Source organism: Bactrocera latifrons, unplaced genomic scaffold, assembly GCF_001853355.1.
Source record: "Bactrocera latifrons isolate USDA-ARS-PBARC rearing strain unplaced genomic scaffold, ASM185335v1 scaffold_35, whole genome shotgun sequence".
Taxonomy (NCBI): Eukaryota; Metazoa; Arthropoda; class Insecta; order Diptera; family Tephritidae; genus Bactrocera; species Bactrocera latifrons.
In genome coordinates, this window is record NW_017536990.1 from 1414145 (window position 1) to 1486233 (window position 72089).

The 72089-nt window shown below is 34.7% G+C and overlaps 4 protein-coding genes across 8 annotated transcripts in view; all 4 read left to right on the forward strand.

The window, feature by feature from the left end:
* The first annotated feature begins 7375 nt into the window (after positions 1-7375).
* Positions 7376-34444, forward strand: LOC108971578. Of its 4 annotated transcripts, XM_018937745.1 has the most exons (6): positions 7376-7504; positions 7749-7929; positions 30193-30744; positions 33189-33349; positions 33537-33659; positions 33746-34444. In XM_018937745.1, the coding sequence occupies exons 3-6, from the start codon at positions 30699-30701 to the stop codon at positions 33809-33811; spliced, it is 396 nt and encodes a 131-aa protein (XP_018793290.1). In that variant the 5' UTR covers positions 7376-7504; positions 7749-7929; positions 30193-30698; the 3' UTR covers positions 33812-34444. The 4 variants fall into 4 exon arrangements, with proteins under 4 accessions (XP_018793290.1, XP_018793288.1, XP_018793291.1 ...); XM_018937743.1 differs by having other exon boundaries at positions 7376-7929; XM_018937746.1 differs by having other exon boundaries at positions 7376-7929; positions 33207-33349.
* Positions 34445-38262: 3818 nt separating this feature from the next.
* Positions 38263-38786, forward strand: LOC108971614. The gene is made up of 2 exons (XM_018937791.1): positions 38263-38313; positions 38388-38786. Exons 1-2 carry the CDS (start codon positions 38263-38265, stop codon positions 38739-38741), a joined length of 405 nt encoding a protein of 134 aa, XP_018793336.1. The 3' UTR covers positions 38742-38786.
* A 3962-nt stretch (positions 38787-42748) lies between these two features.
* On the forward strand, positions 42749-53668 carry LOC108971602. The gene is made up of 3 exons (XM_018937778.1): positions 42749-43118; positions 48807-49404; positions 52973-53668. Exons 1-3 carry the CDS (start codon positions 43116-43118, stop codon positions 53500-53502), a joined length of 1131 nt encoding a protein of 376 aa, XP_018793323.1. The 5' UTR covers positions 42749-43115; the 3' UTR covers positions 53503-53668.
* A 10301-nt stretch (positions 53669-63969) lies between these two features.
* The window catches only part of LOC108971671 (high mobility group nucleosome-binding domain-containing protein 5), a 20852-nt gene continuing 12732 nt past the window's right edge, over positions 63970-72089 (forward strand). For both annotated transcript variants that reach the window (XM_018937908.1, XM_018937909.1), the window contains exon 1: positions 63970-64952. In XM_018937908.1, coding sequence (XP_018793453.1) covers positions 64790-64952 — 163 coding nt within the window. In that variant the 5' untranslated portion in view covers positions 63970-64789. The remainder of the gene's footprint in view (positions 64953-72089) is intronic.

A 72089-nucleotide genomic window follows, 5' to 3' on the forward strand; every position in this document is an offset into this window, starting at 1 on the left:
GCCTGTGCTACTCAGCTACGTTCTTGTGGCACTTTTACAAACATACATACATATAATATGCAAGTTAAACCTAAACAATTTGACTTTTACCTCCTTTACAGTTTAGTAGTTTAGTGTTACATTTTGGTTAGGAAATTGTGCAATAGCTGTCATGGAAACAACTCAGCGCGCTGGCAGCGTCACAAACCACAAACCAACGACAACCAGGTGCATCCATATTTCGTTGCATACTAAATTGGTTTAGCGGGTTTCATAAACTTCTTACCGCATTCTGGTTTCATTAAACGAGCACGTCCACTACGGAGTGTCGCCGACGTTGATACGCGCCCAAAAATCTCATATTAATTACATTGATTAAGATAATATGATACCGCTGCATGGTTAGCGCTGCCATAAGCAAACAAAAAATAAATAAAAGAATAAAAAGTGAAAAAATATCGTTTTAAATAACCGAATTCAGCGCACTCAACCTGCTGGCACATATACACATATATAGCTGTTTATTAATATTTATACCTCCGTCGTATATACGAGTCCAGCTACTTCTGTTATTGGCATTCGAATTATGGTCACGGTACAATTCTCAAGAATTTTTACTTTCACTTAAATAGCGACTCATATTTATTCTAAAAACTTAGAAAAAATTCAATGAAATCGGATTTCAAATATTTCAAATTCAATTTCAAGCCGTTCACACACGCATTTATGTGCACAACTGACATAAAAGTAGCGCCTTTGCTGCCTCAAATGGTTTACATGTCGCGTAAATGGTGCGCGCGGCATGTGTGTAAGTCATATTTTTTGTTGTAACTACAAATATATAACTGCAATGCCGGTAAAGCCATTCAGTAAGTAAGTTGCTGCTTTGCTCCGTTCGTGTTCTTTGTGGACAACACGCAATGCCCTTAGGCGGTTAATGAAAACGTTTATCACTTTATAAAAAAATTTGTCACCGATACATATACACTCCTAAACATATGTGTGTGTGTGTGTGTGAGTATGACTGAATTTGTTCAAAAATGTTGCTAAACTTTTTGCTTTATTGGCTTATGTTGATATTACTCTGATATTTGTCATTTAACATTTCAATTATAATTTACACTGTGCGAAATCGGTGTGAATGGAAAGTGTTGGATTAGAAGCGAAAGTCAACTTGTCAACTGGACAGATCTAAAGTTGAGGTTGGAGGGATGAAAACTGGTACTTTGTTTAATCTTTGTTGATTTAATTTTTTTCTATATAATCTAAGCGATTTTGGCAGAGATCGTAATTGAGTGACAACGGTTTCTTACTTTGCGAGTACAAAGCCAGCAATTACTTCAGTTGATTCTTTCACCAGTGTTAAAAGAATGAAAAATAAGTGTTTTATATTTACTTGTTCTTATTATTATCGCCTCGAAGATAAGCTTCTGAGCCAATACGAGTATTCCAACGCTAAATCCAATTTCTATATACTTGATATAAGCTTCGGCTTAGTTTGCCTTCAGAGCCTTCAGAGAAGGTTTATAAGTTTCGGCTCATTCTTGGAGCGGCATTGATGGATTTGGTGAATGAAGGATGGTCGATCTATATGAGAAGTTAATCTCCTCTGCTATTTCTCTGATGTCAACACGCTTATTTTTAGCTTTATTGGTTTCACGTTTCGATGTTATTGAAAATAACAGAGCTGAGTGGACGACTTGCACGAGGCAAGTTGTCGATAAATTCACGATTTTCACTGATTGCTTGGTGTCACTTAAATACTTGTTTTCGTAACAAAGTACTTTCAAGCAAACTCGTTCTTGGACATTTTTCCCTAGGATAAAATCGCCAGACAAACTTTTTGCGTCCTAATAAACAAGTGACAAACACACTCTAATTGACTTATGGAAATCTAACTTCATGCGAACACAAAAGAGATGATACCAAGTAAGAAAAAGTGTCAATGGAGTCGATGGTCGAGCACAGTTTCGAAGGGCTAGTCCGTCTAAGTTTAAGTTTCACGAGTCCATATTTTTCTTAATACTCATTCCAATGATTTTCCTAAGTATATTTCCAACCATCACTCTGCAATGGTTAATGGGAGTGCCGATCATATTGGTTGAATATTGTTAAATTATACTTTTTCGTGTTGCTAATAGGCAAAAATCAGGAACCGAATTTACGAAATAATAAATATGCAGAGAAGTTTGATTAAATCAGTGTGCTAACACAAGTTTTAATTAACTAGTATTTGCCACGCGAAGCCAGAATTACCAAAAGTGTATTATTAATGGAATATAATATATATGTATTAATTATTATTTGAAACCTAAAATATTGAAAAACTCATTTGCTCGCTGCCGAATCAGTTTTATTTTTTTATTCTTTATTTAAATTCGTGTATCGCGTGTATCTGTAGCGTATGTTGTATGCTTTTATGAGTGTAATGCCATACTTGTTGTAACGGGGCTATCGTGCACAAGGTTAACTCCTTTCCTTTTCATTCAGACTGTCCAAAGCCACACAGGCAGCAACGTTGGCTAATGCTTGTAACGCTGGCTCAGCCAAAGTAGCCGAAAGCCAATCTATCAGTCGGCTAATCGACCAGCCAACAGAGAGTAAATTACCTATAAGATTACGAATTACATACATATGCGTGTGTGTGTGTACATATGCAACTAGTCGTATGGAAGTCGGCAAGTATTTTTATCGCTGTCAGTCAGCGTTTGGTGAGATTAGCGGGCGCACACCGAAGCAGTCGGAAGAGTGTTTCGCGGTTTTCATTATTGCGCGAGGGAGTGCATGGAGGAAGTTTGTACTAAAAATTCATGACGAATTCATAAAATGTTAGAAGAGGTTGTTGCTATTACACAAACTCTCAAGAATTCAGAAAAATGTATTTTATGGCTACATTTCTGAAGTGAGAAAAACATTTTTTTTAAATATACATATTTGTTTTTTCTGACTTTTTTAACTAAAAATAAACACTTATATTACTACTTTTGTCTTTTCTTATTTTTTTTTTTTTGAAATAAGGTAAAATATTTTTTTTTAATAAATTTGGAAAAAGAAAAAAATTTTAAAAACATGTACATTTTTATATTTTATAGTTAGTACGATAGATTATTGAAATTGGTTAAGCAGAATTAACCTTAAAAAGTCATTTGAAGTTATATCTCCAGAAATAATTGATATTTTGACAAAAAGTAATATTTTTGCAAATTTTTTGGACTTTTTCTGTACTTTCGTAATGTTAATAAATAAATAATAGAACAATATGAATTGCCTTGTTTTACGAAATTTAATAAATTAACTGAAATTCATGTCTCTACACTAGTACACTTACTCAAATACAACAAAAGTTCAGTCCAATCAACATTATTAAGCAATTTACTTTATACCCGTATTCCAGCTAACATTTTGACCTCCCTTCGTAAATGTACTTTTTATTATGACAATTAAGTTAGCGCTGTCTGAATGTTCTATAAAACTACTTCACCTCCTTTTTGAATTAATTAAGACTTTGCTTGCTTAGCAAAGTGATAAAAGAATTTTCAACAAAATTGCATTAAAAAAGAAGATGAATGAAGTGGTTTAGAGAGAACTTGTTCCAAACAAATCATAAAATAATTAATATGCATTGAAGAGGTTGAAAATGTTATGTTAAAATCCGTTCATCAATTTCCAAAAGATCTGGCTGGCATATATAATAAACATAAGATAAAAATTGAAAAAAAAATAATTAAATATTAAAACTTGATAAAGAAAGAAATGTTGGAAAAAGATTATCTGAATGACAAATTTCAGGAGAATATGAAAGTGCTTAATTAATGCATAAACATGTTTCGATAATTAACTTAAAAAATGCAAGAATAAATTTAACTGTACATTTATGTATCAGCTTTAGACACTTTTTATACAATAAAAAAAACGGTTAATGCATTTTATAGCGTAGAGACATAACCGGAACGAAGTCAAATCAAGCCGCAATTTCGTAATTTATTAAGTTTTAATTTTTATTATTCACCTATTAACAGCTTCATGTGGAATGGCTTCACAACAAAAAAGTAATAAAAAATATAAAAAATTGAAATTGAAACTTGTTCTCATATTTTATTTCAAAAATATATTCGTACCAATATTTACTTGTTTTATTGGAGATTGGCGCAAATCAAGCTAAAATGTTTGGCAACAAGTTTTTTAAAAAAATTTCACTATAGACGCCTGCAACTCTGCTCAGAAAGTAAACAGGCCTTTTCACTTGAAGTGTGTGTGGATTATTCAGTCTAAATTGCAGCTTAATGCGAGGCCTGCTAAAGTTGAGCTCACGAAAGGGTGGAGCTGCAGCAACAGTACCCCAAAACTGCAGATTACTTAATTATCAGCGATTGAACCTAATTAATTAGCAGCGGTAAGCGTCTATTGCAGCAGACAGCACGAGGAAACGGTTAAAAGAAAAGACAACGGCGGCAACCATTTACCCTGGCACACCATGATTCAATCGCGCACCACCATTACAGCTGGTGTGATAAGTCACGCCACCAATTTCTCCCCTCGCAGCGCCTTACCGTTGAATATAATTTAGGTTGGGATGTATTTTAGAAAACAATTCGATGCGCCCATTGCGGGCGATGAGCATTTGATAAATGCACAAATTCGGACAGGCGGGCGTATACGCAATAGCTTTTGTTTTTGTAATTGTAATTGTTATTTTATTGCCAACTGCTTTGTGCGTGCACACAGCAACAAACCAACAAACAAAAAACAGAAGGATAAACAGAGCCACAAACAACTGCAAAGCAAAGCTTTAGCAACCTTTCAACACAGCGCTGGCGCATAGAAAATACAAAAGCAACAACATCAAGTGCGCAAATGTACAGCTGAAATTAAATGCGATGCGAAACGCCCAAGACAATACACATGAATTTGCATTCTCTTCACGCTTACCACTTATATAAAGTTTAAGAAATGCGCGCTCCCCAGCGCTGGGCTGCTGAGTTGCAAGAAAATGGTTAATAATATTAAAAACACATTAACTCTCCATCGCTGGATTTTGCACGGCTTACAACTGAAAACTTACAATGCAGTAAATCGAGTGCATGTGCACTTAAGCGCTTTGTTGTTGTTGTCGTCTAGTTGAGTAGTGGCGCGATTACTCTCATGCTCAAGAGGGAAAACGAGATGTGCATTCGCCTATGCTCACGGCTGCACTGTGGGGTTACAAGAAGGAAATTTAATAAATTTAGAACTTTGAAAAAATATATATATTATACCACTTTTTAAAATATTACATGTTTTTTATAAATATTTACGGGGTAACATTCCTACCTATCAAATTAAATTTCGATATCGAAATATCATCGAAAATATTGGTTCATAAAAGTTGTTAAAAGGCTACTGTTTCTGCTTCAGGAAGGTAATTTCAATATAATTTGACGGATTAAAAATCTGATAAGGCTTTTTTGCATAATTAGAAAATTGGAAAATATTTCAAATCGGTATATTCTCCGCACTCATTTGCCCATTGATTTCGCTTCAGTTACGTTTAATTTTGTTGTGTTCTGTTTCATGGACCTTTAGCGTAGAAAATCTTGCTTATCATATTATTATTTGCGCCAACTGAAATTTAGTTCCAAACGAACTTGTTACTTCCGTGATTTTGTTAGGAAATATTTATTGTGTGCATTATGTTAGCAGCAGAAAAGGTCCGCTTTAATTTCAGTTACGTAGCACCGATTGTCAAAGGAATTGAATTGACAGCTTCCAGCGAGGGTCAGGAGAGTAAACAAAATTCAAGACTTCGCCTATAGAATTTTTCATTAAAATTTTTCAAACTAGAGAGGATCATAAGGTTCGGCCAACAGCTCGAGAAGCTACTTCAGGCATTCATAGTCTGGAGTATTTCAACTTAAGAGTCATAACTAGTGTGAAATGAAAAGAAAAATCTAGACTTTTTAATTTTATTTAAAAAAAAAATTACGAACTATAATCTTAAATTGATATCTAATACAGTTTTTGAGTTCTAGCCTTCCAAGGTTTAGCTGCTCAGTTAAATCAGAACAATTACTTTTGTTTTCCTCAAAACTCCATTCCCTAAATTTGCTTGGCTTACTAAGCGAAGACAAGTGAGCTGATGTAGTTTTTGACATAGTTTGTACAAAGCCTTCCATGCAATGACCTACTAGTTGAGGTTTGATAAAAACTTGGATTTTGGTATGCCAAAAACGAGTCAAATTTGAAGCAAAAGTCAATTAATAGAGATAAAAACACTACCAATTTGCTGGTGTCTGGTTTTGAATTTTTTTTTGTATGGACAATCTCTTCTAGAGAGATTTTGGTTTAGGTTTCATCCAAGGATTCACTGCGGCAGGAGCCTTTTTATACTCGGCGATCACGTTTAAATAAAATCACGTTAGTCCAAAAACATTTAATGGTTTAATGGGGAAATATTTAAACTACTGTGTTTCATCGAGATACTGTTTATATGACATAATCTTTACCATAAATATACTTTGAAAAAAAAAATTGATATAATAGTTGTTTTTGAGTTCCTAAAAATCGGTGTTATTTTAAGTTATCACACTAGCTGTGCCCCTTAAGATTTGTAAGATCAAATAATAAAATAATAACGAATTAATATTTTTAATCAACCGAGAACAAGCTTAACGAATAGTGGTGAAAATGCATAATTTATATTTATTCTTTAATAAAGTCATTTCATTATTCATATCGACAACAGCAAGTTGTCTCATAAAACCAGCTCCCCGCTTCATACAGAGGGCTCCATGTAGTCTCTGCCTGTAAGAATTTCGCCTCTGCCTCCTAGTAAGCAAGTATAATTTTTACTCAAGAATGGCGATCTCTTTCGAACAGACATTTCTAAGCTTAATTGCTAAAATACAAGTTATAGCGTTTGCTGTTGTTGTTGTTTGTTTGTTTTTGTTGTGCGACATCCAGTTATGTCGGCATGTAGTTCAGTGAATTGCTAATTAGCGACAATGCGAAACAGTGAGCGCATTCAAACGCGTTTGAAACTAAATATACTGTAAATTTTTTAAGTCAACTTATGCATTATTTTCGTTTTCGGCTCGATCGTGCGCTCAAGCGCCAATACCCTCAGTTCGGGGCCCGATTCGAACGCGTTCGCTGCAACAGCAACAGCAACAACGTCAACCACACTGCAATTGAAGAGTAAATTCCAGCCATGTTGTTGTTGTTGCGCCGCTCTTTGCCGCCAGTTGCCTTGAGTTGTTGTTGCTTCGTGTCTGTTGCCTTGTCGTCTGCGCCACCTGGTGTTGTTGTGTGTGCAGGGCGCTCTGCAAGCGCGCTGGTATGACGATGGCTGGTTTGTTGGCCTCATTGTCAACATTTTGCCACCTTTGGCGCGGTGTTGATGTTACTCAGTGAACGTGTTTAACGTGGAGCGGTTGTGTGCGCGCTCGTGTCGACTTTTGGCGAAATATTTCCTGCTCGTTTCGTTAGTGGACTTTTGTTAGCTCTTAACGGTCTACCAATAATTGGGTGTCTGTGTAATTTCAAAAAGGTATTTCAATCGATTGGAGTGGATTTTTGCAGTGAAGTTAAAAAAAAGTATTTAAGTGTTCAAATTGTGTTGCAAAAATATTTTAAAAAATATTAAAAATAAATAAACACAACAAAGAATTTTAATTACTACTAAACAATCACCAGGCAAACACCAGTAACAACTTTATAGTTGCAGATAACAAATGAAAATATAAATTAATAATATATTTCCTCCACTGGCTAATGCTTATGCTTAATTAAAGTGTGCATCGTTGAAACCTTCACTGCAAACTACAGCAATAACATACCAGACACAAATGACGTCTTTATTGGTGTTGGGAAATTTGCCGTAATAAAAAAGCTGTAGGCAGACTAGCAGAAGACGCGACTGCACCGACAGCTTCCGGCTTAAATTACTTGAATAAGGTGCGTTTCCTTCATAAGGTAATAATTTAATATTGTTTGGTAAAATGTTAAATAAATATAGTACATAAAAAAACAGTTAGTTAGAAAAAAATTCAAAAATACGTTAAAGAAAATTCGGAGTTCTAATTTTTGTGTCGTTTTGATAAAATTGCTTACCGATTTTACTCTTACTTGATTTTGTTCTGATGTATGTTGGTTTCATTGCTTTTTCATGTTAAACAGTTTTAACATTTATACAGAATAAATTTTTCAATAAATATAGTTTTCAGAACCTTGTCTAAGGAATAAAACTGAGATTTTTTGGGGCCCCCTCCTGAAAACTAACTTCTCACTAGTTCAGTATCACTTTGTGGATATTCTCGTAGAGTTACACACATGTATAGTCTGTAATATTTTTTTGTAAACTCCTTGTTTGCGAGTAGTGTTTAACTCTTAGAAGGAAGTGATAAGTTGGGTTTTAACTAGACTAAAGCGGAGAGATGTAAGTCAGCGCATAAATTATTGTATGAGTAAGTGTGCTTAGACCAAAGTTTAGTGAAGAAGTGGCTTAGAGCCACCTGGAAAGCCAATAATCACTCTCTATGAGTTACTTTGCTAGGTAAGGTCTAAACATATAACATACTTTGGTACGGAACTAAATTTCAAAAATCAGTGTATTAGGTATATGTAGGTGTGCAAAGGGAAGCACTGATTCGATTGTATCAATTTTCGATACACGGGCGCATAATTAGGAAGAAAAGAAAATATCTCAACTTTATTAATATTTTCGTAAAAATCAGTGATATGCCAGCTTAGGTAGACAAATTTGGTATCTGGGGGCTTGAAAAGTTATGGTCAATTTCGAAGAATTTTGAGATGATATAACTTGAGGACATTAGCATTAACAAAAAGTTATATTTATTATTGCCTGATTTGCACACTGTAAGATAATCATAAGGCGTTTGAAATTGCTTATGGTATGTAGGCGTGGTTATCATCAGATTTCAACCATTTTGGAACAGTATAAGGATGGGCTATCAAACATTGTTACAGTCAAGTTTGGTTGATATTAAATTAAACTTGTTAGGGGGTGGTGTTCTGCTTTCATTGATCGTAAATTATTTTAAGAAATAGATCTATGTATAACTATATATACATAACTAAGTGTATTCCATTACTGTATGAGCTACATAAACTGTAGTAGTTTCAACACATTAATTTGTATTTTCCAACACAAAGGGCTTTTTACTGCTTTTAATGTTTTCACAATCGAGCCTCAATGTGTCGCATACCAGCACCTCATTAAAGAATCACAACGTTGCGCATGCGCAGTGAATCAACTGCGGACGAAAATCTAAATAAACCAAATACAGTGGAGCCACGCTTCAAAGACTGTGCATGGTAATTGTACTTTGAAGATGAAAAAACAGAAAAAGAAGAAAATTAATAACTGTAATCCAGCCAAACACAAAAGAAAACATTCACAAGTGCATTATTAATGGCACAAAGGACAAACGAACTTTTTATTGACTTTGTCGGTCAGTTTGTATGGCAGCTATATGCTATAGTAGTCCCATCTGCAAAAACAAAATCGACTCCACTCGTCATGCTGATCATTGATATACATAGGGTACTTTATTGGAAATATAATGAATGGGAAGAAACATAGAAGCTTATTAAAGAATTACCAAAGGAACAGTGGGATACTAAGGATACACGAAATCATACTTTTCGACTCATTTGTAATTTATTACAAGTAAAGAATTTGAATTAGTTCATTACTAATTTGCAAGTATGGAAAGTTAGGATTGCAACGCCTTATGCACAACACCACTTTATTCAGAAGTTTGCAGAGCGCTTGTTAAAATTAACGGAGTTTTACTGTGTCTAAAAACCCCTACTACCAACACGTACCAGCTGAGATGGCCTGTACACCAGCACATACATGTTTTCGTACCTTTGTGTCTGCACAATTGAGGGCACTATGGCACTCAGCTAAGCCTTTACTATCTTTATTGCCATTTTACTGCTTCAAAGCTGCCTCTGGCCGAGTTGTTTGGCGGTTCGCTTGAAATTGGAGCGTCGCATATGATTTGTTTTACGTTATCTACTACACGCACACAAACACACCCGCAGGCATGCGAACACAATTGAAATGAGTGGTAAAGAAACAAAATTATGTAATACTGTAAATCGGCGCTTAAATGCGGTTTTACCGCCACACAAATTGCAGCGTTTATTGTAATATTATTTGCTGCCGTTTTGCTTTGTTTTGCAGCGATTGTTGAGCCTTTGCTGTTATCGATTTTTCTTTAATATGCACAAAGTGCGTTAACGGAAACGAAACAGAAAGTTAATCGCCGGCGCTGGCTAATAGTTTCTTGCGAAGTGATTTTTGAAAAACACAGACGCATTTCGTCAGTTTAAATGTTAATGATTAGTTTGGTGCGCATATGGTTTGAGGGTAGGGCTATTGCAGTAATCTGAAGTAGAGTGCATTTTTTAAGTTTATGGTTACTATATGCCAATATTTATTTCTTAATCTAAGGTTAACTTACTATTTAGAAAGGCATTTTTTTTCTTATAAAACTAAGAAACAATTAACCTCTTTGTTTCTTAGTTTTGAAAAATTGATAATGAAAGCTGGAGTATGTTATCATGAACCAAAATTAGGGCAAAATAATATAGAGAACTCACTTGCATCATTGGACTTARTCGAGAGTATTTCAAGATGTCTACAATTATTTATAATGGCACATTCCGTATTGATATAAAAATTAGAAGAAATGTTAACTACGGATGCACCGAAGCTAACTTGATGATATGTATATGGTAGAGTGGTCCGATCTGAAAATATTGTCCAGAGGTTGTTCTGCTCTCGTAAAAAAAWTTTTATGCAAATATTCTGTGAAATAAAGAAGTTGACCACACAATTGCTTAATTTCGGTCGGTYAGTTTGTATAAGAGCTATACGCTGTGGGGTAGCGATATCAGTGAATTTGAAAGATTAAAGGTTTCTTGAGGAAGGAAAGGCATGAAACTTTCCAGACCGATATCTGGAAAATTGGGGAATTAGTTTGCATATGTACACACAGACAGACGAACATAATTCTATTTATTGTTAATTTATTTGTACGATTTATTGCCACAATACTATAAAACCTTTAACAACCAAGCTTCGCGGAAAAAGTATGCTTACATGAGCATAACTGCTGGTCATTCAGTTGSCGCATAGCTGCGCATGCGCTTTAACCACATTTTAATAGAAGAATGCGAAAAATGCAACTACTCCGACACACTCAACTACTGCATAATTGCGCACATCTAGCAGGTTCTATATGTGCAATGGCAAGAGTAATCGAAACACACATAACTATTGTAGATAATAAAAAAATTTAAATGCAAGGTGAAATATTCGAATTTTTGTAAACCAACAGTCATTTAAAACAAAGCAGCGCGGGGCCCTGCATGGCTGAGAGCTTGAATGACAGCTTTTGCTTCGGTAAAAACAAATCCAGATTGACTACTTTTGTTAAGGCACGTTTGACGATAACTACGGGTCTACATATGTACATACATGTATGTATATTATATTCTAGTACTATTTTCGTGAAACTTAAATTGAAGCTTGCAGCTGAAGAAGTATTTTCAAAGAATTACTTAAAGTTGGCTGAAGAGTGTTGTCGCATTAGCAGTTCGGTAGAGTCAAAGGAGAGCCAAAATTGAGCAGGATCGAATAGAATTAACATTTAATCTCGGATAAGAGACTTCGAGTTTGTTCGATATATGCAAAAACCTAAACTTAATTGGTAACTTTATTGACTTCATTTTCCAATTTACTTCTACCAAAATTCCTATACATATGTATACTACGGAATGCACATTTTTTTATTTGTTTATTAATAGAAAAGTTTCTTCAAAAGCAAAAAAAAAATTTTTTTTATTTTTAAATAAAGTATTTTTTTTTTAATTTCAGTGAATATAATCATTTAAATTGGTACAAAAGTCATTTGCGAATTAGTTGTCGTGGAAATGCAAAAAATAATAGAAAAATTATGAACTTTATATATTTTTTAAGGTGTAGCAGGAATTTGTCATTGAATTATTAATAAAAGCTTGTTTCTAATTTTAAAATTAACAATTTGCTGTTTAAAAAACCATATAACTCCATATTGCTATACATATGTACATATGTATCAACAAGTGTAGTTTAACACTTTTTCCTTAACCAGAAAGCTTTGCTCTGAATATTTAACTATTTTAATTAAGTATTAGAATTCAGGCCGCCTCAGGCGAATGTGCCACGCATCGAAAGAATCAAATTAAGGCAAATTCACTTGATTTAGTTTACACATAAACATCTATATTTGTTCATATGTAGTGTTTTTCGTGCGAAATGACACAAAAATAGGCGAAATTTAGCGAAAAGCAGGCCAAATCAAACGCTAGAGCGACACGCCCGGATATGCCACTTGATGTGCTGAACACAATGAGCGCGACAGACTGCAGCAGCACGACAGTGAACTGAGATTGGCGTTGTGAATCCTTCCACATGAACAGTTGTGAGAGGGCAGCAACATAACAATGGCCGGCATGTACACAAGACAACTTAGCTGTCCATTTTGCATGTACACAATTTCGCTGTGGCCATACTAATACCTTGCACTTCAATGAAATTTTCATATTTTGTTCAAAGTGAAATTTTTAAGCAAAAAATAAGTAAATAGGTAAATTTATTTGTTTTAAATTATCATTTGTTATTACAAATGATGTAACAGAGCTATTTTATGCTTTTATTTGTAAAATAACGTCAGGTTTGTTAGAGCTTTGAGTAATTTTACATTTTACATATTAGTGGCATCACCACTCTACCTCATCTCTCTACTGTAAACTATATCGTCGTCCTACTGTCGATGGCAAATACAAAAATATTTTGAAGTCAGCGAGAGCAACAACTGTCGGCCTGCAGTCGTATAGTCCGGCAGCTGCCAAAATAACTGTGTCCATGAGAACGTGTGTATTTTAGTATTTGACAGATGTCGTTTGTAGTCTGTCGCGCTCATTGTGTTCAGCACATGACGTTCGCTTTGCGGCGAATTAATGCGCTCCAACACGTTCTATTCGCTAAGTAAATAATTTAAAAAATAAAGGAGGTAAAAAATAAAAAAAAAAAAAAAATAAAAAAATGAAAAGAAATAAAATTAATTTTGAATAGATTCCAGTTCTGCGACAATTTCACCGCTTTTGAGTGACATATTTGCATGTCTTACGTAAGTTGCTCGTTTGGCACAGCAGACGGCGTGTGTGATTTAACAGTTACGATAGGGGCATATGTGCCTGAGTGTGTAAAGCGCTTATATGTAATGCTAATCTGCTATGACTGACTTAATTATTTCAAAACTAATAGAAATTAGCAAATCATTGAAATATGCGGCTGATATTGTGGCACCCTACACACACACACACACACACATACAAGTGCGTCAATCCAACTGTAATATTGAACGATATTCGCTTTTTTTTCTAAAAAGAACACGTTCCACTTGCATACATTATGCGCCAGCGCTCGCAGTAGATTCACTTGGAAATTTACTTGAAAAACTCGTTTGGCTCCTAAAAACTTTATTTAGTGCATACTTGAAGTTTAAGCTCGTACATATTCCAATATCAGACATATTTGCAGTTAAAAGTATGCATATGATATCCAGATATATACATGCACATATATACGAATGCATGTGCATTCATGCAAATCCGCCAGTCACTTTGGTGAGAGGAATGCAGAAACCATGGAGAAATATTGATAAATAGACCACAAAAATTGTTATCCATTGATTTTGGACGGAATATCTTCTTTTGCGATTGTAAGTCTGTACTTTGTAATACCACACACTCATAATGATCGATTAGAAACCTCATATTTTGAGTCTAATACATAACTATTTTCGAGTCTTGCTACTAATTTTTCCGATTGTCTGACATTCAAGATGTTTCAGTTTTAATATTGTGACAGCTGAGAGTTCAGAAAGTGTCTGAGGTGATTTTATCTTGTCTTCTTCTAGACTAGTTCCTCAATTCAAGGCTAGCAAAACTTTAGATACATCGAGCAAGTTTAACCCTATTGACCCTCTTTTCACCTACTCCAAAATTATCTCGCGACCGCAAAAGTGATTCTGGTTCACATAAGCTCACGGAATCGCGCGAAACCCCGCCATCCAAAGCTATTCTTCTATATCCTCTTCGACCTAAAAGATCTTTAATTAACTGTAGCAAAAGTTTCTTAAGTCTTCGGTACAATATGCTAAGTGTATATGAAATTATTGGTAATAAGATTTTGCTATCTGCTTTTTGACATACTAAGTAATGCACTTTTATCCTTCCCGAATAATTGAAACTTTGTTTAATCGCAAAAGTAGACACTCTTGCTATAAACTAAAAATTCGAAATTCATCAGAAGTTTGCGAAGAACCGTTGAAATAATTCTTTCCTTCGAATAATTGTTCAGGTGGTTGAGAGCACTTGTAAAAGCCTCCTCCTAAGAATATAATTGAAATACAGTTAAAGGAGTTGAATTATGAAAGAAAGAAAGGGCCGTGAAGATAAACCTGGCGCACTGGATGATTGTAGAGAAAATTTGGTAAAAAATCTGGAAAGCATTCCTTCAGAGCACCGGGCCGAACCAAAGAACTTCGACCCGGGTGAAATTGTTCCCGACTTCCCCTTCTCTCCTTCACTGACGATAGCTATTATTTATGTGTTCGAGAGAACGATTAGGCAAACGATTTGAGATTTTCGCTGCAAATGAAATTATGAGCAAAAATATCAAACTTAGATGGAGGTTCATGTAGCACCATATGGTGGTAGTGGAAGTCTTCCTGTTTTTAGAAATTCCACGTGAAGAAGACTTTAGTTTAATTGGTGATGAATGCGTGGCATTAGTTAGGCGAAATCTGAAAGCATGAGTAGAGCTATCAGAAAAAATAGGAAAATTTTACGGCCGTCGAAGCTTTTCTTGCCAAGCCTAGAATCAAAATTAAATTGCTACATTTGGTTGAACTTGTTTGCTAACGACGAGTTTTCTTATGACAAGATTATTCTTATGGTCTGAAGGAACGCACGTTGGCTATGATCATAGTGAAGTAGCCGTTAAAAAAGAAATTGGGAAAACAAAGTCAAGCCAACAAGACGGAAGATTAATAAGTCATTAAGTCTTTACTAACTTTAGAGGAATTTCTTTGTCTTTTTGCTGTTTCCGGACCACTTTTAAGTTGGCTAATAGCTTATCGTTTCAAATGTTTACGTAATATTATACATTTATGCGATTTTTATGCTTCTAAGGCAATTTCGACATTACAAAAGCAGAGCAAATCGATTACAGAGAGCAAGCGCAGCATCCCACCAAATATACACGAGAGCGAATTCCACCTGCCGTGGTAGCAACAACTAAAGCGCAAACAGAAGGCATAGAAAAGCAAAGAAATGTTAACTATTAATTGCTTGTCACCGATATATCCTATACATATTTATGATCTGTTGGACTAGCCCGGCGTGTTGTTGCAACATTTTAGTCGCTTGACAAGTCAATTTCGTACGGAAAATGCACTGACAGCTTGGGAAACAATAAAAGAAGCGATAAAAAGAAAATAAATAAAAAGTCGGTTATGAGGCGCAAAAGCCTAATGCAAAGAAATTGAATGGCAAATAGCTGTCGGCTTGAGGCACTTTTGCACACACATACATATGTACGTAGCTAACGGTGGCTGTTGAGAAATGGAAAATATGGACAATGGATGATAGACAGGAAGGTGTTTTACATTGTTGCTGTAGTTGCTATTGCGCGACGCATTGCCGGCGCTGATAATTGGCGGAACTGTGGATTGGCCTGTGGCTGTGCTCGGCGTGCCAATTCATTCGGTGGCCATTGAAGAAGTCAATAAGTATGGAAAAGAGGCAAAGTAATAGTGAATAATAAACATTAATAGACATATGTACACATGAGTGCACATACATATTTATATGTACATATGTGCATAAAAATAAATTGACGCTATCGAAATTTTGGATGTGTTCGTGGAAATCATTCCATAAAAATATTGCATTTGATATTAATGTTTAATATTGTATAAAATCGAGGCGTAATTTTCTATAAGAATTATGCCATCTTTAAAACATTTAAAAAAAAAAAAAAAAAAAATAAAAAAAAAAAAAAAAAAAAAAAAAAAAAAAAAAAAAAAAAAAAAAAAAAAAAAAAAAATAGAATTTCATTTAAGGGTATACGATATACTAGATTTATGTATCCGTAGAGAAAAATGGGGTTTATGGCAAAATGGATCTGGCATCTTCTGCAAAATACCGACAAATCAAGAAAAGGTGGCGTTCTTCGTTCGAGGCCCTGCGGCCTTCGGCCTCCGGCCACGAACACGCTGAGGATCATAACCCTTAGTCAGCAAAATTCATCTTCTGTTCTTCGATAGAAATAAGGGCATACAAAAGAAAATATTTTATAATATATCACCTGCCAAGGCTTAATAATTTTTCCAAGCACTTGTTATAACCCTCGACTGAAGCTTACGTACCCTAATAATCATAACCACCACAACTAATTTGTGTGAACACACACACACACATTTGTTGCCATTAGAAATTATAAAACCAGCTTGAAAAGGAAAAAAATAAGCAACCATCACTTCCTCTACGTCGCAACTGATTACCTGGGCAGCTACGTTTTTCTTTGCCACTTATGCTTTCGCACCAGTATCCGAGTACACAATGTGTGCGTGTGTGCAGGCGACATTGGTGGCAATAAATTGCAAGACAACCGACTGGAACCAGTTGACAACGGGCGAGCGGACGCTAACCAGCAGCCAAGCGTCTCCACCAAGCAGTTGCCGTCAATGAATCGGCCTAGGCGGCAACAACAAATCAACAAATCGCCTGCTATTTCGGATTTGTTTTCTAAAGCGCTCGTGGTCATTTTGCAACATTTGTGGTGAACTTGAAAAAGCCGACGCATTCGAAACAACAAGAAAACAAGGAAAAAGAAAATGTAAAAAAGCAAACTAACATCACAAACACGCACGCACATTTGAGCACAATAAAAATTCAATTGCATAAAATGCGATGCATCGGAAAAAAAGCAAAAAAAATCCCGTAATAGCAACATAAAACTAAAAAAAAAAAAAACAAGAAAAGCAAAACCAAAAAAAAAACAATGAATGTTGTTTGCGATGCGCTGCATCAAACCGGTTGTGCACACGCTTAGTCTCTATTAATAAGTTTTTTGTTTACTTCTGCGTCACCAAAACATGTTTCCCGTTACTTATCAAATAATAAAATAAATTCCTGCTTGATTCAATGGTGCAACGGTATTTATTTCACTAATTAATAAATTTAATTTCATTGTGCAACCTTCCTATTCATAAATATTTGCTGTTGATATAACTTAAACTTGAACTGAAAAGTTAGGTTCGGTCAGGCTGAGATCACCGAAAAACACGAAGAATAATAATCAAGTTAAGTTAGGTCGGATTTCTGGTTAACAAATTTAGTTCATTTTGTTGAATTGGTAAAGAGCAATAAAGTATGGGCTATTTCGAGTTCCAGTGAAGGAATACCCTTTCTGGATCGCAAGGAAGTGTTTGGAGAAACAAAATATATAAATTTTTCGAAGGGCATTGTTAAATAGTTAGATTTATGGATGGAAGTTTACTTAAAATAAAGTTTGATCAATTATGAGCCGGGGTGACGAAACATACATTTCCACGTCTCATTTTAAATTTGCGCCTTCAAAGCAGCCAGCTTTCGAGTCAACAAAATAATGTCACCATTAAAGTAAATTCTCCTTAACGAATCTTGGTTTTTCGGTTTCACTTTATGTTTGGAGTGTCACGTCATATTTTTGAAACCGTCTATTCCATGCCGTGTCACCGGTAATAATGCGTTTGATTAATGAGAAGTTTTGAGCTACTTGTCAATCAACTCGTTTTGGTTTTTGCAAAATGTTCCGACCTTTTAGTCTATCACTGATACACTTCTTACCTAAATTATTAACGAAACATTGTTGAGTCGATTTATAAAAGCTGCGAGATCTCTTGTTATTTTTGTGATGCCAACACGACGATTTTCAGGGACTGTTTCTTCAACTCTGTTATAGTCCTTAACTGAAGGTTAACAGTCCTTTTTGAAATTTATTGTATGCGTACCATTCAAATACAGGGGCTCGTGGTGAAGAAAACCCCCCAAAAAATGTGTGCAATAGAACAGCAAAGTAATCGAAGCTGCGTTGCTGCCAATCTCCTGACACTTGTTTCATTGCATAAAAAGTTATTACACATAGAAGGATATTGAAATTAATTAAAAATCTGTTTGTTTTTCAATGTAATACCATAATTAAAACAATATCCACGAAACAAATGAAAATAAATTGTTTAGAGACCGCAATACAATTAAATCAAACCTCACACACCAATCATTAGTGAGTAGTGATATGAAAACCAGCTTTCAGCTACTTACATATATGACGAAATATGTTACAAGGGCAGAAAATATATAATCAAGTGAGAAATTATAACTTAAGCGCATCAGCATCGGCTTGGAAGTAGAGCTCGACTGGACCGTAAATGTCCGGCGGCGGCTAGTACAAATACACTCAAGCAAATCCAATTGAAGGCGCGCTAAGTTGCGTTAAGTTGTGTCGAGTTACGAAGAATTTGACTTCGAACACTTGCCGATGGCTGCGGCTGATTGCCGTCTCGGGGTGTTGGCCAGTCGACAAGTAGCCAACAAGCGGTCAAACAAGCTACACAGACCATGACCGCTCGCTTAAGAGTATAATGAGGTACAATGGCTTATTGCAAGCCGCAAGCGGTCGCATTGTTCGATGAGACTTCAATACGAGTATTTACAAGTAATTCGTGTAATTCAATTCAATTTTAGGAAGCAGTAATTCGTAGATATTTGTACGATATGTCTTCGAAATTTGTATGCGTTCAAAAGAGACAAGTTTTAAATGTTTAAGTCAAGGGCTTGACCACAAAACGAGTATTGAAGTAATCAGTAAAGACCTTTTTTCGTATGTTTATGTATTGGTGATATTGGAGTTTCTATCCGCTTCTTTATATCGTTTTTTGATGAGCTTTAGGGATTTACTGTCACCAACGCTCGCTAAGAGAACTTTTTCCGGAGATCCTGAAAGAGCAGAAACTTAATCGGAATTGGTAGGGAAATCTCCTTTGTTTCTCATTAACAGCATTGTGTGCCTTTGTGTTTTAGGCTCAACTGGCGAACTTGGATATATTTTAAAAACATTCATTTTTGAGAGGGGCTATTCATAATACAAAATAGGTAAGTGACGAAATCTCTGATTCCTTTGGAATTCATTTTGATTTACTATAGAATATTCGAAAAGATAGTAAGAGGTGATACATGAGTTCTTGGAAGAATAGAAGCCAAACTTGGACTAACTTTGGAGCGCTGGATTAATAAGACTTTTCACTTAAAATTTGTAAGTTAACCAGTTCTAAAATGATTATATATGAACATACATATATGATAATGGTGCCCGTTATCAGAAAAGTTGAGGGCAAGACGAAGGTGAAATGATCTGTCAATTGGATTTTCAAACTTTTTTATCTCAGACTTATTTCTCAATTCGATGTCCATCTAAAATTTTGTACACATCATTTTATTCTCACGAATCTACCCGTTTGTCGAAACCGGATCGAATAATTTTATTTGATAACATATCTTTATGAAATTTGGAATAGAATCAATCTATGAATATAATGTTGAATGTTAGTTGGATCACTATGTCATATAGTTGTCATACAAACTGGCGAGTCAAAAGAAAGTTAAGGATTTTTTATACAGATTAATGTTATTACATTAGAAGGAACCAAAGTTCAAGACGTCTGCTCATTGTTTTTTTCGAAAAAATTTATTGGAAAAAATAAATGGATTTGCCCCTAATAAATCATCAATATCAATCAAGCTTCTAGAGAAGCTTCAATTATGAATAATTTGTATATATCTACTTTTCAAAGGCTTCAGGTGTTGTTCTCAAAGTAATATAGATTTGAGACCTCACATTTCAACTACACATAATCACACATTTTTGGCTTGCGGAATTTAATTTAATTTTTGAAGAAATGCCATTCCGGCTATGAGGTGCGTGCGCACCTCCTAAGCTACGCCCTATAACGGTTGTTATTTTGACTTCTTTGTATATAAAAACCGCTGACTGTGGGACGTTCACTTATTTATGGCTAGATAAATGTGTTGCGAAGGAAGAGCGCAGCACTAAAGGTTACACCCAGCCTCATAAATATGCCTATTTCGTTGGGTATGGGTGCACGTTTTTGACATTATTGCTAAAATATGCGTAAACAAGTTTACGAAATTTGCAAGATTTTTATAAAAACAATTAAGTCGCTCTTCTGCCAACCAAATGCTTTTATTTATATAAATACTTGTGTATTTGAAATTTAATACATATTTACATAGTATATGTATAAATATGTATATCATGAACGTTTCTATATAAATTTTCAAATATAAAACTGAATGCTTAATTGAAATAATTTAAGCAAATAAATAATGTGTGAAACGGATGATGTTTATTTATCCTTTCCGTTTCACACATATTTCTTGTTTTGTTTGAAATATTTATTTTTTATATTGCACCGCAATAACAGTTCAACTTGAGTAAAATAAGCGGAATGAAAATAGGTTGGAGGTGTGGCATCACCTGTCAGTGACCTTGTCGTGGTCAGTTAATGGACGCTGTTGATGATATTCGCAAGAAAAGAATTTAAAATAACCAAAATGTATTCAACAAGCCTTTCAATCGATAGCAAATCGAAGTTGCCTTTTCAAATTCAAACATTTAAACATATATTTTATACATACGTATCTGCATGCATAAAGTTAACATATCTTTGATTGTCTGCATGTGAATTGAACGCTCACAAAGCGTACCATTGTCTGCTGGTTTTCGCATGACCTTGTAACTCATTTTAGCATCTTAATTACTTGTATTTCTGACGCATCGAAACGCCTTCAGTGTGGCCAGTGGTAATACAGTTTCCGTTTGGTTACGCATGCCTATACATATTTTCGAGTGACCACGAAGCTAAGCGCTGAAGTTGAACTTGCTTTTAGCATTTATGTAAATGCACTTTTATAATTTGGTATGGAGAACATAAATATTAGCATATTGATCGAGTGTTCAACAGACTTAACTAAGCTGTGAAGCCACAAACTGTCAACGCATCTGACAGCTGTCAAAAGCAATCAGACTTTTATTATCTGTGCGATTTAAATAAACTTTTTTAATGATTTTGAGTAAGATGAAGTAAAAGTTAATCTACAAAAGATTTGCAAGGCCCAGTTGTCGTGAAATTTCTATAAAGTAAAGAGGTGTTTAACTTAAGGTAATTTATCATTTAATAATCTAACAGTTACGCATATTATTAAATATAAAATTCGTAGTAATAAATATCAGATGGTTGGTAATCATTTTTGGTGAAAAAATAACGATTGTGAACAAAACTATTAGGTCAAGATAAGGATTAAATCCTAATATTAGGTTGCCAAAAAAGTCTTGCGGTATTTTTATTGAATTTTCAATTGTTCATAAAATTTTGTTTGATGATTCATGCCCAGCTCTTGACCGATGCTACGGCTGCTACTGTGCCGGTCTCTTTCGACCAATTCAGCGATTTTATCGCAATTTTCGACGACAGGCCTTCCGGACAATGAAAACGCTGAAACCATCGTTGTGCGGTGGAAATGGAAACTATATCGGGTCCATAAACTGCATCAATTTTATTGGCGGCTTGAGATGCATTTTTGCCTTTATCGTAGTAGTACTGTAAAATATGCTGTATTTTCTCTTTATTTGCTCCGTGTTAGTGCGTGAAATGAGCTTTCCAAAAAGGTAAAGCATGACCCGATGCGACGAATAAAACTAGAACTACGTGTACTCAGCGCCAACTAGCGAAAACACCGCAAGACTTTTTGACAACCAATATATTGATATGATATGTAACTTAAATGTCCCTGTTTATATCTAGTTAAATATGCCGTCGGGTATCTACCAGTAACCTTTACGTACTACACATGATACAGAACTTTATTGTATATATAATATCACTAGTTAATTCTTGTTCCTTCTACAAATCGTTTTTCAATAAGAAAAAGACAGATGTCACACATTCCCACATCAAAACTTCGAATAGTATTTCGTCGTATAATCTTGAAGGGATACGCAATGTCATCTGTTGGTTCTCTCACTATACTATATTTCGAAGGCGAAGGGATTGAAAATGTGTTATACTCGTTCTTATCCATACAGCTTACGCAGCCGGCGTCTGGTAAGATTCTAAACCCCATAGCATGGGCGCCGATAGAGTAATGACCTTTTGAAACCTCCACAACTTGGAAGAGGCTAGCCTTACTGAGAGAAGTGAGCTCGGAAATAATTTTCAAAATTAAAGCCCGGGGTTTTCTTCCTTATCAAAGATAGTGAAATGAAGTTCAAGAGGTTTATGGGGCTATTTTACGCTATAAAAATAATTTAGGAAATAAAGGTCGAATTTATAATTACATTTTTGGTATAAAGGTAAATTTAAAATTTTCATCTATAATTTTTGTAAGTTTGTGGTGACCAGTGTTTGTGGTGCATCTTGCCAGCATTAACGGGATCAATAATTCTGGGCTTTTCTCTTTTAAAAGATAAAAATATACCTAAGCCTTCTTTTGAAGTCCAGAAGTATTGAGAACAACTTATATTTCTATGTCTTTTAAAATGCACTAAGCCTTATTTTTAAAAATTTTGATTTAAATATATATATGTCATGAGCAATATGTCTAGCGTATTAAAATTTAATGTTCTTCGGATCAGGTTGTCCATATTCAACCTATACTTATTTATCAAAGTATTTTAAAATTATTATTTTTTCCATACAATGTTCAAGTCACACAATAAATTAAAATGCAGTAAATGTGAAAAACGCTTCTTTTCAATGGCAACTTCATTTCAAAGCAGACATTTATTTAAAAACGTATATGTATAGAGATCCACAACAATGCAGGCACCAAGAATGCACACCAATTAAATTGATGAGAAGCGAAATTTTAAATAAATAAGAAGTCATAAATTTTCCGTGAAATGCCAAGAGGTCAACAATATTGACATATTAGCTAAATACCTTAAGCCCACAAATACTGCTACCAACAAATAAATTATTACCATGGCAAACCAATCACTGAGAGCTATGCAGACGCAGACGATTGCAGACAAATAATTTTCGAACACGTCGAACAGGTTGCGAACCAGTGTCGGCGAATTGCAGATGTCATCACTGATGCTTGTGGGAATCCACTAAAGCTACGCTTGCGCCTTTGCTTCCCCGCACACACTTGCACATATTTGCCCGTATTTAATTATTTTCGTTGTCATTGGTGAATAAATGCGACTCATCGCCGACATAATTGACACAGCATAAATCGCTGCCGGCCGACACATAGAAGAGGCAGCCAGAAACAAATCACTGCACATTTTTCAAATCTGTGACAAATCGCTGAGAATTTGCGAAAACAAAGTAGAAAATTTAACAGCGTTAACTAAACATCTTAATTTTCTTTGTTCGATTAATTATCGGCGATTTTTCAGCAATCACGCTTCCCACACGTTCACTTAATTTTGTTGGTTTACATGTTTGTTATTTTAATTTGTTGGTTTTAGTTGCGGAAATAATATGCTTAAAATTGGCGAAATCTCCAGCAAATTCATTATGGTCTTCATTTGCTTGTTTGTTTAATTATTATGCAATTTTTTGCATTGCTAAATATTTGACTTGTCATTTTTGAACTTTTTTTGCGGCAGGTTTTAATAATTGAAGAAGGTGCTAATTACTCAAGTTGTCACCTTTGAATATAACTAGAAATGTTTGTGAAACCGATTTTTTATAGCCTAATTTTTTTTTTACATATTTGAAAGTAATATTTGATGATCTTCTGGGCTGCTTTATGGCAAATTCGAATAGTCGGGTTACTCGTACGACCTGGGTTCTATATACAAGTCACTCTTGATGTTATACTTTTATTCACTATAAAAAATTTATATTTTTTCAAAACTTAACAAGTATTAAAATTATTTTCGACATTTCCAAACAAAAAATGATTTGCCTATTTGTAAAAATTTTTTCCAAGGTTTACACTCAAAGAAGGATATGAAAACGGGTATTTCTCTTCAGTACTGTTATTTTTGACTTATTACTGATTCTGACTAAAATGTTTATGATAAAATTGGTCAGTGATCCACTCTTGTTTTTTTGTATATTTAAGAAATTAAATCCGCTTGAAAGTAAGCTAAAGTGCGTCATTTTGTAAATTATCATTGAAGAGGCATGATTTTAATAAATAAACATTAAAAATTGCCATTAAAGAATGTTAGGTACTTTAATAATCGCTGATTAATTTTTAAAATTCTCGCATTACATTGTAAGGCCAATTTCTAAAAGGATCTCCGAAAAAGGCCTTCAGAGTTTTCTGATTTAAATTACTCGAAATTCAAATGCAAAGAAGACTAAAATTTTTTTAGATGAGTTAGGGTCAAAAGACTACTCAAAATTTTAAATTTCGATTTGTGACAAAATGAAAATTTCACAAAAAAGCCCATTTTGTAATAAAAAATCACTCTTCCAAGTTTCTTAAAAAAGGAAAGTTTCGTCAAAACCTTATTTCTTTGATCATTATTTGAGAAGTCTATCGAATAATCTGTGAGAACTTTAAGACAAATGAATAAATTAACCCGGAGAAATTTTCTTCATGGACGCAAAACAGTCCGGTTAAAAGTTTGGGAGCCGATTACTTAATTATTTTAAATTAAATTAACTTAAATTCCAAAGAATATTTTCAGACAAATATGTAGTATATGTATTTGTTTAGGAATTTTTGAAATTATTAATAATGAGGTGGATATATCCTCATTCACACAAGATTGCCTAAGAAAGTCATTTTGGCCGCTTTCGAATTTCAATTCAAAAAGTACTGATTTAAATATTGACATAGCTTCTAATAATTTTGTGACTTTTTCTACAACATATAAGTGGGTTAATTAACCATTTTTTGTCCCCTTCCTCACTTCCAATATGTGTTATAACTACATTGCCGAAAGGCAGTCATTTTGACTACTTATAACTAAGTTCCCGCCTTTCCTTCCGGTATACAATTTAATGACTTATTTAATCTAGTTTTATTATACTCAGGAAATTATATAAATATAAATAATCATTGATAATATTGGAAGTTTCCAATTTCCAATAAATCAATAATAATTATAAATAAAAAATAAAATTCATACTGCGGATCATGATGATGTAACGTGGTCGGATTTGTATGTAATCGATCGAGTTGATAAATCTCTTCGTACAGATCCATATAGAAAGCTAAAACGAAAATGCTTCCTCTCTTTTAGTTCTCTTCTTCCGCATACAATTCTGTATAACCACGTCATCTCATCCGGTGTCATTATAATTCAATGACAAAAATTCATTTATTTCGAAAATATTTTGCAGCAAGATAACTAAGAAAATGCTTTTGCACTTAAAAATTAATGAAGCTGAAAATGTCTACCATACACTTAAGCAAAAACAATTAAATTATTGACGCTGTTTCGGGCCTACACTTGTTAACTTGTTTATGAGCTGAGTCACCGCTCAGTCCCACTGCATATACTCAAATGGTGCATTTTAATATAAAGAATTTTTATAGCAAAGCACTTTTTCTCACTCTTTTCCCTCTAAACAGAATTAAAGTTCAATATTTTTAAGCAAACAATCGTGGCATGAAATAAGCGCGGAAATAATTTATGATTTTACTTCATGACTTTTATTAGAAGTGCTAAGCTCATTTCTTCCTTTATATATTTATTAATTTTTTGAACTGATTAATCAGATATAAACCATTTTAAAAACTGCAAAAGACTCTTTCATTTACAGAACGACAAAAAACAAAAAAAAAAAAAAAAAAAAAAAAAAAAAAAAAAAAAAAAAAAAAAAAAAAAAAAAAAAAAAAAAAAAAAAAACATGGCAACACCTGCTCGCTTTGTGACCAAACAAATTTTCATTCCGTTTTATAATTTCCATGCAAATGATATAATTGGTGTATTTAAAAAACAACACTGATGTGTCACATAAGCAGTAATATTTAATCTAAGCACTACCCACTAGCACTTCTGAAGCTGACTTGCAATTATGTGCCTACGGCATTTAGTGCGGAAATTTGTACAACGGCTTAAGCGCCCACCAGCTAATGGATTTGTACATTTTATGTGGATTGTAAACAATATGCAAGATACATAGGTGGCATGTAGATTTTTGTGTTGTGATTGAGAATAATCGGAAAACAGTTGCAATAAAAATAAAAACAATAAACAAGCATTTAAAAACAGATCATATTCTTTCGAGATTTTTATAAATTTGTCATCATGTCAGATTGTCGCAATGCTACCGTGGTAATGTTATCGATATGAAAATTGTGTAAAAGTAGACTAGAAAAACTTAAATTCGGTTGCACCGAAGCTGTAGTATGCTTCACCACTTCCACTGGTTGCAGATGGATGTTCCATTCGCGGCAGCCGTGCGGTCGGGATTTTATATCTTCTGGTGGATAAAATGATCTCGGTTTTGTTTGGGTTGATGGCGAGTTCGTTTTCGACTGCCCAATCGGTTACGACGCCGAGGTACCCCTGCGTCAATTCGTAAATAGTACACAGGAACTTTCATTTGACCATAAGTGCTGTACCGTCTGCAGAGGCAATCACCCTGCAGCCACGATCTTCAAGTTTTCTAAGCAGGTCGCTTACGACCAGGCTCCAAAGAAGAGGAGAGAGAACTCCACCTTGTGGTGTTCCCTTACTCACGTTTCGTCGCACACGCTCATTGTCCCATCCCAGAAGACTGTAATAAAATAAGGTTTGTCCTGTCAAGACCGCCCAGAGCTGTAACGACCGCCTCCGGTAGGATGTTGTTGAAGGCTCCCTCAATATCAAGGAAGGACGTGTTGCGTCTTTAAGATAATCCGGCGATAGGAGATTCTTTGCGAATACCCCAGAATCTAGAGGCCTCATGGCAGAAGCCTTTCCATGAATTCCTCTTTGCTTTCCTTCACTCGGGCAATTGCAAGTCCCGTTGTATACAGCACCCAGTCATCAGTAGACCCACTCTGACGCACGAAATGTAAATTTAAGATTGAAGACAAGTTATAGCAGTTTTTAATCAAGACTACATTGATTTTTTTTTATTCCTTATCTAATATATAAAATTTCCATGTCAAAATGTTAGTTTAACCAGATTTTTACCAAATTTTATATGCGTATTCAGTGATCTGAGAATCGGCTACTATCAATTTTCCATACTCCTAAACGTTTTTCTATAAATTTTTTTTTGATTTGTTCTTTAATATTTTGTTTTGTAAATTATTCGAATCGTTCAATTTCGGTCGCTAGCTTTTTATTTTGGCTATTCAAAAGAAAAAGTGTTGAAAATTGTTCAATAACAAGTAAGGAAGAGCAAAGTTCGGGTGTCACCGAACATTTTATACTCTCGCACGACAAGTTTCATCAAGATATCTCAATTTTTACTCAAGTTACAGCTTGCACGGATGGATAGACAGACATCCGGATTTCAACTCTACTCGTCACCCTGATCACTTTGGTATATGTAACCATATATCTGACGATATATACCGTTATTATTATTGGGAGAGTATAAAAATGATGCCCTCTGTTAGGTTAGGCACTGAGTTCTTCGTGTTCGATATCAAGGACCTTGAAAAAATAGTCCGACCATGACAACTTCTCCACAAAGGGTACCTCAGCTCAAATACCGTATTTGTGTAAAGTTTTATTCCGCTGTCATCATTGGTTCCTAATGTATATATTATACAGAGAAGGCATCAGATGGAATTCAAAGTAGCCTTATATTGGGAGAAGGCTTGGTTGTGAACCGATTTCACCCATATTTCGTACATGTCAACAGGGTGTTAAGAAAATATTATATACCGAATTTCAAGGAAATCGGTCGAGTAGTTCCTGAGATATGGTTTTTGGTCCATAAGTGGGCGACGCCACGCCCATTTTCAATTTTTAAAAAAAGCCTGGGTGCAGATTGCTTCTGATATTTCTTGCGTAAGATTTAGTGTTTCTGACGTCTTTTGTTAGTCGGTTAACGCTTTTTTAGTGATTTTCAACATAACCTTTGTATGGGAGGTGGGCGTGGCTATTATCCGATTTCTTCCATTTTTGAGCTATATATGGGAATGCCTGAATGAAACAACTCTGTAGAGTTTGGTTGATATAGCTAGGGACCACGCCTACTTTTCCAAAAAAAAATTACGTCCAAATATGCCCCTCCGTAGTGCGATCCTTTGTGCCAAATTTCACTTTAATATCTTTATTTATGGCTTAGTTATGACACTTTATAGGTTTTCGGTTTTCGCCATTTTGTTGACGTGGCAGTGTACCGATTTTGCCCATCTTCGAACTTAACCTTCTTATGGAGCCAGGAAATACGTGTACCAAGTTTCATCATGATATCTCAATTTTTATTCAAGTTACAGCTTGCACGTTCGGACGGACAGACAGACATCCGGATTTCAACTCTACTCGTCACCCTGATCACTTTGGTATATATAACCCTATGTCTGGCTCTTTTAGTTTTGGGACTTACAAACAACCGTTATGTGAACCAAGCTATAATACTCTCCTTAGCAACTTTGTTGCGAGAGTATAAAAATTTTATGTGTGTTTCGCACAAAGTGATCAAGTACTTGAAGGACTTTTTCTTTGAGCAAGGTATTGTATATATAGTGCTGTGGATTGTGGTTACACCAGATCAAATTTACGAAGTCATTTCTGTGGAAATTGCAGATCTCGAGATAGATCCAGAATTATACGAAGTGGTGCAAACCAGTATGGTTCATGGACCTTGCGTACATCACAATCCACGTGCTTTTCTTTCGGAAACGCAAACCGGAATGATGGATATCCACTCTATCGGCGTAGCTTACCCGACGACAATGGCAGAAAAATAGTATTCAACTTAGAGGAGTGAATATCGAGGTCGACAACACATGGATCGTAACATATTCGCCACTGTTGTCTAATTCACATTAAAAACTTATGTCAATGGTGAAATCGATCAAATACATATGTTTGCAATTACGTCATCAAAGAAAGCAACATGGCGGTTATTGGTCTTGAATCAGATGAGATCAGACACATCAACCGCAATGATGCGATTGCTTCTACCTTCCGTTGCTATTGATTAATGTACGCGGTTCATCTTCATTCTTCAGTCATTGCGTACTGTGAATGGTACGTTATGTGCAACTTTTTGAGATGGATGCCAGCAATTACAATTGCTACAACATGGTAATCGCTGGAATTAAACGATGAACGATGCGATAGGTACTTCGCATGTCACTGAAGTTCGCACACTTTTCGCGATGATCATTTCAACATATCAGCCTTCAAGTCTGCGTCACTTATGGGACACAAACAATATTACATTGCCAAAGACATTTTACATCGTATTCGCTAAGAATTGGAAATGGGCAAATTCCGATCGTCTTGACAATGAAGACGAAGCCGTGCATTATCCAGTGGAATTTCTAAATTCTGTGAAGAGGATTGGTATGCCGCCGCATCATTTGCGTCTCATAGTTGGATCTGTCATTATTATGTTTCGCAATCTTCATGCTCCGAAATAGTGTAATGGAACCCGACTAATTGTGACGTAGTTATCCAATACAAGGGAGCAGAATGCTTGATTCCTCGAGTTCCAACGATTTGCCATTTCAGATCAAACCTACTTAGTTTCCAGGGAAAATTGCATTTGAAATGACAATCAACAAGGCACAGAATCCAAAAAATGTTGTTTAAAAATCTGGGAAAATCGTAAATAAATGATTTAAACACAAAACATTGTACAATCAACTATTTTTCATTTCAAAACACATAGTTTTACGCAAGACAACGCTTGTGGGGTTAGTTAGTTTATTTATGAAATTTATAAAAACATTGAAACACGACTGAAAAATATTTGGGAAACCTGCAAAGCAAATACTGAATTCGACGTTAAAGCCACTTAACTTCTATGAAAATTATATAGTTTAGCAAATAGAAAACTGCAAAACCAAGAAATAAATACATTTGTAATATTAACATAATACAATTTCCAGCCCTTGTTACTAATACGCGTGCCATATTAATAAAATTTTTCACTTTCTTTGTTGCAGTGAAGTTCTTAATTACCAACTTGTCGCCTTTTAAAAGCCAACTAACCAACTGACCGCAGACCCCACCACGAGCCAAAGCAATGTCAACGACTTCGGTTAATATTTAGGCCAAAGAACTGAACAACAGCACCGCATGTGAGAGTGGCTCGTGCTTGCCAAAGTGAAGACACCTGTCAGCACCTAATTTTTTTGCATTACTTTCTGCTTCTACGAATTATGCAGGCCTTGCTTAAAGTAACATAATCACCATGGGCTTGGCGTAAACAAACGCATTAAATACATACGAATAAAATATACACCTGCACATTTAAGTGTATAAACCCCAGCTTGGTATAAAACCCCAGCCTGTCGCTTTCTTTTGGCCTCCGTTGCCCCGCCGTTGACGCACAACATTAGAGCTGTTCCAACATCGGAGTGGACTAGCTGGTGAGCTCCGCTTTTGGAGCGTATGGGTAAAACTCAAGTACAGATTTTCGCGCATACGGGGAATATTTCTATGGACGAAAATGGATTACACTAAACGTTTTCTATGGCTTTCCGGCATTTTATTAGGTGAGCAAACAAAGTATATGTATGTATTTATCTATATTTGTATATGCTTAAATGTCATTGAATGCGCTTAAAAGTTATTTTTAATGCAGCGATGAGTAACGGTTAATTTGTTGATATATTAATTACTCCAAGGCATTTCGATTGGTAATTGGTAATTGTTGCTGGCTAATGGCTAATGGCTACCTCTCGGCCTCGACGATTTGTTTTTATTAAAAACACACACAAACAAAACTTTATTTTATTAATTAGGTTGTATATAAAACTTGTTATTGAAAATTAATATTTTATGTATTAACATGAATTGCTCATTTTGTTTTATTTTTAAATTGGCGAATGTCATTTTGAATATTTCTTTGAAGGCAATGTGAAAGCAAGCGGAAAGTACATACGTACATATCCGAACAAGTGCGTTCAAGTTTTGGGCGAGTTTGGGTTTTGAAGTAGGTCAAGTCCAAATTGATTCCCTAATGCTTTATTCGTCAATCGTAATTTTTACTGTTAATATATTGTCGAAAATAAGAAAAAAATTAATGACATTTGAGTACTTATCTTTTTTTATATTTCCGCACTGAACTTCAAGAGTGTCTTGTAAATTAAATTAAATCGAAATTGCAACTCTGTTGCTGCTTCGTTGTATTTCACTATCGATAAAAGAGCCTAAATCATATTATTTTGTATCAAAAAACAAGTAATAGAGACACTGGACATGAACACCATTTTATTCAACAAAGTCTCCAAAAATTTACATTTGAAGAAAATTCTCGAGTCGAAATGATTGATCGTCAAGAAAGATTCTCCAGTATTATTGAAGGCAGTTAGATAAAAACAGACAGTTAGATAAAAACAGTTTTAACTTAATGGGGCAGAATGCTGGATTCAAAGTTATTATACTTCTGCAAAGACGTTTCCAATCTCAATCTTTCTTGGATACTCTGAACAAAATACCGAAAACGACATTGTGTTTTCATAACCAACATTTAATGGCCGCAGTTCTAAGAGTTCGTATAGACAACATCTGGTCCGACCGCATGTGGCTACGTGTCACATAACACGTGCAACAACTGAATTATTGTGAGAAAAATTTGGAGATTCGATTATTTTAAGAAATAGTGGCATTGAGTGGCCTCCAAGAAGTTGTGACTTAACACCATTAGACTACTTCGTGGGATGTTATTTGAAGTAGTATGTCTCTAGCGATAAATCAGAATCTCAAGACCCAAGTTTTAGAAGTCAATATTAAATACGCTTTTCATGACATACGACTCGATTTAGTGGAAGAACTTCTTGAAAATTGGGTTCATCGAGCTCGTTCCTGCAAAAGAAGACGTGGGGGCCTTTTGAAAGATGTTATGTTCAGAACTAAATTATGTGGATGTAACGACGTCTTAACAATGGCTTGTGGATTATCATAAGTCAAAATGTGACAATTTGGGTTATTAACATAACCATTCAAACAGAATTGAGCTTCATCGCTATAACATTTTTTTGTTGAAAATATGCATTGGGATCAAGAAAACCCTGCAAGAAAGACCAACTGCGAAAAAAGTATCATTAGAAAAGCACACGCCTAACAAATACCCGTAGAACAGTAAATGCTAAATATAGTGGCAAAACTTATTCATAATTCATACAGTTGTTCTACATTAGTGGAAGATAGTTATATTCTGAATTCTGCTAAATACATTTTTTATATGGTTTTAATATGGATATTTTATTTGCATATTTGTAGAGATAATTTTTTTTATTTTTTTAATAAATTAATATAAATAGCATTTTCATATTTTTCAATTAATTAATCCAGGTCTTGAAGTATGAATAAGTTGAGTATTAAATTTGTTTCGTATATATATATTATGTATGAAAATTAATTTTAAAAGTATATTTATTTCTATTCGATAAAAAAATAATACATTTCGCATATCTGTTAAAATTTTTTCGAGTGTGGCAACTCTCTTTTTTTATTCAAGTACTGAGAACTCATAGTTGCATATGTTAGATTTTTCAAATATTTAAGGGTGGCAAACCTATTCAATAACTGCAATTACTTTCCGTAATGACAACTGCACAGTTAAAATTTTTTAATTTCCATTCCTAATTACAAAATTGTGGCAATTCCACTTAATAATTGTAAATAATATTTTACACATTTTTTTTTAATTCTAAATTCTCTCCAAAAAAATATATTTTTACTAAATTTACTTTATCAATGACACACTTTTTTGATCATAATAATTCAATTCTTACCATTTACTAACCAGTTGCACTAACATAAATCAACTGAATTTTGTAATATCCGAAATTTCGATTTTTTTGTTGCAAATACCAATCAACCAAAAACAGGCATGTTGTACAAACTTGTAAATATTGTTGAATGATTATTAACCAAATTATTCGTATCGTATCTGTGACACAAAAACCAAAACACAATTGCTGCATGTGCACAGGTCCAATTTTACTTGCAGCCTTGACGTTACAAGATGCCGCCAGTCCAGTGTTTCAAAATCACAAAACGAAAGAGTGGACGAATTTAGATAATATCACATTCTCTTTTGATTGTACGCATCGACCGGTTGGCTTCTACGCCGACATGGAGTACAATTGTCAGGTGAGTCAAAAATAAAACAACAAAAATAGAAGTCAGCAGAAGTAGACGTGAGCTTAGCTTAGTAAAGTTTGCGGTTAGTTACAAAGCGTTAACTGTAAGCTGAGATACAACAGCTTTTGCACGATCGCAACACGCCTGAAAGTATGCTTTATTTGTTAAGATCTTGTTTTTATTTTAATTTCCGCAGATCTTCCACATGTGCGATGAGGAGGGCAATCGCATACCGCACTTGTGCGCCAACGAGACTTCCTTCAATCAGGAGTATCGCATCTGTGATTGGGACTACAACTTCAACTGCACTGAATCGCCGGTAAATCATAATAAACCACGCAGTTTTCAACAGCTTTCTAAAATATCCGCATTCCACAAAAATATTCATTATTTCTTCTTTTCTAGAAATGGTTTTATTTGAACGAACTGACGTACGCCACAGAGCCGCCTGACGAGGATGAAGACTATTAAAGCACCATCCGCTACCCATCACCCACCAACCAACTACAACACTTACAACCCCAACTCTCCCAAAAACACCCCAATCTGCTCCGCTTGACAAGTAATTTGCTAAGTGGAGTAATTGTATTTATAAAATTTGTAATTTTTTGTAGTTTTTTATGACTAAACTGTCCTAATATATAGTGTGTGTGTATAAAAAGTTAATAGATTTACGAACAACCCATTTGAGTGTCGCATATTTACGCTCTTACTACGATAATTAAATGAATCATTAGCATTAGTGATTTCCCTTATTTATAATTTTTGTATATGTTATTGTAAAATTTTAAAGAAAATGTATGTGTTTACATATATTTATATATGTAGTTGTATATATGTATGTACCTAGAAGCATAGTAATAAATCTAATTTATACTGTTGATTTCGTAGCGATATTTTTATCATAATGTTTGTGTGCAGTATCCTGCTATTATATTCCAAATTTTAAAAACACATTTGTAATTAAAATAAGTATTTTGTTTTTGGCTTTTTTTTAATGCCAATGCGACCTAAGATAAATATAGCAAAAATTATTGTTAAAACAACCACATCGATCTATGAATGGATAATAAAATTTTGTAAACAACAAAACAACAAACGCCATATACGCCCTAATTATTACAGTAATTACACGACATAATTAAGAATCGGAATTTGTAAGCAGTTAAAAAATGATAACGAATGTAATATAAGAGGTATATGAGGAAAATGTCAACCAAAGGATGGAAAATTACAATTAGACTCTGGTCTAATGAAAACCATTATATGTATATTATGTAAATGGCGAAAGTGAAGTTGCCTGTGCCTGACGAAACTTTCTACTGCCATCCTGCTTCCCAAGACACTCCTGGCCGATATGCGATACGAGGTTACTGCCTTGATTACTGATTGTCTGTCTCTATAGATTTTCTATTAATTATGTATATTAAGATATTTTACTTATTGATCGATATACATACATTTATTTTATATACTTCTTATACATTTTCTTTTATAAGACCATAATAGCTAGGGAATTTTTTGACCTGTTTTTATTCAGTTTTTGTATATTGCGATTTATAATACCTATATTGCGGCAAAGACTTTTGGCATATGGCATGGTGTCTTCACAAAAATATTTTCCCCGGATTTCAATACTAAATCTCACTCAGATTGACCTCTATGTTTGGTAGTAAAGCAGTCATATGCACTGGTCTTCACACATTTTGTCTATGGGTCCTTGAAAAAGTCAAAGTACAATTTTTACATTTTTGGGCTTAATTTACTGAATAGACTTTGACCGGAAAGTAATAGGACTGATTTTCTTCCGCCGCGATTGTGCTTAGGAGCGTGCGCGGACCGAACGAGGACGATCCAAGCTGCCGAACCATCGGCTGGTTAGTTGTATCCGAGCTCTTGGAGACTCAGGACAAACATTTTCGTCAATGACGTATTTCTGACAGTGGCGCAATCCGAAAATACAGCGTCGTTACACTGGGGGTACGTGATTAAATACTGTGTGAAACTCCGTAAATCTGCTACAGAGACGTTTGACATGATCAAGCAGGGTTACCCAGATGTTGCTTTAGGAAGAAGTGGTGTGTTTCGGTGGCATCAGACCTTTTTGAGGGCCAGGAAGAGATCGCAGATGAAGATCGGAGTTCTTAAGAGACTCAAACGAACGACAAAGACATCGCAGCAGACTGGATGTTGCACCACGCTTCGGCTCATACCGCCTTTCTTGTGAACAGCTACCTAACCAAGGCCGGTATCCAAATGCTTCCGCAACCGCCGTGCAGCCCGGATGTGTTTTTGTTTCCTTGTCTGAAAGCCCGATTAAAGGCAAGCCTTTTGAGACGACAGGGGGGATCCAAGCAGCATGCACCTCGGCTCTCAAGACCATTCCAGAGAATGTTTACGTGACGCTTCAATACTTGGAACATTTTTTTTTTTTAAATCGACTCAGACCTATTACTTTCGGACAAACCCTGAATATCGATGCTTGATTTTCTTGCAAAATGAAAGAATAAGTGATGGGAAGTAGTCGTCGATGTAGTTTTCTTTTTATTAATCACTTTTTGAAAATTCAAAACTACATCTAAGTAATTGTAAATTTCTTTCATTTCATATATTATGTTAATACGAAGGTGTTCCGACAACTACTAAGACTACCAGTTGCTGATTTGTATAGCAATGCGCCAACTTCTTTAATATAGCATACGAAAATATGTTTATTTTAGGTCTGAAACCGGGGCGTGACTTTTTCGGGTTAGGAGGCAGGGCATTTCTTGAAGAAAACGAGGGCTGAGTGGATCGATTTGACACTGACGACGATGTAGGTATTATTGCTTCTAAAATCGTCCTACAATAATTCGGCACAGTATAGCCAAGTTCCTCTTATTCAGGTGGCCAATGTAGCTCACATTGCCTTTGCTGCTGATAGTATAGTCTTGACTTTCTGCGGAGCCCGTTTCGTCTCTTTTTTGGTCTCTATGTATGCTAGAGAAACTGTGCTCAATTCTGTCATATCTTAAGGTCAATATATTACTTGTCTTGCAATTAATTAAGTTACATAGTTTGCAATGCTTACTACGAAGATGAATTCTCGATTTTCTTTATTTTATTATAATTGGCAAGCAATGTGTATACTTATATAAGCAGGATATGATGAATCCAGTCCAGAACTCCTGTCTTCACAGCATGCCTAAATAAAACTACGAATGCGATACGTCTGAAATTTGATGTGAGGGTTTACATCTACGAAAAGGTGCTGCAACGTATATTGTTTCTCTTTCAATAAAGGCGTTTCTCAACTGGTTAAAGTAATCGCTATGTTTCGGTGTTTTTTGTTAATAAATAATATCAAATCTCCTGTCCTATTATTGCAAATTAATGGTTAAATTGTATCGATAAATAAAGAAATTATTGTAGTAATTATACTTTATCCGCAATATCGCATAGCGGATTCAAAACTATGACTTCGAGATTAATTGTGAAATCATATGTTGCTTTTTGCAAGCACACTTAGTCGTAGAGGTGGATGTGAAAAGCGAGTTGCTCTCGCTGAAGTATAGTCTATTATGCGGAAGCAACTATGTTGACAACAATATAAGAGATCAACGATCTGTGACGAATGACTAATGGCTTGTTGTTGGGTGTTTAATAGGAGCAATTAGTTAATGCAAAAATATTAAAATGTGCAAAATAGAATCCAAAAATATATTTGTCGAGAGCTTGATTAGAGCTTATTAAATGAATTTTATTAAACAAATATTCCATGTATGAAAATTCTAAAAAATTATAATTAAATTGCAGAAATGTGATTTTGTAATTTGGTGAAATAGCGAGCATGACTAATGGATGGATGGAATGGGTGATTCCCTGTATTGGAGCTACACTGTGCGATATTTGGTTAAAGTAAATGGTGGGGAAAGGTAGACTGTGTATCCATTATTTTATGTATTTACTATATAATTTCACGTTTACTAATTTCGTATCAGTGGTTAAGCCGGCATAAGATTTTATTCAAAATTGTAAGAGAAAGCGAAGTTTATACATATGAGGATATAATAAGAATAAAATTGAGTCATATTTGGTAAAAATCAGTGTGATTGCTGTTTGTTCGAGAATAATGAATATATCTTCTGTTCGAATCTTTCGATACCTCAAAAACAGGGTTAGCGTCGACATTTAAATTTTATATTGAAAATGTATTAAATTAATTAAACAACTTCGTCATAACTTTTCGTATTACAGAGAAAAATTTTGTGAAATTAATAAAATTTAAATTTAATGAAAATAAACATACATATAAATATTAAAATATATATACTATATAAATTATTTTATGTGATAACTAAAAAATGTATACATTCTCAAGACTACAATGTATGTAGGCATTTCCCCGTTTTTCTCCGTGTATCGCAAAATGAAACATAAAGTCAAGCGCCGCAATATAAATCCACAGCTTAAATGCTCACAAATTGTCGTTTCGTATGAGTAGTTTTCCGATAATTTGATAAAAATTTAAATGCAGTATTGCTGTTTAAACAAATTACTGATAAATACTCGAATACTCGGGCGAGCTGCTTGCTCGGTGCAAAGTCAAGTTCAATGACAAAAGCGAGAAATTAAAATAATTTGTAACAAAAATAGGCATATTTGCTTACTGTGCGAAACTATGCGCGAAAAAACGGAATTTGTACACACTTTTTTTGGAAGAAAATCCGCAAACTCACCCACGCTATTTAAGCAACGAAAATCACAAGTTTTTAAACAGTTCTGGATTAACAGACAAAGTGTCAACAGTGGGTGATCAAAATTTGGTGTACAAATATTTACAGTGAAAAGTACAAAAAAAAAAAAAAAAAAAAAAAAAAAAAAAAAAAAAAAAAAAAAAAAAAAAAAAAAAAAAAAAAAAAAAAAAAAAAAATCATAGCAATATGAGTGGCTTATTATCCTACCTATTGTGCGCAAGTGCCGTTACACTTACGGTAATACATACAAGCAACGAAAAATATCAAACATTTATTAAGATTTCATTAAATAATTTCTATTTTACACGCAGTTGGCAGCACCACAGTTTGTGTATCCTTACGCGACGTCGAATCCACAGTTTGCACAGCTGAGCACCACACCATATACAGGGTATGGCACAAATATTCGCATATGGCCATGGGTTATTGGGCAAGATACCTACCCACGTAACCAGTATTACTCAAACTCCTGGAATACTAATACTAATCCTTCCAGCTTTCCATATGGCTATAATCCATACAACCCCGCTAACACCTACAACCCTTACAGCAACACCAACAACTACCCGTATAATCCTTACAACAGAAATACGGACACGAATACCTATTGGAACGGCTTCGCGTGGGTCAATAGTTTTCGCTCGGCGAGTAAACTCAACAAGTGAGTGCAGAGCTCATTATTTATGTGGATTATATTTGCTAATTATGTTTGGCATATTTTGCGCGCGAAGTTGTTGATATACGACCTACTAATATATATACTTTAAAGAACTTGTTAATATTTTAGTAAATAAAATTTATTGCTTTATCTTTTTGCTAAAATTAATATAAATTAATTTATGAAATTAATTATTTTAACTGCTTATTATAAATCTGGTTTTTACCAAATTCTCCAATTTGCTGATGAGATTAACCCGAAAGCACAATGGGTCTAATGTTGCGCCTCCCTTTTCAATTAAACAACCAATTGAACCAATTGAAATTGCCATTACTTTCTGGAGTGCTGAAAATATATAATGAAATCTTATATGGTTATCAGTTGAAAATTTAGATATCCTGTTGAAACTATCCATTATCACCTGAAACTGCTTCTATTTCTGCTATACACGCTTAATCTAATTTTAATATTAACAAAATTGATAAAAATTTTCCTTTTGCCATAAAGCATCATTTCGTATCACATTGACCTTGAAACATATATTCCAAATGTTAATTGATCAGAAATATAGTATATAAACTGATTTTGTGAAAGTTTATCCCGGACACATTCATTGCATGTCAGTATGTAGCACCCTTCGATTAAAGTAAACTCCCGTATTAGTCTCGTTGCACAATTCAATTAAATGAAAAGCAAAAACAGAACCTCACGGTTTACCGCACTCATATACTTGTAATTCTCTCTTCACCCGAATTTCGGGTTATTGGCCAGATGATCGCTAATGCACTGTTAGATATTACTGAAGCATAAGAAATTATGCTTATAACAACAGTAAAGAGCAGGTGTGAGAAAACAAACCACAAACCTAAACGTAATCAACTTTAAGGCAGCGGCAAAGAGGTGCATTAGGTCTAGCCGGCAAATAATTTTACATAACAATGCAACACAACCAAATCCATTTGAACACACAGACAATGGTTGACTACACCGCATATACAATGTGTTTTGAAGATTTACTGATTTGGAACCACGAAAGCTACTCGCTTTATCAATTGTTGTTAGAAGTACCCTGTGGAAAAAAATATATTATTTAAGAACGTATAATATAATTTTTTTTGAAGAAAAACAAGTCGAATAGAATATGAAATAAAAATAATCAGAATTAAAGATATATATACTAGACTAGTCCCGTTAAAAGTATAGTATATGCTTAGTTCTAAAAAGAAGGAAAGGTTTTATATATTAAAGTCCATTTAGGGCAATGTTTCGGTTATCAACTCCTATTCTGCTTAACCCAAATAAAGTTAATATTCGAAAATATAATTTCTTATTACGTAGCTAAAATGTTCCTACTGGGTTGCTAGTGGACATGTCATTCGCTTGATTGCACCATGTTGTCAGTGACGTTTTTATGAATGGCTGTTAACGTTGACCTTACGTACAAGCTGTGTCACGGTCAGTGTGAAATTATGACACTATTGTTGAAGTTGTTGTAATTGAAAACGCAACAAATAATGTACGGTTTCATTGTAGCAGTCCATTCATATTTGTGGGTAAGTTTTGTTGCAACAAAATAACGGTGTTAATATTACCGGTTTCATATCATATACATACTTAAAAAATATTCTAACATTTCCATAATCGTTTTCGAATACAAATTTGAAATGACATTCTAACTGTTTGCTATTGATAATAACTCGTAAAATTTTTATGAGTGATTGAAGAAGACTTTAGGTGATGTAACGATGAATGTTCAAAAAACCGTTATGCAATGCTGTGAAAACGAAAATCGACTAAATAAACGAATAATGTATTTTCTGGGCATTAAAGAATTATATTCTTTCATATATTTGAAGTAATAATTACTAAACATTGTATACGTATATGTATCTTCATTTGCCGAAGGCCCTGGCAGCCAGTGCTGATTCTTACAAGTGGATTAGTTATTTATAATTAGTTCTCTTTTAAATAAATAAATAAATAAATATATCTTCATTTTTCCATACGTATTTTTTAACTAGTCAAAGTGCATTTCTTAGTTTTGTGTGCCTAAGCTGAAATCTTTCCCGTTGAGTTGAGTGTGGCAATATTCAAACGTATTTGTACTGGATACGGCAGAAGAGCTCGGAACGCCACAAATGGATCTTATTTAATATCGGCATAAATATATATGAATATTTCCAACAAAATAAATACTATTGAATATATTCATATTAATAAAAGTCTAAAGTAATTTTAAGCAGAATAGAACAAACTGTCGCTAAGTCTGCGGAAGACCGTATCGAAAAGGTCAGACAAAATCATTCCGAAACGTTTTTCGCTATAATCATAGCACTCATAAAAATCCATATTTTTGTAATTTATATAGAAGTTTTTAAACTAACAACTTCTTTCGGATTTCGAATAAATTCGTGCATATAGAATCCTATAAATAAAAGTACGGAAAATCTTTCAATAATTTGGGAAATATAATTTCGCTACCTTTTAATGGAAATATTTAAATAACTTTATAAAAAAAAATTCACTCGACGGCTTGGCAATGCCTACTTTGAGATGACCTTAATTAGATTTCGTTTTTGAAAGCTGTTCTTCAATTGTTTCCTATAAAGAAACAAACTACTCATACTTATAGTCAGGCGTTTAAATAAATCAGGCAGAATTAGGAATATGCTTGGTTTAAAGGGGAGGCCGCAAGAACGACGTACTGTAATTGCCTACAAACGTGAAGATGAACAAAACGCCGTCGAACACTTCGCCTAATTTGCTAACACACCTAAGTTCTTTCCACCTGCCAGCTGCTTTATTTATTTAAGATTCGGATTCATAGATGTTATTCTGACTCCATCCACTTTACTAAGTTTCTTAAGGTTAAATCACAAGTAGGTAAGTAGTTAGGGTGATCGTCTGACATCGCGCCTATTCCTTTAGGTGAACCTTGGATTACCAACTGAACTAGATCACAAGAGCAAGTGTACAGAGATGTTTTTTAAGATATTTTTAAGACATTACACGGTAGTATTTTTCCAAGTAAAAGTATATTGCCTCTTGTAAACCTTTCACAGGCTTACTTGCGATTGACTTAATTATGAAGCAAAATTATTAACAGGAATCATCCAAAACTGGAGTAACTAATGCTAGCAAATTTTGTCAGACATGTATTATGTTAAGTCACGCCGTCATCACTAGAAACATACCAAACAACTTGATCAGCCACTCTAGATGAAAAACAACACTCTGCCATCGCAACTGTAATGACGCCACAAATTATAAATTATTAATTAAATACACACACATACATGTTGACATAAGTGTCTCGTAGCATGTTGATCACATTTTTGCTTCACATGCTCATTCATAACAAACTTGAAGCTGCAGCCGGTCAAGCGGAAAGCTCGTGTCACGCGGAAAAAACTGGCAGAGCCACATATGAGTGCCAAAGTGGAGTAAAAAGTGATTGGTGGTAAACGAAAAGCAAGTAGCAACAACAACAAAGTACACAAAATGCGTGAAGAAAGTGCCAGACGAAAAACGTCTAACAGTTGTGAAAGACGCTGTTGACTTTATTTTTGTTGTTGTTGATTGAGTAGACATGCCGTTGCTGTTGTGTCACCGAGATGCTAAGCCGAAAGCAACAAGTGAAGCAAACTATGTTAAGTGCAGTGTGGCGTAAAAGCTCGACTCAGCATAGCTCAGCAGCTGTAATTGGGATCGCTCTTGGCGAGGAATACAAGATGAAGCAGTGGAGATCTTCGAAAAGCGTTTAAAATAATTTCAACAAATGTTGTAAGAGCTAACATCAATGTGTGCGTGCGATATGCGTGCGTGCCTGCAGGTGAGTGTGTGAATGTTTGGGAAAAGCGCAAAAGAAATTTGTAAAGAAATGTTCAAATCCATATTAACATGACTTTTGGAGAGATGGAGTTGGTGCTACGTGTGTATGTGAGTCGCTGCGGCAGCCAACTTGTCTTGGTGACTTGGTGCAGATGAGCGAACCAGTCTTCGAGTGCGGCTTGACCGAAACGGAACGTGCAGCTTTGCTTTGTGGTAGTCATATGCAGGTTTGGTGGCGTTGGTGGCGAGCGGCCAACATTTCAGTTTCCGTGATTTCGATCGAGGAAGAATTTACTTGCGTTGAGCATTAACGTGTGCTTGCCGCTTTACTGACGTGAACTTGTGAAGCGTGCGAGAAAGTCGAACAGACGTTGCGTGAATACGAAATTTACGAGGAACAAAACAAAAACAATTAATTTGGAACAAATAATCGAATAATTTTTGAGTGTGTACAGAACTAAAAATAAATTTAGAAATTTTTGTATAAAAAATTCTAACTTCATACAAACGATAACTGTTAAGTGTGTGCTTTTTCCAAGGATTTTAGAAAATGGTGAGTAGTTAGAGAAAATTTCATTTCAAGAAATGTTTTTAAAAAGTTGAAAAAATATAAATAAGGCGGCCTTCTCTTTTAATGTTTTGATTGGCATGCAAAATGCACGTTTGTGGCACATTAACCTCATTTGAAGTTTATTGTGGACTTGCAGCATTGTTGCTGTGGTAAAAGTAAACAAAGGTGTAGCCGCTGTTATGTCGGTTTTCTGTGTACAAAAGTGTAGAAATGTGAATCGTAAACATTTTGTACGATAAAAAGGACTTTTTGTAGTTGTTTATAGCGAAAACTATGTCGACATAAATTTTGAAAAATATTTGTAGAGTTTTAGTGGATTAAATGATGTGTGAGTTATGTAATTTTCCGATTGATTTTAACAATTTTTTCAATATTTGTCAAAAGACTTAAAATAAAGCAAACAGTCTGAAGTTATAGAATATTAAATTCTTTCTACAAATAACTTAAAATATAAGGGACTTGAACAACAGCGAACTGAAAAGTTCATATGGAAGTGAAGAAAAATTAATTTTTGGTACATATTTTTGGAAACATATCCTTTATTCAGATTTCGTTACCATTTATTGTGGAATTGTCTAAGTTTTTGTTTCAAAATAGGCTTTAAAGTTGGCTAGTATATCTTTATTTTCATAAACCAATGATCATTCCTACAAATCCTGAAGATATCATTAAGTTCAAGAGGATTATTCTTTAAACTACTTTGAAAGAGGTGACACCTAATAAAAGGTGATAACCTAATTTTCTGAGACCTTGGTGATTCCCAATGGTGTTCACTCGCGACTGTTGTGTCAAGTTTCTTGATAAAATTGCATTTGAGAGCTCCGAGATGGTAACTTTACACAGCGCAGACGGTTCATAATAGAAATTATTAACTTGTTTCACGAAAAGAAGATTTCGTCATTACGGAGGAGATACGTATATTTCTGCTGTAAACTAAAATCGCTGAAGTTGATTTTCGGCCATGGTCTTCGATATGACTGATGTGGAATTTCCATCATACTTGCTTAAGAAATAGTGACAACGTTCACACAATTGATTAGCTTTATCTATGCAGCAATATTCAAAATAGTGTTTAAGATGTGTAAGATCTGTATGTACATTTTCGAATTTTAAGTAAATTTAACAGTTAGCTTTCAAATATATATCTCTTTTATGAACCTGCTCAGTATATATATTTTCATAGGATTATTTTTCTCTCTTTTTATTTTTATTTTAAAATTTTGCACATTCATTATTTTCGCGCTCATTTTCTCCCTGCTCCTTTTTACCTCGTTTCTACCCACTTTTTGGCGTGCTACCTTTTTGTTACAGTCTCATATGTGTATGAAAAGCATTTCTTGCCATTTTGCCATGCTCATCGTCACTATTTACTGTTAACTGCCGCTTTCTTTTGCATTCAAACTCTATTACAATTTTATTATTAATTTAAAGCCTTTTTGATTTTTGTTTGCCATCATTGTATTGACGTTCACACGCAAATATTTGTTGACAGCTTAATTACTAGTTTTGCGCTGGATAATATTAGTGACATGATTCATTTCTGTATTTATTTGAGTGTTTAGCTTTAGTAAATATTGCAATTTTTTATTAATTTATTGCAATTATAGTATATTTGAAAGTAAAATATTCCATTCGCTTTTCAAATTATTTGTTTAGAACACCGTTTAAATCGATTTACAGAACTACTAACGACCTTGTTTAGCACCATTTAAGCTAATCTGGCTGTTAGCAATGAATGAGAAAGAAAACAGAGGAAGAATGCTTCTATTTCTTTTAAATCAATCTTCTCTTTAGGTCACAAAGTCTGAATCGTTCAAAATTTCTAAACACAGTTAAAAATGCGTGAAATTCTTTCAATATCTTAATGATGTGCTAGATTGCCATTGAGGATTTTAATTATTGTTGGAAAGAATAAATAGTTTTGTTATTCTAATACGTTTATATGGAATCGGGTAACTGGGTAAGTATCAACAAGAGCTATTTATATTTACATTCACTTTTGATTTAGAAGCGAAAATTATTGGCAAAACTGTTGAGTGAATGGCACGTGCCATTATAATGTTGGAAGAATGAAATGAAAGTAGAGGGAGAGAGAGAAAAGACAAATACTCGTTAATAGCAGTGTACCAGAAAATTGTTAAATATTTTGATTATTCGTAAGACATTTTGGAACTTTTTTGTTGAATCTTGTTAAAAAACTTTAATTTTTAACATGTTTTTTTATAATCTATATCCTAAAAACAAAAATTTTTAAGACTTTGTGCATAATTTAAAAATCTTAATTTATTCTTCAACATCTATTGATAGTCCTCAGCGTAATCTCTCCTGGCCCCAATACACTTGTGCCAACCATTCTTGCAATTCTCGAAAAAGTTGTTAAAGTCAGTTTCTGGGATAGCCCTCAAAGCGCTTTGCTATTCACGTTTAATTTCTTCAATTATCTCAAAACGGTTTGAACGGAGCCGTCGTTTGAGTTTGCTAAATAAACAGAAGTCACGCAGCGCTAAATCAGGAGAATGCGGTGGTTGCACGATAGTGGTTGAAGGTTTTATGAAAAAATTACGAAGAATCAATGCGCAAATTTAATTAGCATACACATTTAGGGGAATTTCTTTCTTGAATAATTTCACGCATCGTAAAAATCGCACTTTATGTTCCCCAGAAAGACATGCGTTTATTAAACACGAATGATTTTTTTGATGTGATATTTGGAACACATGTCACTGATAGTCATAGCAACCTCAAAAAAAAAAAAAAAAAAAAAAAAAAAAAAAAAAAAAAAAAAAAAAAAAAAAAAAAAAAAAAAAAAAAAAATTTCAAGGGATGGGTTTGGCATAAAATTTAAATTAAGGAGTCTTACTATTTTTTGCTGATTATAGTATGTATCTTTTATACACATTTTGATATTTTAGCGAGCGTTCTTGTCTCGCTTAAAAGGTAAACGCTTAAGAAGTAATACTGTGCTCATTACTTAAGAATTAAGAAACGAACTCGCTTTTACATAGGTTATTCTGTATTACACAAGCTATCTTTTACTAACTAATTTCAATAATTAGGTCAATAAAATATTTTTAATAATAAGATTTCATATTTTTTTGATGTTATCGGTACAAAAAAGGAAATTTTCAAATTTGTATTGTTATCTCGGTCTCATACGCTTTTGGTTGTGACAAAAATAGTTGAAATTTCATTCCCTTTGCAATAGCACAAACTATAATGTTTTTGTACAACATTTCAATAATAGTAATTCTCCTGCTATTTATTTATGCTTCAACTCTGTAACTTTCTTAAGCATTTGTCCGAAAAACTTGGTCAACCAAAACCAGCACAATCGCACCGTAGATAGGTGAAATAAGACGTGCCTATAGGTGGTCAAAATTAATTGGCGTTGACATGAATTCGCACGCCGAATACAAAGCGAGTAGAAAGCGGTGTGAATTTATGCAAAGAATCGAAACAATTTCCATCAAAATCATGCACCGTTGAATACTCTGTACATAAATAGTTATGCTAAGTTACATACATATATTCATATGTACTATATATATATATGTATATATAAATGTGGACATTTACATGGAAATACCAACATTTGGCTTCATTGATGAGAACGTTTGACATAAATTTTACGTTTTTTAAAATTGCGCAGAAAGAGTAAAATAAATATGTATGTAAACGAACTCATATATATTTCGTATATTTACTGTCGGCTGGCAAAATAAGAGTAGCTAAATACGGACCATGACGGCAGCAATTATGCAAATTAAACATTTGAGAACACTTTTCTGCTTAGATTGACGTGAGCTGATTCTATTGACACACTTATTTGTTAAGAGAGCTTTGCAGAGTAGACAAAAGTATCCTCAAGAACAAAAATGAATGAACAAAATTTTAAGTTTTCAACTACAAAACTTATTGAAAGCAGTTGCGCCGTCACTGAAATATATAAGTGTTTTTGTATTTATAAAAATATATTTTTTTCTACTTTTTAGTAAGAGAGTGACTAAATTGAGTGCGAATTTCCAACCAATTTGCATGCTTACGTAAATCTGCCTCTTTGGTTGTCTTCGCGGTGCAGCATTTGTTACTTTGTTGCTGTTTCGCGCTGTTTCACTTTCTTCAAAACAAATACACACACAAACGATAACTCTTAAATACAAAGCTATAACTATAAAACGAAATATTTGCACTCTCCCCGCAAAAGCAAACTCATCTGAGTTTCAGCTTCAATCGCTTGCTTTCAATTTCATTTGGCGTTTTTTCGGAACTACGTGTCCATACTTGGCTAAAGAAATGGTTTATTTTATTTAAATGAGTTCATATTTTTTTCTTCATTTTTTATTTATATTTGCTTATTTCATAATGTTTGCGGACTACGCCTTTTTTTCAAATTCATAAAGGTTAAACTTTTACGTTTTGTGCTATGGGATCTTCAGATAAACTTTCATTGTTGTGCTTACAACTGTTGTATTTGCTCTGACGCATTTTCTGCTTGTTAACAGTGCTAATCGCCCGCCTAATTGGGTTTACTAAAGACTGCCAAAGGCGAACTTAATGTTGCACTTTCGCAAATTTTTGACTCTTTTACATACAAATGTGTGCTCCATTTTAGCGCAATTATCGCTTTTAATTTTTGGTGAGCTTTCACTTGCCGAAATGTAAAGAACAAAGTCAATATACATTTAATTGACGTGCAAAGCAGCACTTAATTGCTTGCTTAGCTGTAGCTGAAGCAAAAATATTCCCTTTCTTTGAATATAATTTTTGTTGTTTCGATGTAATGATATTGTATTGCTACCGTTAGCTCACTTTGTTTGAATTTTTTCGTTTGTTTTAATTTCTTTAAAGTCGCTTTTAGCTGTTCTCAATTTCTCTAAACTAAATGCTTTATTATTATGTTGCAAACTAGTCATTTTGGCTGAACTGAGGCTATAATACCTTTGACAGATGCATTTTTGAAGCACAAAAAGATATGCAGAGATCTTTGCTCTGGTTTAGATATCGCAAAAAATCGACAATGATTGCTGAATGAAATTTCCATTCCGTTTTAATTCGAATATAGATGCTACATTCAAAATAAATACTGTGAAATTACGATGTGTTTATAAATGAGTAATTAAACGGTGACGACCATTTTATCTCATCAATTTACTTTGAGTTTTATGAAGCTGGTAACCCAATTTCCGCTACCACATGCATTTACTTTATGCCATTATATAAGAGTACATGAACATGTAATGTGTAATTTAAGCAAAACGATCACACTAACTGCAGATGACATAATTAATAGCTGGGCATGTCCGCAAGAAATAAAGATTACATGACACAGCCGTACGCGTACTCAAGAGCATACAACGGAAAAGAAATTAGTTATTCCCTCACTAGGCTATCGAGCTTGTCAGCATGTAATTAAAAGATAGCAGATTGAATTAAATACTCACCATGTTAAATTGTAAGCCATGATAAAGCAGTTTTCCTAGGTGCAGCAAAGCAAGTTCGTTGCTTAAGTCTTTTTATTGACAGGGAGAATAACAGTTGGTGAAAATGTTTCAAATAACTGACCTGGCTTAATTTAGGTTCATGGACATTTAATATATATATTTTTAAATTTTACTTTTCACTTTTAAAGAAAATATTGCTAAAGCATGACATTTTTTTCCTCACTTTCAGTCACGCACAAATTTCGCGCGAACCATCGCATTAGCGCTGCTGTTGACCACAGCTTCGCTGCTTAGCTGGCAAGCTGGTGCGGCAAAGATAACAACAAAAGCTCTTGATGCCAGTGCGAACAATATAAACTCCAGCAGAGTGGAGCTAAGCCATGCAACAGAGGAGCCAGCTGTTGTGGTGGCACCTGCTGCTGTAATTGTTGAGTCGAAGGCAAATGATGAAGATGAATTGAAATATGAAGCAGAAGTTGAGGCCGATAATGCGGCTGCAGCGGACACAGAGGCTGATGTTGAAGCTGCTGACGACGACGATGATGATGATGAGGAGGAGGATGAGGATGAGGATGGTGAGGCAGAATCGGCAGCGGGTGCTCACAAACCAGCGAAGAGTGAAACAGCGTTGACGGCGGCAGAGAAAAATGAAGACGCCACCGCATCGTTCAGTGTTTGGGGTATGGTGCGCAATGTGTGGAACTGGATAAGAGATGATTTGAGTGAAAGCCTTTTCGGCGATGACGATGCCGACGCAACCACCGGTGCACAAAAGGCGCTGGTGCGTGAAGTGCGTGATGTTTCCGATGCAGCGATGGCGGCTGTAGGTGAGTGCACAAATCAGTCAATCAAGTGCGCTAAACGAAAAACAAATGATGCAAATGTTTAAGGGGAAAAAAGGGAAAAAAATTTACTTTGCTTAACAATGATTTTGAACGATTGTTTTGGTTTTTGTGCCAGTTTTTCTCGTGTCTTTTTAAATGTTCACTTCCTAAGTACCACTAATGTCTTGGTTACGGCTTTTCATTTTCAGCACCATGAGACACTTCATGATTTTACTACGCATACATACAAAGTACTTTAGACGGCTTTACGCAACAAATGAAGTGTGTAAAGAAGCTTTAATGCGTGTCATTCATTATTACGTAAACTTTAGCGACCGTTAGTGCAACCACATTTCACTTGCATTTGTTTCAGCACTTAAATGCTTACTTGTTCAAATGTGTGTCTGTGCTTAGTACTTATCTTCCAACACATCTCTTGACACAAGTGCTTGCGGTTTGAGGGATGAAATATGGTGTTGCACAATTTGTCTGTGTTTATCCTTAGGTGTGAGTTTGTGCATGACTCATGTGGTACATAAAATAAATGGACCACATCGCCTAGTATAGTGTACCCACACAGAAAATAACAAAGACTTAGAGATTTACATTAAGATTTAAAAAAATTTTTAACACATAACACAACCAGTTAGTTGAAAATTTTCTGACCTGTAATATACCGCATATAGGCTAAATCCGCAGGATTTTTTTAGCATCATTGATATATTTTCTACTTATAGGCCAGAAGTTAAGAGGAAAGTCAAGCTTTGAACTTTGAACAAACTGAAACTATAAGTATATCTGTTGGCAATTACGTTGATTTTCAGGTCTTGGCATCATGAATCATAGTTGGAATAAAATCGGTCGTTTGCTATATGAATATGTAGTGAATTGAGACCGTTGGGGAGGCTAGTTAAATGTCCTGCAAGATCAAAACCGATACAGCAATTATTTTTCGATTGAAATTTAAAGCCGATTAGCTCACGAGAGAGGGTGTCCTTGCTCTACTCATATCTGGATCTATGGACTTCGCGTTTGCTAAGTAGGCGCTGGTCGCTGGTCTTGATGCAGTTATAGGAGTTCTTGGACACTGTCCAATAGGCATGCATGCGGTGAGGCTAAATGTCTTGTCGGGCACAATTATTATATGTGTCTCCACCTCACACATCTGTGACAATTTATGCCTCATTATCCTCCATATTTTCTTATTCAGTTGAAATATCTTGGCAGCCATAGCTTTTAAACTTGTGATAGGCTCTAAGTTTGTAGTACCAAAACGGCCCGGGCTTACCAGCTGATCCCTGTTAACATCGATATTTTAATCTAACCTATTTTTTCTTAAAACACATAATTACTTTTAGCACAAAATTGTATTGATAATTGCTCAAATACAAATAATGCTAATTAGTCATTCAAAGGATTTTTAGAACTATTCAACATATCGGTAATCATGATATTTGAAATGAAAATTTCAGAAAATGTTGAGCGCAATTAAATAAGAATAAACATCAAATTTCCACTCTTTATTTCTATTTTCACTTTCGCATTAAATTTCTTGTCATTAATGACATTGTGGCGGTTGAACGTATTTTACTATTATATTATTCTTGACATCAACAATGCATTGAAAAAGGAAAGCAGAAAAATAGATATAATAAATTTAACTCTTCTCAGATAAATTGAACAAAAATTGTTGGCCCAAAACAAAATCTTTAATTACTTGTACTCTTGAACTTTTGACTTTGATATTCATGAATTATATATCATTCATGTTATAACAATTCAATTGTATTCATATTAATACTGGTCATTTCAAGACCGAAGGGCAGTTGGTCAAATGAAAGCAGCACCTGTCTTCAACTGAGCACAAGCAGCCATAAGTGTTTACATAAGTATTTAAGTACAAACGTATTTCAATTAGTTGTGAACATAAAAAGGTGCTCATTAGTAACTATTTGCCCATTCGGATGTCAGCTTTTGTCAATTTGAAGAGTATGTGAAATGACCTTTTTTGATTATGTTGTAGGTATTGTTGTTGGGTACTAATTATCAACAAGTGTAGTCAAATTTTTCTTTTTTCAATTTGTGACTTTCTTTTTACTTATTTGCACCACTGTGAATGAACAAAAGCTGTTAACACATTAATTATAGCAAAAAGGCATAGGCTGATATTGAAGAAGTACACATTTAATTGTGATACTTTTGTGTAATGATATGAGTATGCGTGTCTGCTACTTATTCAGGCACACTTACATAAGTGCACAGTTCATAGTATACAACGAACGATCATTTAGACAAGTGCATTGCATTCTCAACTATTGCTTTCGTTTCTCTGGCACTCTGGGTCAATAATAATGCCTCGACTTTTTAACACGCTTCTTCATATAGCTAAAAAATATCGATGCTAAATCAATGTAATATTAGAGAGAAAAATATATTAGCCGCAATTGGTTGCAATGCATCAACTGCAATGAGAAATATCTATTACGAAAAAGTAAACAAAATAAAATTGAATTGGCCTGCGCCTTTACGCGAAAGCCTCTGGTGATTATGTTCAGCTCTGATTCATCTCAAATGATTTTGTTTTGCTGTTTCGCAGCAATATTGGCTTTCGATTGCTTGAGAAATTTGATATGGTTTCAATCGCACGCTACTATCAATAGCTGCGAAGCGAAGATGCTTAAAAGAAACTCAGAATTACATTAGCAAAAACATTTTTTTCCAAAATTCACTGCATTTTTTATTGATATTTTTGGCAATTTCTTCAAAAAGCTGACTTGAAATAAGTCAATGCTGTCAATTCAACACACAAATTTGATTGATTTTGACTCTTTTATCACTTAACGTAATGCCTCAGATCGCGTGAAAACATAAATAAACTTGTTAAATATCGAAATTTGAACATATGATGTCGAAGGGACGAAATGCCATTTACTCCCGCCTTCAATTGTTGATTAATATTTTTGCTTTTGCGTTTTTGTTGTATAATTCATCATCCAGTTTTTCTGTGACATTCGGTATTATAAGAAATAACTTAGTTGCCCTGAGGTCGTATTAAACCCATTTTGGTAAATTATCACAACTTTCATATTCATAAATAAATAAATTTGCGGCACAAGTCATATGATGCAAGGTCATGTGATGAAACATCACATTATGGAATGTCATGTAATAGAATCACATAGGAACATCATAAATGCATTTTTAACATTTGTTCTTACCTCTTATTAGAATCATAACTTATTTATTCATAAGCCTTTATATTCAGGTTCAACTCGAATAGTATATATTTTTATATTGAAAAGTAGTCAGTCCGATCTGACTAAAGTCCATTATAATAATGCTTTGATCTTTATTGTACATTTATATGACAAACTGCTATAAAATATGGTATTTAATAACACATCTTATTAACAACAACTATATATTATTTCCAAGTAAATTTTATGATTTTTTTACAACATAAAAATGTTTGTTCCTTGCCAAAAAAATAGAAAATATAAAAAAATAATGAACAATTTCCAAAAATCTCTGTTAATTTGCACACAAAGTATCATTCCTTTTTCACTTTCAGAGAGTCGTACTTTTGGTAAAATTCGTCGCCTACAAATGGCCCTCATTCCGCTCATCTTCAAATTTGGCATACTCACCGCTATGGTGGCTTTCCTCATAATGCTCGGCATGAAAACACTATTCCTGGTAAAATTGCTTGTGCTAATGAATGCCGCCGCCATACTTGCCAAGTTCATTACACTGAAATCAAACTTCGGTGGTTATGAACACTCTGCATCCCAGTGGAATTATCAGACTTGGACGCCACATGCAACAGGCGGATGGGGTGCCTCAGCACCGTCAGCGCCGTATTCACACGGCAGCGAGCAACACCCTTCGAAGGAAATTCACCTGCACATACACAACGGTCAAGTTCAGGGTTATGGCGCTGGTGGACATGGTGGCTCAAACGGTTGGGAGAGCCGCAGTGACCCCTACGGCGCCTATGCGCCTACACCGTCAAACGAAGGGGAAAACGAACTCAATAATCAAGGTCCGATTGCCATGCTACCAACAAACTATCCCTCAAATCCTGTTTACGGTAATCAGTAAGGAATGTGGGTCTTAAGACAATAGTCACTGCGTCAGGGTTTCTTTATAAGTATTTATTATTAACTCTCTGATCACTTCATTATTATAATTCCGCTGTTGTAAATAGTTTTAAGCCTATTTATATATTAAATTAAAGTAATTGTAATTAACTAATCGTAAATAAAGTACAAATTGAGTATGGAAGCAATTTCTGTAGACTGGCTGGAATAATTTTTTACAGATATTAAGTGGTACAATTGTTTTTGATCAATTCGTTCACATCCTTAAATTGTATATGCTAGCATAGTCCACCATCCTCCAGAGAGTCCACAGACAGTAAATTGTGTTCTGATATCATTTATTGTCTGCCGGCTAAAAGGTAATCAGTGAATGAAATAAATTAAGACTATGTCATCTTATTGATAAATATATTAATTATAATCACATAGTCTGTAGGCTCTGTCGCGTGATCTGACCTCCAATTTACTAATAAGGTGAAACAAACACTGGGACTAAGCGAGGTTACTTTATTCTGTAATGGGAGAGTAAAACAAACAGGCTAAGTCTCTTATAAGCCACTCCTGTTAATGCAGGTAGCATAAAAAAGGTAAGAAAACAGTGTTTGAAAATCGTGTTATTGGATTTAGAATGCTAGCAGAGGATCTCAACATCTGTTATGAATAGGTTCAATGCATTGTGGGTAATATTTTGGGTATGAGGTGAGTCAACGACGTTGTTTGCATAAAGCTGAGGAACCTTCATTCATGAAACGCATTATTACTGGTCGTGGGTTTATAAATGACGTCGAAGCTATTTAACAATCTAGCGAATGGGGCTGCAAATTCACTAAAGATACTTATGGCCGTCCCAGCCGAGGATCCTAATAAGTATATGGAAAATTCGATTCAGGAAAGCCATGTTTGGGTCGGCGTAGAAGGCTACTTTCAAGACTTGTATTAAAATGAAAGAAGTGTACGTTTTGTCAATGCGGGTCAATTTTGGTCAGATGGTATAGCGTATGTAATGCCATTAGAGATATTTGAAATATATTCTTTAATATTCCTATGCTACATTCTCGACAGCCTTGTCAATGCGCAATTGGCATCTATGCATATTGTCAACATTGTGATATGAACAGCTGTGCAGCGTGCAGCCATGAAAGTTTATATAGCCTTCAATAATATAAATATCTATTTTGTTAGTCAACGTAGTTAACATCGTCGGCGATGATTAGAAAAATCTTCAAATTTTAAAACCCATAACTGTCATACTCATCAGATCCGCCTAAAAGGTTGCTATGTTTCATAAGATGAGAAGATAACTAAAACGATTTTAAATAAACATTGAATCGCGCTTTGTACTCGCCTAAAAGTAGACAATTTTTATAAGGCTTTTACAATTGATCGCTGATGTGAAAGTAAAAAACATAGTTTTATTTTTTTTTAATGAAAATTTAAAATTTTGCAACATTTGGGGTGGTAAAACCCCATATATATTATGCTTTTGCAAAAAGCTCATTAATTTTACATTTCATGTTTAAAAAATATAATATGAACGATGATATATTTGCACATACGTATACTTCTCCGTGTAATTTTTAAACAAATAATATTGCAACTATTTCAGTTATACCATTAAACATAAGCACAGCTAGTTTCGTTGGAAACCTGATAAGCCTATGTTAGATACATTCATTATTGCTACATTAGTGGGGTAAGCAAACTAAGAATATTTAATAATTCAATTTCGGTACACATTTCCCTTTAAAAGAATAAAGATCCCTAACCGCTTTCTTCGAGCTTTTGTATGAAAGAAATGTTTCAATATGATAAAAGAAAAATAATTAATAAGCAAAATCAAAATTTTTAAAATGATTTGTATCTTACAAGATCGTTTGTTTGGTGCAGTAAAATGTCCAACTAAAAGCACTTAGCAATCTAATATGTACAAGCATTAAATTTTGAAGGGTTTTTTATTAAAAATTTCTTTAAAATATATAAAAGAGTGTTTCTTTGGAGTAGTTATATTATTGGTGGAAAGCATTAGTAAATATCAATGCAAGTGAAAATCAAATAACAACAAGCTAAATCATGAGCATTAAAAGACTATTTCAGTGCCAATTGGCTTTATCGAAATTGAATAACCAGCGTGAAAAGTTTCCCTTACGCTTTGAACGCAGCAAAAGCTCTTAGCACCAAGCAATTATCATTTTCAATAACCGCCTTAATACTAAAGTTCGTCGCTTGAGTCTTTCGTTGCAGTTTCATTGTTGCGCAGCAATTACCACCCGAATATGGATGTGAGTAACAAGTGCTATTACATAAAAGTGATAAAACTGCATAAGTGCATAGCATTATTGGGACACGAATGCCATGAATGCCTGCGCTGGCGCATAAGCACTTTACGCCGAATCGCTGACACTTCACGCTTTAGCGCATACTTATTGAATTGCGGGCAATTAACACAATTACCTGTATGGAAATTGGGAACTAGTGAAAACGAAAGTTGCGCCCAATGGCGAGCGTGACAAACCAATTTAATGGCTAAAGCCTGTGGCGCGAAGAATAAAATGTCAATAACTAATATTTTAAACGCATAATATACGTATGTCTGTTAACTATATTGCGCAATCAATCTTTTGCTTAACACAGGCAAAATATGAGAAAAGTGGAAGGTGGATATGTTATTGAAAGAGAATGTGTCAAGTTTTCACCAAAGACCTGCTATCACCGTTAATTTCTCAAGTAAACTGCAGAAGTATGTTATTTTGGTGTTGCCTTAAATATATGTTAATATATTTATTTAAGCAATAATCACCAGAGAACGATTTTGCACATCTGACAAATTTCTGGTTAAAAATTTCGAAAAGAGAGTAAAATAAAACAGTTAAAAGGAGAAGGCGATAAAGTAGCCAAATGGCAAAAAGAAAGTGCTAAACTTTGTTACTCAAAATTTAGTTCTAGAATGTTACAAATTTTAAAATTAAATTTAAATTCTAATAATTTTCATTTTATAACAAAGTTGGATTTCTTATTTAAAAATAATATAATTAAAAAAATGCAAATTTATTTTTGCGTTTGCATGCAATTCGATAAAATAGCTGACATTTTTGATACCAACCGATCCTGCCTTACCATCGTCGCTTTGTCGCACGTTTTCTGTTTAATTAGCGCTAACACGCTGTGGCACCACAAGTGCTCACGGTATTCAAAAAAGTTTAATTGACTGATCAGCTGAATGGTGAATTTGCTTAAGCTCAAAGAGGTGCTATAATATAATTTTTATTTTATTTTGAATTTACACTATAATTGAAGTGACACTGGGAGCAAACATTCAATGCTGATGTCGAATCGAACCGCTTGCGATTGGAGTAAAAGTTATGCCTTAAAAGCAATCAAAACGAGTTTCTATCGTAATACATGGAGGAGTACGTAAGCTTTCCTTACAAGCAGGTGCTGCCTACAATTGTTGATGTGAGTGAAATAATTTTTTCAAACATTTAAAAGCTGGCTTATGATACCTATGCAATAATAATCAGCACGTGCGTTGGCAGCTATACTAATATATATACTCGTATATATATATAGGAAAATAAATTTGCATGCTTTTGCTTCAGATTTCAACACTTTCAAATAAAATTTAAATTGTAATTTCGGTATAGAGAACTGAAATGTTTTTAAACGCAAAATTAACTCTTATTAATGCAAATGCCCTGATGATGACTAGCCAAGACATAACAAGTCAAATATTAAGTCCTTATATGTATATTTCACTAATACTCGGTGCTGACCAAAGGAATTGGATTAAAATTGCTCAAGCAGCTCGCGACATACGTGTGATTATCAAATCTATCAGATTAACTTGAGATTAATTCAAAACCACCTATGGCGTGTTTCTCTAAGACGGCCGGATTTTTTAAAATAACTCAACATAACTGATAGTGCCTCCAAATTATAATTTCCAAAAACAACACCACTTTAGCGATGAGCGCTAAATTTCAGAAACTTTGTAAAATAGATTCGGCATAAGCCAGTATTGAGTTGAGTGCGAGGATGAGATATATATCTGCAACTCTTTAAATCTACAAGAAAATGGACACAGTAAAAGCTCTCTTAGAACAAAAAGACATTACTCTGATTATTTCAACAGATCCTTCCACATAAGCTGTAAAGGAAACGTCAAGGACCATGAAAAATATAAATAATCGGTTCACGATGTCACGAGCTGAGCTGATTTACCCATGCCCGTCTGTCTGACTGTAAATATGTGAACTAGTCCCTCAGTTCTCGGGATATATGGTTACAAGTTGACATCAAACATCTCAGTCTATAACAGACAGCACGGGAGATTGCAGTAGCCATTGAATAGATGTCAGTTACAGCAAAAAAAAAAACACTATTTTCTGTAAGTAACATTAATTCGATTTGGAGGTTGTATATTGAAAATCAAACAACGTGGAACTAGTAAACCGTTGCCCGGATACATTTTCAGATTCAGCAAGTGCATTCGTGAAGGGTATTAAAGCTGTAGTACAGCCTTTCTTTATTTTTCTATAAAAGCTATTGCCGTTTTGAGCCGTCGAACAGACAAATGGACATAGTAGAATTGGGCGTATAGAAAATGCATTTGCAATATGAAGTCAAATATTATAACATGAGATTCATTCATTCTATTATGCATACAGTGTTGTATATAATAGTGCTGTTAAGAGTTGATTTGCATCATTAAACGATCAAGTTTGTGAAAGTGCATCTGAATAAAAAACGACGACAAATGACTGCTGTTACTAAAAATAATAGCCACATCGCACATTTCACAAACATATTTCGGGAGAGGTATTCATTTGCTTCATAAAGACGATAATTGCACAAGACAGGTTCATCCGACGGATTTGTCCACTAGATGACTTTTAGTCCTCGCCAAATATTAAAAATAGGATAGGAGTGATAATGGATGCATCAGGGCTACCCCGGAGACTCAGAGTTGCAGGGTTCAAGCCAAAAAACCTTTTTTGAGCCAACGAATGCAGAAACTGTGATTTGTATGGGCCAAAAAGCATTAAAATTGGTTGGTGGATCAGTGATATACGGATGAATCAGAGTTTAATATCTCTAGATCAGATGGTAGCCATCATGTGTGAGAAGCTCAGTATGCTAGATAGTAAGCAGGATGGTCTGGACTGTAATTGAAAAAAAGGCAGAGTTAACAGTGAGGCCTAAACGAGAATTGTGGAAGAAATTTAATACTCTGCAACATAATAAGTAATGCTTTTCTTCATTCTGCTACGTGAGATTGATACATTCATAATTAAGTGTGATCCTCTACCTTGGGTTTTTTACAGGTTCATAATTTTATGGCTGAAAGAGGTATAAAGATGGGATTTAAACCAGATCGAAAACCTGTAGGCAATTCAGAAGAAACAGGTAGCTGCACAGAAGCCGAAGGACAAAAACGAACTTGATTCCACCCCTTTGGAGGCTTGGTATGAAAAGATAGAGGACGTGTGAAAAGACTTTGATGAATATTTTAGCTCATAATTTAAATTTTCATACTAACTGATTTTTTTATTTTCAGTACTGTGTATGGAATACTATATCCATTTACATTTTTACAAAAAGTCTAGATTTAATTAAGGATCGTCTTCTTATAGATTAAACAAAATAGGTGCTGGGAAATTATTAGCAAATGATATTCACTTTCGTATTCCAAGTAGCAATTTATGTACCGTTAAGTATAAGTAAACTTATTTGACATACGGTGTGTCCCTCCCACAAGCAAGATCTTTGCAAATACAAATAAACGCAGTGCCACTTGGCAGAAAAGGCTTTCCTATGCCAAATTGCACATGCCACAGATAATCAAACGGAATAATTTCACCCTCGATAAACGAGCAAAATAGTGATACGTGTGTACCTACAATAAAATCATATGTTTGTTAATGAGGTGTGGCGCTTATCAGTCATATTGTGTAAATGCGGCGAAAAAACACGAAGTGTGCAATCAAAATAGTGGTTGTGCACATAACGCTTAGAAATGACCAAATTAAACGTGGCGAATTACTTTAATGGGTGATTTACACACAATTGTACAACAACAACAACATGCTGTTGTCTGGTGATTTTTGATGGAAAGTTGATGCATAGATCAATGACAAAGTGGAGATGATAACAAATGCCAATCTACTTTGTATGAGGCAGTGTCGCATTTGCGATAACAAAAACAACAAAAAGTACTTTGCGAGCAGCGATAGCGCTAGCGAGTGAGCTGCAAAAGGTTTTGCGCAGCGCACTGGTTATTGCGCACTTGCGCTGTTTGCCAGCTGCCATCGCTAAATATGCGCCTCAATTAATGCGCCGATAACAGGTGTTTGACAACTGGTGTGATGCCACCGAGTGTTCATAAATGTACTTTTGCGCCAGGTACTACTATTGGTGTTGTTCGGTGGATGTGGCAAGTGAAACGCACAAATCGTATTTCACTTTAAAAACGCAAGTGCCCACCAACAAAGTACAGCGGTGGCACAGTTCGCTTATAAGCCTTGTTTTCAAATGATTTCTTAAATGATTGGAAAAAATTGTAAACAAATAATAACAATAATAAAAGCAGCACCAATTACATGTATCAGTGAAGTTGTAGGTGAGCTGGAAGTGGGCACACAATTTCACTTCATCTTTGGCTGTCGAAACAAATAAGACGCCTCATACAAATTTAGATAACTATGTTCAACCACATAATCACATTAGTCCACCTCCGCTGATGGCTGCTGACTGGTGACATAGCTCGTTTCTCCCTCGCCACCGGCGTTGACACTGACGCTCAACACACACAGGTACGCGTGCGGCGAATGCCGAGAACTGGCTGGCCTTTCGACAGCCGTGCCTCTGCGCCGACAGACAGCCAATGGCAACTGCTTGTCGAGTGTTGGGACAACACACCACCATTGCATACATTGTGGTCCATGGAGACGCTGTAATTGGGCAGCAGCGCGACAGCCAGATCGCAAGATGTCATTTTTATTCCCACAAAGCATTGTATGCAATGGAGCCAGATGCAGCCACAACCTCAACAACTGCGCGCTGTTACTGAAAGCGAGTGTCAGCGGCAGCAATGAAATGAAAAGGCATGAAAATGATTGTTTTTATGAGATTTTCCCTATTTGGTTTTACTTCCTTCCTTTTTTGCACTGCCTTATGTTGTTTCAGCAATGTTTTTGTATTTGCAGTGCGGTAGCGCTGGCCAGTTAAGTGAAGATGCGCAGCTAGTCAATCAAGTGTGTGGTTCTGCGCGGCGGGTTCCACACAAGTCAGCGGATGTGAGGCACAGAAACCCCCTTGTGTGTGTGCGTGCGCAACAAGGTATACTTGAGTGTATTTGGTGGTGGTGTTGAATTAAAATTTTCTACACAATTATTTCGCATTTTCCCCAATAGGTTGAAGATCAAACAAATTAATAGCAAATGCCATAAATTCCATATATCTTATTTTACTTTATATATATTCTTCTTAATTGGCGTAGACACCGCTTACGCGATTATAGCCGAGTCAACAACAGCAGTCACTCATCCGAGGCTTGTTGTTGCCTTTCATTGGGGGTGTTTTTTACGTGGCGGGTCCCAAGCCCAGCGCACAACGTAAAGCCCTCCATTGGATGGAGTCATGTGTAGAAGTTCACGCAAGTGAGGAAAGTTCTCTGATCGCCATTCACTTGGGAGTGGCCAGAAACGATTCTTTTACATAGCTACATAGTCACTCGAGCAGCTCACGACTTCCGGTCTTTGACCAAGTATCCTCTGGGTAGCCTAAGAACATCCGTTTGAAGGCGAGCTAAAGTGAGAGGGTGAAACATTCCCTGCATAGGGTTGTGCGCTGGCTTTGGGACCCGCCACGTAAAAAACACCCGCAATGAAAATTAATAATCAGCCTGGCTGTTGTTAACTCGGCTATAGTCGCGTAAGCGGTATCTACGCCAATTAAGAAGAAGAAGAAAAAACAGATATATTATGAATTTTTTTTTTTTATTGAAGAAAAATTAGTCAAAGTTAATTTAAAATCGAAAGTCAAAATTTTGTTTGTTATAGTAGCAGGCTTCAAAAAGTATAATATATATATTTTTTTATATGAAAATTCTGAATCATTTCAAGTTTTTGCTTTTATTTAGTGTTTTGAATTGTCTTAAAAGTCGCTATTATTAAAACTTTAACTATTTAATATTATCTTTAAGATTGGGGCTTAGACCGATTTCATTCATATTCAGCTACTGCTTAAGAAACATCATAATTTCATTAAAATATTTTGTATTGGCTTAAACCCACTGAATAAAATGGGAAAGATCAGAATTATCTATATTAGGGGCTAAACGAGGTTTTGACCTAGACATAACCATTTTCAAAACAAGGGCAGCAAAACATCAAAGAAAGAGGTTTCCTGAATTTCATTAGAATAACTTGCATATTCACCGATGTCTCAGTATATGGTTAATCTCAAGTTCGAAAATTGTTATGTTCGGTGTATGGGCGCTAGGTGAACTCTTAACCTGATTTTACCCATTTCTGACATATGGGCACTCTATCATCCAAAAACCATGCTTTATGAATTTCATTAATATACCTGAAATATTAGAAGATAGTTTTAAGATAGACACTACTTACGTAAAACTTCATTTCTATTAACAGCTCTTGATTTATATAATGTAAAATGAATGAGTCAAATAAAATTTAAAATTTTGTTATGTCTTTCAGTAGTCCATTGTAGATAATGGCCGAGATAATTTGAGGTAAGTGGGCGGTGCCACAGAGGCGTTTAATGAGCATGACAATGATTTGATTACAACCATCTGCAATACAAACTTCATCACTTTCTCAAGTCATTGGTGACAGACGGATGGACGGAATTACACTTACACGGATTCCAGCACGTCTCCGCGTCCTCATAATTTATATATACATATGTACATACATCTATGTATCTATTAGTATTTGTAGTTAAAAACAACCGTTAGGTGACTAAAATAAATTTTCTCTTTAAAATATGTAAAGGAAGTATAACAAACTATAAGTTCAGAAAAGAATTAGTTGTCGTGGAGAAAAAGTCTACTGAAAAGCAGCCTCATCCTACATTCGGTAATATAAAATAGCGTACAGCTCTGTCGTGGTTATGGTAGTGTTAAGAACTCGAGATTATTTGTGTGCTTCTATTAGTAAAACCGTAAGTAAAATGACTATTTCTTTTCGAAGATAAGCCGACGTAACACATCGTTTGAATAAAAAAAAGCTATATCTTACTTTGACAGTAGGTTTGACGGCTATTCCTCTAGGTCATGGTATTGTTGTGACAAAAAGGAACCATTAAATTGTAATTCTTCGGGCATTGTATCACAAGATTTGACGCCGTGTGATTTTTACTTATTCCGCACACTGAAATTGTCGCTCCGTGGAATTCGTTTTCAGTCGATCGAAGAGATAAAGCAAAATTTGCTGAAGGAGTTGAAGGCCATCCCAAACAGTGCTTATGAAAAGTGTTTCGAATACTGACAAAATTATTGTCATAAGTGTAATACATCTGATGGGAATAAATATTGATGAATAATTAAATATTTTTCGTTCTATTTACAGTTTCCAGGAACTTTTGTGTCACAATATACAACTTAAGCCCATGCTTTATGTACTTGTGTACTTATGTATGTACCATGTCCCTACACAGATGTTGTATATAAACAGTGTAAACTCATATTGCACCAACTTGGCAATATTTATGACATGAAACATAAACGAAAACAGTGAATTTTTAAATACACTCCTTAAATTTTATTATTAAACGGTTTGTATTTTTTCTTTTATTTTGCTTTTCGAAAGGAAAACTGATGAAAGTAAAGCACTCAAGATTTATTATAATTTTAGGGCTTTTTGCAACCTACCTTTTACTAAAGTTCTTGTTGACATGAAAAATAAGCATAAATTACTATAATAACAGTCTCCTCAAATATTAAAATTTGAAAATCTTAGCTGTAATAGGCACTGTCTGTCAATATATACGACTATTTTATGTGAAAGAAGTGCTTAAAGTAACCTTCCTGTCTGGACTACCAGTCCTTCCTCTTACCAACAATAACTGCTGCTGCTTATATATATGTATATTACGGTAGCAGAGACATATTATCACCGATTTTCGCTGACACCAACTACTGCATTTACAGTAATCATTAGAGTCAGGCAATTTATGGCTCACGAAAGTGCGAGACTCGAAATATGCTCACCACTGATATCGGTGCTTGGAGCGATTTAATAAGCGCCGGTACTCTTTCTAGCTCTCAACTAATGCCTCATCAGTTGCTTCGCTGCTGCCTGAAGAACTTCGCACACTCCAATATAAAGGTTTAGCGCTCCCTCTCTGCTCTCTTTGGCGCTTCAACGCCGGATTTTTGTTTACTGCGCACAGCGGCTTTGGTATAAAGCTTCTTACGTATGCCAGTCATGGCTTAATCTTACCTTGAACTTGGACGCGCTTGCAACGAATCTTTCTTTCCGCCAGCTAACAAGCGGAGACACCAGCATTGCAGATGAGCTGCTGCTATTGTGTTTCGGAATGAAAAAAATCATTGTTGAAAAGTAAAAAGCGATCAAATCGAGTTGATCACCGTGTAAGAGTCGCCATATGTGCCGGTGAAATTAAAATTGTTGTTTGATCGGTTTTACCGTTTTTCCATTTCTTTCGTCGATCGTTACAGTTTTTTGCATAATTTATCAGTGGACATGTGTGCGCGCAAGCGTTTTGGACAACGCTTTGGAGGCATAGAGGCTACTGGGAAGTGTTCCATATAAACGGATGTGTGTGTGTTTCGTGCGCGCCTGCGAGTGTCAAAAGAGTGTGGCATAGAAGCGGTCAAGACATTAAGCCGTGTAGAACCGCTGAATTGACCTAAAACTTACATCAATAGAAGTGTTTTTCTATTTGCATAAAACCTTACGAATTCTAGCTCTAGAGGTATGCCACATTTATCGGCGTCAGCGTTTTGTGTACTACCATAAACAGAAACAAAACTTGTGTTAGACAAAATGGAAAATTTATGAAAGAATTTTATTTCCATGCTCGTAATAAATAACGGTATCAGTGCGCATAATTTGTAAACGTTGAGCGAAGTAAAGCGTGCCCCATTCAAGTACTGTAATCAAGCGTCTCGGCGGAGACCTAAAATTTCACAATAAATTTATTGTTCTGTCAATTGTCAACAAGCGTTGACAGTACAACAGCAAAAACAGCCAACCAACTTCTGAGATCGCAGAAAATTATTAGCTTGTCAGCATAAGTCCCCAATGGATTGGTCAGGGCCGAGTTATGTGTTAGTGTTGCTCGCACTTATCCACACTTTAACACCGTTACCGTTCGCGCATAGCTGGAGTGCAACAACAGCAACGAGCGACACACCAGTTGGCGTTGGTGCTGGTGTGGGCGCAGCCAGCGCACGGAGCATAAACGGTAAGTGTAAAACAGTTATAAATGGGGCTATTAATAAGCGCGAAGAATAATGATAACCATTGGAAAGTGAAAATTATGGCGTGCACACAGTTTGTTTGTCTAGTATAAGTAATCTAAATAACGGTATTTAGAAATAATTTTTTATGGGACGAATATTGAATTTTATGGAGACCTGCGATTTGAGGGATTTAAGGTTGTAGTCAGATATTTGTTATCAAGGAAAGAGTAGGAGCATATATTTAGAGGTGTATATAGTATATGTGCATTCTTCAGAAAATCCTGTCCCATTAATATTCCGTAGCATAAAGAAAATTATGTTGGTATTGTTAATCACATCAACGGAGTATTAGGGCGAATATTTGCAAATAGATTTTCTGGCAGAAAAGAAAAAATATTTCAAAAGTGAGATCAGCGTTTTAATGCAGCTTATATTGAGATCTTGTACACTTTCTATTCAATGGTAAGCGACATCGCTAATCATCGGACAGTACTTTTTAGACAAGACAAGGTATCATTGTCTCGATTATTTATTCCAGACTCGAAAATTCTGTTGCAGATTTTCATACTCACGGCCCTCTATACCATGTCTCGAACCAACTGCTCATTTAAATTCTTCTGAATCTGTAAATTATATTAGATAAATACCCTAAAAGGCGAAAGTTATTCTCTAGTTCAGTGATATTGAGCTTAAATGTAATTCGATCTCAAAGTTTGGTTCTTTTTTTGACGATGGAATGCAAATAAACACGAAACATGATATTTGGATATATTTTTTTTATTTCACTGATTAACTTTTAATATATAGAATATAAAAGAAATTATATGCTTTTTTTCAATATTGTTAAAACTCAACTTTTGCGGCTTTACAACTGCCATATAATGTTTATAGCCTTAGTAATGAACACCATTTGTTTTTTTTTTAAATTTAGAAATTTGTCAAAAAAATACAACGTGTTTTAAGCTAAAAAGACTTTGAAAAGTCGGAAAAAAATTAAAAAAAAAAAATAGTAAGAAGTCTTGTGTTATTTTCGATGACACAGATATTATAATTAAGTGCCATGGCAACTGGTTGGTTGGCGTGAATATCTCTCAAAAATCTCTCTTTTAATTTGTAATATTTTTAGCAAATATCAAAGGTTAAAAAAAAGAATTGGGTTTTTTCATATACAATTGATTTCCAGCAATTGCCGAAAAACCGAGCGTTTTGAACGTTCGAGGTATTCCTAGCTTCGGGGCTACCAGAACAGAATACTCCCTTCAGACAATTTGATATTTCTAAAGTTCTTTGAGCTGTAAAATTAGTAGATGGTGCCAAAATAGAGAAATTTACCTGACTGATACTGAGAATGAGAACTATTTCCAAGATTTGTTATATGAATACTCTTCAAATCTATATTTTGTTAAAGATCTCGCAAGGAAACAAAACAAATGAACCAACTGATAGTGCTTAAGAACTGCCACTACTGCTGCTGTAACGATCATCGAAGCCGGCGCCATGAAAATTTTCACTGTCAAATGCTTGCAGCAGGCGGAATTGCTTCATCGCAGTATCCATTTAGTTTGCAACAGCAATTGCGCTTCACGGCAGCTGATTAATGTGCCACAAAACTAAAACCGACGAAGCACAAACGAGCGGATTTCACGGTAATAAGAAAATTGCATGCGGATGCACATGCTTTGTTGAGGTGTAAATGCACATGAGTCGCTGCACCGGTGTGAATGTGCGTTGTTGAATGCTTTGTGGTGGTTAACGGTAATTTACAGGTTACACTACGGTGTCAAGTTTTTATTTTACATTTGATTGGTTGTAAAAACAAATAATGTCACCACTGTCACATTTCGCTAACACATGACAACACTCTTATATACTCATGTATGTATGTATGTATGTATGTACGAATGTATGCAAGAACGTGCTACTATACCATAGTCTGCCAGTGAAGAGCATTTGAATAATGAGTGCACAAGCACATTTTATGCTAACTCCACACATGTATCTAAGTGTATGTACGTTTGTTTGTATAGCGTTAACATATGCTTGTTTGTGAATATATAGGGCACATTTATGGAAATAAACCTGTCGCTAACTAGGTGCAGCACAGATGTGTTTAATAATACAGCCTGTAGACACTGTCCAGAGTGTGGTGCGCGTGTTGGATGAAAGTAAATGAAGAAGTGTTTAGTGTTTTAGTTAATATGCAGTATAACTTGAATGAAGCTTGACTACCGACATTTTTATGTCTACCTTCAAATTTTATTCACGAGGTGTACAATTTTTTTTAGGGAATTCAAGAAATCTTATTCATTGAACGAAAATTGCAACTTTGTAATATTTTAGCTGGAGCTTCTGGGAAAAAATTTGTTCATAGGGACACTCAAATATTAATATCATTGCCTATAAATAAATGTCTCATTAAACCAAATTAAAATTTGTAATTTTGTAAAAAATTCAAACAGTCAAAAAAGTGGTAGAAGGATTGATTTGTTTTCAGGCAGTCGTGATCTTTTTTCAAAGCGTTTTCCAACATTTCCGTAGTTGCAGACACCAGGCCATTTTTGTGTGACCCGCCGCCATCTTTAGCAGCTGAAAATTTTTAAATAAAAATGGGATAAAGTCATTTAATCAAGTTATAAATGCAAAAATTGTATGAAAACTATATTTCTCTTACTTTTTTTTTTATCAAGTCGCTTACATCTCTAAAACAAAGCAGTTTTATGACGGAAATGTTAAGACTTTTTTGTCCGAAATTTATTTTCCTACAGTTTTTCGAATAAACCAGCTGTTCATTCAATTTTCTCAAAAACATGTGAAAATAAAAATTAAAAGTTTCAGTGATTTTTCTCAATATAAAAAACATTATTTTTATGTGTCTACAAAGAGAAAAACATGTTCAAAATTATTTGGATGTTTGGTCTGCTAAAGTATTTCTTTATATAAATATGAGAGTATAGATATAACTTATACTATATTGGTTAGTCGAAAATTCTTTTCGTATTTTGTCAATAGATGTTGTTGCAGTCGTATATCTCCCAATCACATGTGTCATAGCATATAGTGTCGGAAAGGTGAGATATTAAGCTTCATATAACCAAACAAAAATTATTCGGGGAAGTTGAGAAAAAGTTACAGCTGTTCAAAAATGAGTGAAAATAATGAAGAAATTTGCTTTGTTTTGAAATTTTTGTAAAAAAGGGTTAGAATGCAACGCAATACACCAATGAAGTTTGCGAAGTTTACGGAGACGATGCTGTATCAGTTCGTGCATCATAACAATGGTTCGCTCGCTTCCGTTCCGTTCCGTTCCGGAAATTTCGGTTTACTCCCATTATTCCTGTTAGGTTAATCCAGTTCGACCGTATAGGATGTAATCGGTGAACGAAGTTCCAGTTGAAGATCTCTAAAACTAAAATTTCTCTGAATTGTTGATGGATTTAATTGAGTAATTATATAAGTAAGTGCGAAATTTTGAATGAAGACCTCGACGAGAGAGAACTTTTGGCAAACATTGTATATTCTACAACAGCTGAAATTTTAATACGAGAGTAATAATTTTTTTTTTTAATGAAGAAATGAATGAATGTGCGAAACCAAGTGACTTCTGGAGAGTATTCTCCAAATATTTTTGTTACAGTATTATAAATATGTACATAAGTATTTAGTATTGTAAGGAATAATTTGATTACGCATTCCACAGTTCCTTCATTTGACACTCTCCATTTAGTTTGCTCTCACATACATATTATTCTCCTGTGAGTGTATTTAAGGTCATTGAAACCAGTTTCTTGCTTCAACTTTCCCATATTTAGGTTATTAATTTGACCGCAAAAACAACAAGAGCCACAGCATATGCAATAACAATGAAAGACAACAAATTACATTAGAGCAAGTATTAAGTGAGTGAGTAAGTCGGCGGTAGCATGCAATGAAATTAAGCAAACAAGTGGGTAAACAAACTGAAAACTCTCAGTTCAGTGGGTAAAAACAAAAGTCTCGACGGACAAGGAAACAAGCAACGCAACATAATTAAACAGCACACCATTGTTGTGACGAAATTTTAGACGTCCATATGCAAACATACATATATATTTGCATGTGCCGATAGAAGCTAAGAAATGTACAACAATAATCAAGTAGTGAAATTTTTCGGCGGAAATAAACCGGCTAAAAGCGAAAAATGCGATGAAGCGGCCAAGAGCAGAGAAATGCATTTTATTATGCCAAGATATGTATGTGTATATATGTACATCCTGCATATGTAGGTATATGGGTAAATATTTATATATAATATGTATATCTATATCAAGGAATGGCTATGTGAAGAAGCGCCAAAAACTTGTTTACACACTTTTAATTTGTGTTTATGCAGCCAAGCAACAACAATTCACCAATTAAAGCGGAGACAGTGAGCGAAGTGTTTGGATGGAATTATTACCAAACGGTCAGCGTTGCAGTGGACCATCGAGTTCGGCAGCGATTGAATTTCTGACATTAATACTTTTTTATTTTGCCAAATGCGTAACTTACTGAAATGTGGCATGGCTTTTGACATTTTGGTCTGCCTGCTGTATTACATTTGACCAGCATTGTCATTAGCATCGATAGCTTTGTTGTCGTGCCTTTATCACATACTTATTTTTCAACTAATTGATTGGGAAAATCGCGCCTATTTAAGCGCCGATTAATAGATTTTCTCCCATGTGAGGTCATACTCTTTGGCGCATTTGATTTCTTTTCTCGTATCTCTCTATTCGTATCGTTACTTGCTTTACGCCATACATTTTTATTATTTACATTACTTTTCGAAACTGCATACAACAGTGGTGTTGCTGCGCATGCGCACGAAGCACCCGCTGATTCAATTGGCCAAGAGACGCGCAAGTGAAAGTTAATGTGTGCGCTCAGCGTACGTGTTTGCGATTGGTATCAAAAGTCATGCGATCTAAATCGTTACGATAGCAGATTGTTCGAGTAGCGTCGCTTCGATTGACTTTGAATGTGCGAGTTAGAGTTGCGAGCTATTGGCAAAACTTTATTAGGTTTGCTTCTTCTTTTGTTAAGGTGAAGTAGCGTGTCTTCTGCTTGACATTTTCTCATGGCATGGTTATTCAGCGGTTAGTGCTTTAAAGTCGATACTTTTTGCTAATCTACAATTCCTTAAGCGCAAGGGAAAATAAAGTACTTACATGTGTTCGTTATTATACATATGGGAACATATATATTCAAGATATTTTTCTTTAATGATATCTGCAGGTGATATCCATGTATTAGGATCGCCTCAACTGAGTGTATGAACTGAAATTGTCTTCGTGACTACCACTCACTAACTGTATGAAGGACAATTTTTTTGAAAATATACTATTTTTCTCCTACAGATTATAACGATCTTATGCTAGTAAGGAAAATGGAGTAATTTCATATAGGCAAGTAAATTCCTTTGTGCGTTAATTCATCTGATATGAGTTTCCCTTCGAACGTAAGTCCAGGTAGTAAGTAAATATACTCTCTGCGGTGAAAATAGGGTTTATTATATTATCATCTTGTCGATTTTAGCCAACCAAAATTTGATTTTTTATCAGTTAAAAATTCAGGTGTCATTGATAAGCTTTCAACGTTTTTTTGATATATGTATATGTATAGTGAAATCAATCACTGCCAACTTAAGGTAGTAGTCTGGTAACTTGTTTTCGAAAAATCGAAATTTTTTTTACTTAATTTGAAAGCACAATGTCTTGAGAATATACAGTGAATATTGCAGGCAGAAATTAGAAATATTCCGGGAGTTATAACAAGTTTCCTAGAGCGCCTCGGAGTTGTTGAACTGTAAACGCGTTTTTCTCACAACATTGTTTTTCTGGTCGGCCCAGGTCCTACCTTTTTTTCTACTAAAGCGATTGCTTTCAAATTTTAACAGGACACTACACACTTATAGTTCTCGTCGGAACTAACGAGAATTTTTCACCCCTAACTTTTTATTTTACAACCCTTTCTTTGCTAAAATAAAAGGACTTTTGTTTTGAGATTTAGCTTCAGTAGTTCCGACCAGAATGACATTTCTATAGATTAAGAATAAACAATAATATTTGATTTCAGACAACATCAAGAGCCGGGTCACCCACGTGCATTTTTTAAGGTTCCAAATTAGAATGACAATAATAATAGTAATAAAGTATTAAATTTTTTCAAATGCACTTTTCTTATATTTTCAATTGGAGTACTCACAACCTCTCTTAAAGCATCGTAAAATTTTAAATTTGTTGAAAAAAATTGTTGTTGGAATACACACAAATATGAGTTTACACAATTACAATTTTCTATGCTATGTTTTCAAAAGTTATAACTTATAACTTTATGAGACTATATGAAACCCCTAAATATGTAAATAAAAACACTACAAACAATATTCGAGATACTTCATTTTTATTTTCCTATAAAGAATTACCCTCCAACGAAGTCATGAAAACAGGCATAAGTTACCAGACTACTATGATGAAGTTATAACATCCTATGATTTAATAATTGGTGTTTTATATAAGAAAACTCCAGCCAAATGCATAAAACATGAAAAATATCGATCTGGTGTTTGTAAAACTAGTTTTTTAGCAAAATTGGAAAAAAGTTTTCTGAAAATAACATTTCTTATTTACTTGTCATTAGTGACTTAAAAAAATATATCTACCTTTTCCAGCACTAAAATTCCCTCCAAATCGAGCAACATACATTGTATCGTATCCCCGGCTGTAGGGCAATAAAAGTCATAACTATAATGTTGTTGCGTGATATATTTTTCACCAAATTTATTGAAATCGTTTTTGAGTAGCTGCTGGCGTGGGTGGGTCTACAATAATTACTGCTACAAATTCTTATTGACAAGCAGTCAATCAGCGAAAGTCAAAATTTGCCCTCAGTTACCATAATGCAGCACGCTTTTAATTAAACTTTCACAGCAACAACAGCGAAAGTCGGAAGGTGCAAGTTGCATGCAAAACAGAGGCTCAACCGCACACTTCGCCCGCCTTCTATCACTGGCCTATCGCCCATTGTCCCTTATTCACCGACAACTCCCACTTGTCGCTCCATTTCCGTCAATTGCGCACACTTTTCAACTATTTGCTCACCGGACAAACATATCGGCATTT

Excerpts from the sequence above, each read along its gene's own strand:
- LOC108971578 (XM_018937743.1), top strand. The coding sequence starts at position 30,699 with ATGGATTACACTAAACGTTTTCTATGGCTTTCCGGCATTTTATTAG. Across the intron at positions 30,745-33,188 it reads GCTTTCCGGCATTTTATTAG|GTCCAATTTTACTTGCAGCC; the intron begins GTGAGCAAACAA and ends GCATGTGCACAG. Across the intron at positions 33,660-33,745 it reads TCAACTGCACTGAATCGCCG|AAATGGTTTTATTTGAACGA; the intron begins GTAAATCATAAT and ends CTTCTTTTCTAG.
- LOC108971614 (XM_018937791.1), top strand. The coding sequence starts at position 38,263 with ATGAGTGGCTTATTATCCTACCTATTGTGCGCAAGTGCCGTTACACTT. Across the intron at positions 38,314-38,387 it reads CAAGTGCCGTTACACTTACG|TTGGCAGCACCACAGTTTGT; the intron begins GTAATACATACA and ends TTTTACACGCAG.
- LOC108971602 (XM_018937778.1), top strand. Across the intron at positions 49,405-52,972 it reads TGCAGCGATGGCGGCTGTAG|AGAGTCGTACTTTTGGTAAA; the intron begins GTGAGTGCACAA and ends TTTCACTTTCAG.